Raw genomic sequence first — 61,138 nt, 5'->3', positions numbered from 1 at the left:
CTCAAGACTCAAACAAGAAACATGAAATATTTTTTATTTTTATGATTTTTTTTATTTTTTTGGATTTTTGTATATTTTTTTCGAAAAAACATATAGGAAAAAGAAAATAAGGATTTCAAAAATTTTTTAATATGAATTCCAAGAATCTTGTATTCTTAGTCTAAAGCTCCAATCCGAGGGTTAGGCATGGCTTAATAGCCAGCCAAGCTTTAGTATGTAACTCAGACATGCCACGGCTGACATTCCAATTAACTTGCCTCTATGCTGATGGTTGGAAGCCCCTATCCAACAGAATTAGACATGGCTTTACAGCCAGCCAGGCTTTAACATGCTTCATGAAACTCTAGAATTCATTATTAAAAATTCTGAAGAAAAATATATTTTTGAAAAGATTTATTTTTTTATTTTATTTTTTCGAAAACGGATGAGAAATTTTTGAAAGGTTTTTGAAAAATTTTTGAAAAAAAACAAAAATAAAATTACCTAATCTGAGCAACAAGATGAACCGTCAGTTGTTCAAACTCGAACAATCCTCGGCAACAGCGCCAAAAACTTGGTGCACGAAATTGTAATCTCAGGCAACGGCGCCAGAAACTCTGTACACACGTCTTAATAAATCGTTTTTCATTCACAACTTCGATACAACTAACCAGCAAGTGCACTGGGTCGTCCAAGTAATAAACCTTACGTGAGTAAGGGTCGATCCCACGGAAATTGTTGGTATGAAGCAAGCTATGGTCACCTTGTAAATCTCAGTCAGGCGGATATCAAATGGTTATAGTATTTTCGAACATTAATAATAAATAAATAGAAAATAAAGATAGAAATACTTATGTAATTCATTGGTGGGAATTTCAGATAAGCATATAGAGATGTTTTCGTTCCTCTTAACCTCTGCTTTCCTGCTGTCTTCATCCAATCAGTCTTACTCCTTTCCATGGCTGGCTTTATGTAAGGACATCACCGTTGTCAATGGCTACTTTTAATCCTCTCTGGAAAATGGTCCGATGCGCTGTCACTGCATGGCTAATTGTATGGAGGCATCACCCTTGCCAATGGCTGCATCCTATCCTCTTGTGAAAATGGTCCAAATGCTCTGTCACAGCACGGCTAATCATCTGAGGTTCTCGATCATACTGGAATAGGATTCACCCTCCTTTTGCGTCTGTCACTATGCCCAGCACTCGCGAGTTTGAAGTTCGTCATAGTCATTCAATCCCAGAGTCCTACTCGGATAAACCACAGACAAGGTTTAGACTTTCCGGACTCTCATGAATGCTGCCATCAATCTAGCTTATACCACGAAGACTCTGATTAAGATATCCAAGAGATACTCATTAAATCTAAGGTGGAACGGAAGTGGTTATCAGGCACGCGTTCATAGGGAATGATGATGATTGTCACGTTCATCACATTCAGGTTGAAGTGCGAATGAATATCTTAGAAGCGGAATAAGTTGAATTGAATGGAAAAACAGTAGTACTTTGCATTAATCTTTGAGGAACAGCAGAGCTCCACACCTTAATCTATGGAGTGCAGAAACTCTACCGTATGAAAATACATAAGTGATAATGGTTCAGGCATGGCCGAATGGCCAGCCCCCATGAAATTCTAAGATAGCATAAAACTGATCAAAGATGTCTAATACAATAGTAAAAAGTCCTATTTATAATAAACTAGTTACTAGGATTTACAGAAGTAAGTAATTGATGCATAAATCCATTTTCGGGGCCCACTTGGTGTGTGCTTGGGCTGAGCTTGAATGTTACACGTGTAGAGGTCAATCTTGGAGTTGAACGCCAGTTTGTAACGTATTTCTGGCGTTCAACTCTGGCTTGTGATGTGTTTCTGGCGTTTAACTCCAGACAGCAGTGTAGAACTGGTGTTCAACACCCTTTTACGTCGTCTAAACTCGGCCAAAGTATGGACTATTATATATTGCTGGAAATCCCTAGATGTCTGCTTTCCAACGCAATTGGAAGCGCGCCATTTTGAGTTCTGTAGCTCCAGAAAATCTACTTTAAGTGCAGGGAGGTCAGAATCCAATAGCATCAGCAGTCCTTCTTCAACCTCTGAATATGATTTTTGCTCAAGTCCCTCAATTTTAGCCAGAAAATACCTGAAATTACAGAAAAACACACAAACTCATAGTAAAGTCCAGAAATGTGAATTTAACATAAAAACTAATGAAAACATCCCTAAAAGTAACTAGATTCTACTAAAAACATACTAAAAACAATGCCAAAAAGCGTGTAAATTATCCGCTCATCAGTATCACCGCCACCACTAACACCACAAGCTGCCCCTCTCCCACGTTAATGGCTCACGTTAGTGGCACTAACGTGGCTCTTTCTTCTTTTGCTTCTCCTTTCGATCACGTTAATGGTGTCAACGCTACCACTAACTTCCTCCTCCTTGCCTTGCTCCACGTTAGTGCCCACGTTAGTGGCACTAACGTGGCCACTAACGTGGCTCTTCTCTGCTTCTTCTTACCTGAAATCAATCAAACAATTTGCATCAAATCCTTGCTCTAATTATAAGATAATGCACCATTCATTACATCATTAAATCTTTGCATTATTCTCCTGAAATAGTTTAGAATTCACAATATTTGATTGAATCAAGACATTAATGCATAACTCATCCAAATGCTTGCTTATTACCTAAGAAAATACATGAAACTAGCCTAAAATATACTCAAAATGACTTATGAAACTAGCCAAGATGCCCTGGCATTACAATACCAAACTTAAATCTTGCTTGTCCTCAAGCAAGTGATAGAAGATAAGAAAAATGAATGAGAATACAAAGAGATAGAAGTCCTTATTGAGAGAATTCAAAACCTTGGTTCATGGAGTTTCATGCGTGACAACTTAGGTTCATGTTCTTGCTGGTTTCTAGGACATAATATGCTCTTAAATACTCACTCTATTGCCTTCTATGAGACTCTTATTCTTGATCCTTAACTTAGCTTTGTTTTTGTTTTCTTTTTCTCTTTAGAAGCTTATTACTTTATTCAGCTAAGTGCTCTGTGTTGAGGCAACTCTTTATGAAAAGCTTTCAGCCAACACTCCCGAACCAGTTGGTTCAAGGTGCTAGGTGTTGAAACACCCCTGAGGACATACTTACTCAAGCCTCTCCTCAATACATACACACCACAAGCACATGGCTTGTTATTCATTCCTGAGACCTTGTGCCCAGCACCTCTTTGGGTTACTAAATGTTTTGTGATAAGGTTGCTCTTGATAGTGGACTTTCAGTTGATAACCCCGGGTTAGTTAACCCAAATTATCAAGTGATGAAGCACTTCTCAGAACCTAATCATCCAAGCATATCCTTGCACAAGAACACCACAGACACATATCTCAGGGTTCAAACTATTGGTGCCTAGCTTTATTGCTTGCTCCTTTCTTTCTTTTTCATTTTCTTTTTCTTTCCAGGATCTTTTTATTCATCTAAGTCTCATGAAATGCATAAGAAGCTCATATTTCAAGATATATTCTAGTCTCCAACCTTATTGATGAACCAACTTAGCTAGTAAATACTACCACAATACTAGGAATTTATTCTGCAACTTTGGACTTTACTCTTCTTTTTCACAACATTTTCTTACATTTTCTTTTATTGAAGCTCAAGGACAAAACATACACTTTAAGCAAGGTGAAATGATATGGTCACTTAAACTAGCAAGCCAAAGATAAACTAAAAGAAACTAAATAATGCAAATGACTTAAAGACTGAAGGGAAATTGATTATCAGTGGTGCAAGTGCACTTTCAATTGACAACTTTAATCTAGAATAGTCAAGGAATAGCAGACGCATTGAGCTGAGTTATCATCTCGGAAAGGCAAATGTGGTAGCAGACGCATTGAGTCGAAAATCTTTAACAATTGCTTGGATGAGAATCAAGGAAGAAGAGCTAGTGGATAAGTTTGTGGATGTCAAGCTGGATATTGGTGAAGTTGTCGGAAGAGCTTGTTTGAATCAGTTGCAAATTTCAAGTACGTTTAAGACAGAGATTCAAAGGGCTCAGAAAAATGAGCAGAAGCTTCAACATTATTTCAACCAGTGGGTGAGAAGAGGCGTGAAGAATTCACTAAGGATGGTGAAGGATTATGGAGATATAAGGGAAGAATTTGCATACCGGATTTTGGAAGTTTGAGATAAGATTTGTTGTCGGAAGCTTACAACAGTGGGTTTTCTGTTCATCCCAGAAGCACGAAGATGTATTATGACTTGAAAAAGATGTTCTGGTGGCCTGGGATGAAAGGTGATGTAACTACAGTGGTATCCAAGTGTTTAACTTGTCGGGAATACTACAGCCACTTGAGATTCCTCAGTAGAAGTGGGAAGGAATTGTGATGGATTTTGTGACCAGCTTACCGAGGACTAGGTCGGGATTTGATGCGATTTGGGTGATCGTGGATCGCTTAACCAAATCTGCTCATTTTCTACCTATCCGAATAAGTTGCTCAATGGAGGAACTAGCAAGGTTGTACATCAAGGAGATAGTAAGGTTGCACGGTGTGCCTTCAAGCATAGTGTCGGACCGTGATCCCCGATTTACATCAAGGTTTTGAGGAGCTTTTCAAAGAGCTTTCGGTACGAAGCTATGTCTCAGTATCGCATATCATCCGCAAATCGATGGATAGTCAGAAAGGACTATTTAAACGTTGGAGGATATGCTGAGAGCATGTGTTTTGGATCAACTTGGAAGTTGGGATCATTACATGCCATTGGTGGAGTTTGCGTACAATAACAGCTTTCATGCGAGTATTTGGATGGCTCCATATGAGGCTTTGTATGGACAGAAGTGCCAGTCTCCACTTTGTTGGTATGAATCTGGTGAAGCAAGTGTCTTGGGTCCTGATTTGATAGCAGAGACTACTGAGAACATTAAGAAGATTCGTGCAAGGATTCTAACTGCCCAAAGTCGACAGAAGAGTTATGCGGATCAGAGAAGGAAATTGTTAGAGTTTGAAGTGGGAGAGCACGTATTCCTTAGGGTTACACCGACAACTAGGATTGGAAGAGCAATCAAGACCAAGAAGTTGAACCCAATATATATAGCACCGTTTGAGATTTTGAAGAGATTCGGGCCGATTGCATATCAAGTCGCTTTGCCACCTCATCTGTCTAACTTGCATGACGTATTCCACGTGTCACAACTCCATAAGTACACGTCGGATGTGGCTCATGTGTTGGAGCCTGAATCGGTCGAGTTGAAAGAGAACTTGACTTTCCAAGTAACTCCAGTGAGGATCGATGACACTAGTGTGAAGAAGCTGCGAGGAAAGGATGTTCCTTTGGTTAAAGTTGCTTAGGAGCGAGCAGGAGTAGAAGAGAACCCTTGGGAATTGGACTCCGAGATGTGAAAGGATTACCCCGAGCTTTTCTCAGGTAATTCAAATTTTGAGGGCAAAATTTCTTATTTGGTGGGAAGAATGTAAGAGCCGCAATTAATCAACCGGTTAATTAAGTAATTATATTTCCTGAATTAGATTCCGAAAAGTTAGAGTGAGAATTTGAGGATTTAAAGGTGATTTTTGGACTCAGTGGGTGTTTTTGAGTCAGAAAATGTGCTTTCTGCGAAAAATCGTGAAAAATCACTAACCGACAGTTGAACCGGTTCAAGTCTGCTTGGTATCGGACGAGAAAAAGTGAAAACCATCAAAACCTAGAAAAACATTAGAAATGAAAAACTGGGCATTAATTTTAAAGGTTTGGCCCGAAGTTGGACCAAATGGGCTAAAAATGCTAACGGGTTGGACCGGGCCCCATTTGGGTCCAAGTCCAACATATAAATACACTTAAATGAACCCATTTCATCCACATTCACCCTCATTACATAAACACAACAGCAGCTGAAGTGAAGAGGGAGGTGAGAGCTTTCCACCATTGTTACTATTCACTTCAATCATCCCAAGCTCATATCTTGAGCTATAGAGCTCCGATCGCCACACCGTTTATGGCTACGCGTTCCTTGTGAAGAGCTCTACAAAACCCATACAAGAAACTGGAGAGATAACCCCGAAATCTTTTCTATTCTTCTCTCTGAAATTTTGGTTTTTAGGGTTTGTGATTAAGTGAGTTTTTGTGATTTTGGTTGTTTAGGTTTGCTCTAATCCTTGCTTCGCCTTGGATTTTTGCTATCAAATCTGTTGGAAAAGGTAAGAGCCATTAAACCCTTGGATTTTATGTTTAAATGGAACCCTAGGGTGATTTGTGATGGTTTATGCATATATAGTTTGATTATTGTGGCTTTGGGAGCTATTGGAACTTATTTGTGCTTATTGGAGCGGAATTGAAATCTTGGATTGTGGTTGGGAGCTTGTTTATGCTAAATTGGAGTTTTGGTGCATATTAGGAATCGGCCAAGGTATGGTTTCGGTTTCCTCTATGTAGTATATAATATTCATGGACACTTAGGCTAGTGACTTATAGGATAGGTATGAATGATAATGGTTGGTGAGTTGTAAATATTGATATATGATGATGTATTGTGAATTGGTGATGATATGGTGATGATGATTGATTGTGTGAATTTGATAAGTGCATTGTGATAATATGTGTGATGTTAGAATTGATGAATTTGTAGAGTGGTTGGAAAATGTGAAAGAAGATTGATTAGAATGTGTATTATGTGATATATTGATGTTGAGAAGGAGGAGGATGATATGTGAAGAAAAATGTGATAATATTGATGTATTAGGGCACAACATGTTTATTTTGATAAAAATAGAGTTTTTGAATGGTTTGGTATGAATTGGAATATGTATGGTAAGGAATTGTGGAAATTGTGAAGTTTGGAAAAATTGGGTTTTTGGTGAATTTTGTTCGATCATAACTTTTGCCTCGGTTTTCAAAATTTGATGAAAGTTGTCTAGAATTAAAGATCTTTGAAAATCCTTTTAATTGATATAAAGTTTGTGAAAATTGGAATTTTGTAGAGGAAGTTATGATCATTCAAAGTTGGTGTTAAAAATCTGAAATTCTGTAGAGTTGCAGAATTTTGTATTTTCTGGTATGTGCGCACGCACACCTCTACGAAAATGTTGATCTGTATGCATGCACAGAACTATGCGTCCGCACACACAAAGGCAGGCAATCTGCTTGCAGCGCTAGCACAGCTGGTGCGCGCACACCCCAATGATAAATTGCAATCTGTGCGGACGCACGCACCTGTGCGCACGCACACGTTGGGGAGGCCAATCTGTTGGGTGCGCTGGCATAGGTTGTGCGAGTTAATAGATTTTATAAATTTTAGTGCCTGTGCATACGCACACCCTTGTGCATACACACACTTTCAAAATCTTCCAGAGCGTGCGCACGCACACCCTTGTGCGGCCGCACACACCCTGTTTCTCAAATTTAACTTTGTTTTCAACTATTTCACCTTTCCAACAAGATTGCAAGCTTCTCTAACACTATTTTAGGATTGTTGGGCCTATTTTTAGACCTTTACAACATTGGGAAAAGAATGTAGGGATTTGAGATGATATTATTTGGAAAACTTAGAAAACGGAGGCCTAGGTTTCTGTCGTGCTGAGGATGGTGTGATGGTATGTGATGAACGTTGATGTATGAGATGGGCCTTGAGGGATCATTGAGTTCGTAATTGGAAATGTGAATCGGTGGTGGTTGAGATGAGTCAAGGACTTGAATGTGTGATGAAGAATCACTGAAGTATTGAAACTATTTTCTGAAAAACCACTGTACCATTATTTTATATTGAGATTATGAGACGCTATGTGCCCGACAGGGACGGCGGTTGGATCCCGCCTGTCGAGGTAGCGGCGGCGGCGTAAGGGCAGTGGTTCGTCCCGCTTGCATTGAGATGTGAGGTCTGTGGCAAGAGTATCCCGCTCACATCCCTTCAGATCTATAGAGCGTGCAGGCGCCGATACCTGGACAGTGATCCGAGCACTATATCTCGGGGGTTCCCATATAAGAATTCCGAAGGGGGACGTCTCCATGGAGATGTGTCGGATTGGCAGTTGAACCGACAATGTGATATCACAGCCAGTAGGGCAGGCATTCAACATATGCATTTTCTATCTGTTTGTATGCTTTGTTTACTTGTAATGGCTTGTCTATTTGTATAACATGCCTAATTGCTATTTGAATTAATTATATTATATGTCAATACTTGTGTTTTACTTGTATTGTATATTATCTGTGTTTTCTACTGGGATTGATGAGGTTCAGAAGGTGGTGGCGATGGGATCGCATGGAAGATCGGTTGGTGAAGGCTGTGGGACAGCGGTGTTGGTTAGTGTAAAAATTCCCTAAGTTAGATTACCCATTGTATATGCTAAGGTTTTAAGCTATGTTAAGGTTTATAATTATGCTTATTTGTTTTAGAATGCTTTAAGTTTGAAATCTTGTGATGGATATGGAGCTTAGGATTGCCTTTGGCATCCCGGGGTCTTATATCCTACATCACTGGGCCTGTTACCATACTGAGAACCTCCAGTTCTCATACCATATTTCTGTTGTGTTTTTCAGATACAAGTTACAACCCACCTTAGTGAGTTGTTGGTTGGTGACAGGAGCGGAGGATCCGGACTTCTTTTTGAGTCTTTGTGGTTTATTTTGTAAATGTCTCTCACTTTTATATTTTGTTTTGCTTAGAGGCTTGTATTTGAGAGAACAAAACTTGTATAAGTTATTTTTACTGTCTGGTTCTGTATATCTGTATATGGCTAGCCGGCTTAAACTCCGCAACTCGTGGCTAGTTTCTTATGATATTATATACTTATCTTTTACTATATCACCTTTGTTTCTTGCGCTTCAAGTTAGTAGCTACGCTAGTACGTTTTGCGCTTTTCAAATCTTGTTTTTGAGCTATATCCTTCATCGGACTTCTAGATTATACTATTCTTTCTCTCTCTCTCTCTCTCTCTATATATATATATATATATATATTATTATATGTGTGAGCTTAGAACTGTCGTAATCTCTGATTAACCTTTGCTTTATAACGTGAGGTAAAGCTTAGGCTAATTAGGGTGTTACATTTAGTGGTATCAGAGCGGTTCGTCCTCGTGAGCCTGAGGGATGGACTGATTATGCTTCATTGCATACTCTATGTGTGTTTTTTTCTTTGATGCTATTAGGTTATCTGCTTGATATTGCATAGCATGCTTGTTTGGGAGTGCTTGTTTGGGATAATTAAAGTACTAGGCTTTTGATATTGAGACTGATCACCTTGATATCGATTGTTTGGTGTAGACAGAAATCCTAATGGCCACTCACGGACGACGTCGAGCACGTTCACGCGAGAGTAGGAATGAGCAACCAGCTGATAACCATGCCGAGTTCATGGCGGCTATGGCAAACCTTACGAACACTATGGAACCTAATGCTGCTGCGACTCTGCAAGCTGTGCAGAGATTAGGCCAACCGGCCGGGAACGGAAATGGCAATGGGAACAGAGAAGGGAATGCCAATGATAATACTGAGGGAAACGGCGATAACACGGGTGGTGTTCCGATGACCTTGGCGACATTTCTCAAGGTTCATCCGCCAACTTTCCGAGGATCAACTAATCCTACTGAAGCAGACCACTAGTTCCAGGCTATTGAGCATGCTTTACAAGCGCAGCATGTTCCCATCAATCAATATGTCGAGTTCGCCGATTATCAGCTAGCGGGAGAGGCCCAGCCCTGGTGGCAAGCAGAGTGTCGCTTGCTACAGCTTCAGAACACCGATATTCCATGGGAGGTGTTCCAAACGGCCTTTTACAAGAAATATTTCCCTGAGTCTGCAAGGGAAGCAAAGGAGATGGAACTAATGCAGCTGAAGTAAGGTTCCCTATTTGTGGCTGGCTACACCAACAAGTTTGAGGAGCTCTATAGGTTTTCTAGGGTATGTCAAGGTGCCCCGGAGACTTACGAGAGTTGGAAGTGCATTAAGTACCAGAAGGATTTACAGGATAGCATTATGACTGTTGTGGCGCCTATGGAGATCTGTGTCTTCTCTGACTTGGTGAACAAGGCCAGAGTGGTGGAAGAGTATGCCAAGACGGTAGCTTCGTCCAAGGACACTCATGGAGGGAGCTCTAGTCAGGGGCGTGGCAAGTATTTCCATCCTAGAGGTCAAAGCTTCGAAAGAGGAGGATATGCGCCTCAAGGTCAAGGAGGCTTTAGAAAGAACACCCATGATCAGATTCAGTGTGGCAAAGGGAGAGGAAATCAGAGTAAGAGTTCTTCGGATTTAGCTTGTGATCATTGTGAACGTTTTCATCCATATGACTCTTGCAAGATTCGTATAGGTGGGTGCTTCAACTGTGGCTTGCCTGGTCATTTTACGAGGGATAGCACACGTAGAGGAACCCAAGTGCGGGTCAGAGTCAGCACCAGGGGCGAGTTTTTGCTGTGAATGCCAAGGATGCTTCCAAGGCGGATCCGTTGATGAGAGGTATATGTCTAGTTGGTGATAAATCCTTAGTTGTATTATATGATACTGGAGCTTCGCATTCGTTTATTTCGTTTGCTAAAGTTGAGGAGTTAGGCTTTAAAGTGTCAGAGTTACCTTTTGATCTGCATGTACATACTCTGCATCAGACGGTTATGACTAGGTCAGGTTGTAGGCAAGTAGGATTCAAACTTGAGGGTAGAGACTTTGTGCATGATTTGGTCTGTTTACCAATGGTTGGGTTGAAGATGATTTTGGGGTTTGATTGGTTGTCGAAGAATCGGGTTTTGTTGGATTGTTTTGAATGGACAATTCAGTTTATGCCGGAAGGAGAAAGTGGGGTAGTGATGGCTGAAGGTTACTACCTGAACTCTGTGATGGTGCACTGTAGTGGGGAAGATTGTCAGGGTTACATCTTGTTAACTGTGAATGCTTCGGGCGATGCCCTGAACTTAGATCAGATTCCGGTGGTTAGAGACTTTCCAGAGGTGTTCCCGGAGGATATTCCTGAATTTTCGTCTCAAAGGGAAATTGAATTTGCGATTGAATTGGTGCTGGGAGCTGGACCAGTATCGATTGTGCCATATAGAATGGCTCCGATAGAGATGGAAGAGTTAAAGACTCAGTTGAAAGAGCTTCTGAACAAGAGGTTCATTCAACCGAGTGTATCACCGTGGGGAGCGCCAGTTTTATTGGTGAAGAAGAAAGATGGAGGAATACGACTGTGTGTGGACTACCGACAGTTGAATAAAGTGACTGTAAAGAACAAGTACCCGCTGCCAAGGATAGATGACTTGATGGATCAACTGCAAGGAGCAGGAGTGTTTTCTAAGATTGATTTGAGATCCGGTTACCATCAGATAAGGCTGAAGGAGGATGATATCCCTAAGACCGCGTTTAGGACACACTATGGACACTACGAGTTTGCAGTAATGTCCTTTGGGTTAATGAATGCACCTGCTATTTTCATGGATTACATGAACAGAGTGTTTCGTCCCTTTTTGGACAAATTCGTTGTGGTTTTCATAGATGACATCTTAGTTTACTCTAAGACGGCAAAGGAGCATGAGGAACACTTGAGGATTACGTTGCAAATCTTAAAGGAGCGGAAGTTGTACGCTAAGTTGTCAAAGTGCGAGTTCTGGAAGGAGGAAGTAAAGTTCTTAGGCCACGTGGTGAGCAAAGGAGGAATAGCTATAGATCCTTCTAAGGTAGAAGCGGTGATGGAATGGGAAACACCAACAACAGTAACAGAAGTCAGAAGCTTCTTGGGTTTAGTCGGATATTACCGGAGGTTTATCGAAGGATTTTCCCGGATTGCACTACCGATGACGAAGTTAACAAGGAAAGAAGTGCCATTCGTGTGGACGTCGGAGTGCGAAGAGAGTTTTCAGACTTTGAATCAGAGATTAACTTCAGCACCTGTTTTAATCTTACCGGAACCGTATGAGTCATTTGAAGTATATTGTGATGCATCACTCAAGGGTTTGGGTTGTGTGTTAATGCAACATCGAAATGTGGTGGCTTATGCATCGCGTTAGCTGAGACCACATGAGGTGAATTACCCCACTCATGACTTGGAATTAGCGGCGATTGTGTTTGCATTGATGATTTGGAGACACCACTTGTATGGAGTAAGGTTTAACGTCTTTTCTGATCATAAGAGTCTCAAGTACATCTTTGATCAGAAAGAGCTAAATATGCGCCAGAGAAGGTGGATGGAGTTGCTTAAAGATTATGATTTTGAGCTGAGTTATCATCCCGAAAAGGCGAATGTGGTAGTAGACGCATTGAGTCGGAAATCTTTAACAATTGCTTGGATGAGAATCAAGGAAGAAGAGCTAGTGGATAAGTTTGTGGATCTCAAGCTGGATATTGGTGAAGTTGTCGGAAGAGCTTGTTTGAATCAGTTGTAGATTTCAAGTACGTTTAAGACAGAGATTCATAGGGCTCAGAAAAATGAGCAGAAGCTTCAACAATTGTTTCAACCAGTGGGTGAGAAGAGGCGTGAAGAATTCACTAAGGATGGTGAAGGATTATGGAGATATAAGGGAAGAATTTGCATAACGAATGTTAGAAGTTTGAGACGAGATTTGTTGTCGGAAGCTCACAACAGTGGGTTTTCTGTTCATCCCAGAAGCATAAAGATGTATTATGACTTGAAAAAGATGATGTAACTACAGTGGTATCCAAGTGTTTAACTTGTCAGAAAGTGAAGATAGAACATCAGAAACCGTCGGGAATGCTACAGCCACTTGAGATTCCTCAGTGGAAGTGGGAAGGAATTGCGATGGATTTTGTGACCGACTTACCGAGGACTAGGTCGGGATTTGATGCAATTTGGGTGATCGTGGATCGCTTAACCAAATCTGCTCATTTTCTGCCTATCCGAATAAGTTGCTCAATGGAGGAGCTAGCAAGGTTGTACATCAAGGAGATAGTAAGGTTGCACGGTGTTCCTACAAGCATAGTGTCGGACCGTGATCCCCGATTCACATCAAGGTTTTGGGGAGCTTTTCAAAAAGCTTTCGGTACGAAGCTATGTCTCAATATCGCATATCATCTGCAAAATGATAGACAGTCAGAAAGGACTATTTAAATGTTGGAGGATATGCTGAGAGTATGTGTTTTTGATCAATTCGGAAGTTGGGATCGTTACATGCCATTGGTGGAGTTTGCGTACAACAACAGCTTTCATGCGAGCATTGGGATGGCTCCGTATGAGGCTTTGTATGGATGGAAGTGCTAATCTCCACTTTGTTGGTATGAATTTGGTGAAGCAAGTGTCTTGGGTCCTGATTTGATAGCAGAGACTACTGAGAACATTAAGAAGATTCGTGCAAGGATTCTAACTGCCCAAAGTCGACAGAAGAGTTATGCGGATCAGAGAAGGAAACCGTTAGAGTTTGAAGTGGGAGAGCACATATTCCTTAGGGTTACACCGACAACTAGATTGAAAGAGCAATCAAGACCAAGAAGTTGAACCCAAGATATATAGGACCGTTTGAGATTCAGGCCGGTGGCATATCAAGTCGCTTTGCCACCTCATCTGTCTAACTTGCATGATGTATTCCACGTGTTACAACTCTATAAGTACACGTCGGATGCGGCTCATGTGTTGGAGCCTAAATCGGTCGAGTTGAAAGAGAACTTGACTTTCTAAGTAACGCCAGTGAGGATAGATGACACTAGTGTGAAGAAGCTGCGAGGAAAGGATGTTCCATTGGTTAAAGTTGCTTGGGAGCGAGCAGGAGTAGAAGAGCACACTTGGGAATTGGAGTTCGAGATTCGGAAGGATTACCCCGAGCTTTTCTCAGGTAATTCAAATTTTGAGGGCAAAATTTCTTATTTGGTGGGGAGAATGTAAGAGCCACAATTAATCAACCAGTTAATTAAGTGATTATATTGCCCGAATTAGATTCCAAAAAGTTAGAGTGAGAATTTGAGGATTTAAATGTGATTTTTGGACTTAGTGGGTGTTTCTGAGTCAGAAAATGTGCTTTCTGCAAAAAATCATGAAAAATCATGAACCGACAGTTGAACCGGTTCAAGTCTGCTCAGTATCGCATGAAAAAAAGTGAAAACCGTCAAAAACCTTAGAAAAACATTAGAAATGGAAAACCGGGCGTTAATTTTAAAGGTTTGGCCCGAAGTTGGGTCAAACGGGCTAAAAATGCTAATAGGTTGGACTGGGCCCAAGTTGGGCCCAAGCCCAACATATAAATACACTTAAATGAACCCATTTCAGCCACATTCACCCTCATAACATAAACACAACAGCAGCTGAAGTGAAGAGAGAGGTGAGAGCTTTCCACCATTGTTACTATTCACTTCAATCTTCCCAAGCTCATATCTTGAGCTATAGAGCTCCGATCGCCGCACCGTTTGTGGCTACGCATTCCTTGTGAAGAACTCTACAAAATTCATACAAGAAACTGGAGAGGTAATCCGTAAATATTTTCTATTCTTCTCTCCAAAATTTTGGTTCTTAGGGTTTGTGATTAAGTGAGTTTTTGTGATTTTGGATGTTTAGGTTTGCTCTAATCCTTGCTTCGCCTTGGATTTTTGCTATCAAATCTATTGAAAAAGGTAAGAGCTATTAAACCCTTGTGATTTTATGTTTAAATAGAACCCTAGGGTGATTTGTGATGGTTTATGCATATATAGTTTGATTATTGTGACTTTGGGAGCTATTGGAACTTATTTGTGCTTATTGGAGCGGAATTGAAAGCTTGGATTGTGGTTGGGAGCTTGTTTGTGCTAAATTAGAGTTTTGGTGCATATTGGAAATCGACCAAAGTATGGTTTCGGTTTCCTCTATGTAGTATATAATATTCATGGACACTTAAGCTAGTGACTTATAGGATAGGTATGAATGATAATGGTTGATGAGTTGTGAATATTGATGCATGATGATGTATTGTGAATTGGTGATGATATGGTGATGATGATTAATTGTGTGAATTTGATAAGTGAATTGTGATAATATGTGTGATGTTGGAATTGATGAATTGGTAGAGTGGTTGGAAAATGTGAAAGAAGATTGATTAGAATGTGTATTATGTGATATATTGATGTTGAGAAGAAGGAGGATGATATATAAAGAAAAATGTGGTAATATTGGTGTATTAGAGCACAACAGGTTTATTTTGATAAAAATAGAGTTTTTGAATAGTTTGATATGAATTAGAATATGTATGTTAAGGAATTGTGGAAATTGTGAAATTTGGAAAAATTGGGTTTTTGGTGAACTTTGTTCGATCATAACTTTTGTCTCGATTTTCAAAATTTGATGAAACTTATCTAGAATTAAAGATCTTTGAAAATTCTTTTAATTGATGTAAAGTTTGTGAAAATTGGAATTTTGTAGAGGAAGTTATGATCATTCAAAGTTGGTGTTGAAAATCTGAAATTTTGTAGAGTTGCAGAATTTTGTATTTTCTGGTATGTGTGCACGCACAGTCGTGTGCGCACGCACACCTCTGCGAAAATGTTGATCTGTGCGCACGCACAGACCTGTGCGTCTGCACATGCAAAGATAGGCAATCTGCTTGTAGCGCTAGCACAGCTGGTGCGAGCACACACCAATGATAAATTGCAACCTGTGCGGACGCACGCACCTGTGCACACGCACACATTAGGGAGGCCAATCTGTTGGGGGCACTGGCACAGGTTGTGCGAGTGAACAGATTTTATAAATTTTAGTACCTGTGCGTACGCACACCCCTGGGCGTACGCACACTTTCAAAATCTTCCAGAGCGTGCCCACGCACACCCTTGGGCGGCCGCGCACGCCCTATTTCTCAAATTTAACTTTGTTTTCAACTATTTCACCTTCCCAATAAGATTGCAAGCTTTTATAACACCATTTTAGGATTCTTGGACCTAGTTTTAGACCTTTACAACATTGGGAAAAGAATGTAGGGATTTTAGATGATATTATTTGGAAAACTTAGAAAACGGAAACCTAGGTTTCTGTCGTGCTGAGGATGGTGTGATGGTATGTGATGAACGTTGATGTATGAGATGGGCCCTGAGGGATCATTGAGTTCGTAATTGGAAATGTGAATCGGTGGTGGTTGAGATGAGTCGAGGACTCGAATGTGTGATGAAGAGTCACTGAAGTATTGAAACTATTTTCTGAAAAAAAAAACTGTACCATTGTTTTATATTGAGATTATGAGATGCTATGCACCCGGCAGGGACAGCAGTTGGATCCCGCCTGTCGAGGTAGCAGCGGCGGCGTAAGGGTGGTGGTTCATCCTGCTTGCGTTGAGATGTGAGGTCTGTGGCAAGAGTATCCTGCTCGCATCCCTTTGGATCTATAGAGCGTGCAGGAGCCGGTACCTGGACAGTGATCCGAGCACTATATATCGGGAGTTCCCATATGAGAATTTCGAAGGGCGATGTCTCCATGGAGATATGTCGGGTTGGCAGTTGAACTGACAATGTGATATCACAGCCAGTAGGGCAGGCATTCAACATATGCATTTTCTATCTATTTGTATGCTTTGTTTACTTGTAATGGCTTGTCTATTTGTATAACATGCCTAATTGCTATTTGAATTAATTACCTTATATGTCAATACTTGTGTTTTACTTGTATTGTATATTATCTGTGTTTTCTACTGGGATTGAGGAGGTTTGGAAGGTGGTGGCAATGGGATCACATGGAGGATCGGTTGGTGAAGGCTGTGGGACAGCGGTGTTGGTTAGAGTAGAAATTCCCTAAGTTAGATTACCCATTGTATATGCTAAGGTTTTAAGTTATGTTAAGGTTTACGATTATGCTTATTTGTTTTAGAATGCTTTAAGTTTGAAATCTTGTGATGGATATGGAGCTTAGGATTGCCTTTGGCGTTCCAGGGTCTTATATTCTACATCACTGGGCACTGTTACCATACTGAAAACCTCTGATTTTCATACTATATTTCTGTTGTATTTTTCAGATGCAGGTCGCAACCCACCTCGGTGAGTTCTTGGTTGGTGACAAGAGCGGAGGATCTGGACTTCTTTTTTAGTCTTTGTGGTTTATTTTGTAAATGTCTCTCACTTTTGTATTTTGTTTTGCCTAGAGGCTTGTATTTGAGAGAACAAAACTTGTATAAGTTGTTTTTACTGTCTGGTTCTGTATATCTGTATATGGCTAGCCGGCTTAAACTCCGCTAGTTGTGGCTAGTTTCTTATGATATTATATACTTATCTTTTACTATATCACCTTTGTTTCTTGCGCTTCAAGTTAGTAGCTACGCTAGTACATTTTCCACTTTTCAAATCCTATTTTTAAGCTATATCCTTCATCGGGCTTCTAGATTATACTATTCTTTCTATATATATTATATGTATGAGCTTAGAACTGTTGTAATCTCTGATTAACATTTGCTTTATGACGCGAGGTAAAGCTTAGGCTAATTAGGGTGTTACACATAGTGCCTCAGATCCTCCCCTCTCATAGTGAATCTATCTCCATTTTCTTCTTTGAGAATTTCTACATGCTCCAAGGAGAGGATTCTATTGATTGTGTACACTTGAGATAGCTGAGATGGGATTATAGGAAAATGAGGTGGGATTAGTGGGTGGTGAATTGATATCACTCTATCCCCTGGAGAGAAGTCCTCTGTAGGGATTTTCTTATTTTTCCACCCTCTTGGCACCTTCTTCTCAAATATCTTTTCTTCTTCAAGTGGTGCTTCAGTGATTTTTGTATCAGGAGGGTCCTTGTTGATTGTCCCTTTTGAATCTTGTGGTTCCAGCTCCTCCTTGGATCTTTTAGATTGTTGTGCCACTTGGATTTCTTGTTTTTCCTCCAAAGATGCCTTCAGAGGCTCTGCTTGTAATTTACTGCTTACTTCCTCTTGATCATCCTTCAGGCCTCTGTTTTCTTGTTCAGAATCATGTGATGGTTTGAAGACATGAAATATCAGTTGTTCATCATGTATTCTCAACATTAGCTCCCCTTTCTCAACATTTATGAGTGCTTTGGCTGTAGCTAAGAATGGTCTCCCCAGAATGATTGGATGAAGATAGCTTTCTTCCATCTCAAGAATAACAAAGTCTGTAGGGAGAAAGTACCTCCCTACCTTCACCAGCACATTTTCTACCACTCCTAGTGCTTGTTTCTGGGTTTTGTTAGCCAATTGAAGGATTATGTTTGTGGATTTCAACTAATTGATTTGCAGCTTCCTCATCAGAGACAGGGGCATTAAGTTTATACTCGCTCCAAGATCACAAAACCCTCTGTCAATCATTGTATCCCCTATAGCACAAGGGATATGGAAATTCTCTAGGTCCTTCTTCTTTGTAGGTAAATCCTTCTGGATAAGGGCACTGCACTCTTTAGTCATCACTACTATCTGCTCACCCTTCAATGGATTTTTCTTGGTTAGCAATTCTTTTATGACTTTGATATATGAAGGCATTTGTTGGCAGGCTTCAATGAAGGGAATGCTGACATGGATAGATTTAAATATATCTAGAAAGCTAGAATACTTCTTCTCTTTAGCACTACCCTTGAGCCTTTGAGGGAATGGTGCTTGTGGCACATAAGGTTTCAAGACTTTCTTCTCCATTAGATCCCCCTTCTGTGCAAGGTTATTCCCTTGTTCTGGCTCTTCTAAATTCTCCCTTGGGGGCCTTTGGTTGTGCTCTGTTGGCCGGATAACTTCTTCCTCCAAGATCTTTTCACTCCTTAGAGTGATTGCCTTACATTCCTCCCATCTCACATTCTTTGTTTCTCCTCTTGGATTCTTCTCAGTGTCACTTAGGAAGCTGTCTGTGGGTTTAGGAATTTTCTGAGAAAGATATCCTACTTGGGATTCAAGTTTCTTGATGGCAGCTCTTTGGTTTTGCATATTGGATCTTACTTCCTCCTTGAATGCCTTGCTGTCCTTAAACTCCTTGCAAAGTTCTTCAAGCAAAGCCTCAATTCGAGAGATTCTATCCTCAGATGATGATTGTGATGGTAGGTTAGAAAGTGGAGGTTGAGGATGGATGTTTTGTGTTTGGTATGGAGAATGGAAGGAAGTGTTATGTGGGGTTTGATATGGTCTTTAGTTGGGGTGTTGGTAAGTGGAATTGTTGTAATGGTTGGAGTTTTGAGGCCTATGGTCTTAGGTTTGGGTTTGCTGGCTTCTCCACCCAAAGTTTGGGTGATTCTTCCAACCAGAATTGTAGGTTTTAGAGTGTGGATCATAGGGTTGTCTTGATGAGTTTCCAACATAATTGGCTTGTTCCCAATCACCTCTTTCCTCTGTGTTCACCCCTTCTTGAGCTAGTGGTTGAGTATTGACTACTGCAACCTGATTTCTCTCCATCTGCTTAGTGAGATCTGCCAATTGCTTGGTAATCAACTTGTTCTAAGCAAGCAATGCATCCATATGGCTCAACTCCATTACTCCTCTGTTGGTGCTCCGTTCTGAGACATAGAAGTACTCATTATTAGCCACTGTTTCAATGATATCTATGGCCTCTTCTATGGTCTTTTTGGTATTGAGAGAGCCTCCTGAAGAGTGGTCCAGGGCCTTCTTTGCTTCTCTAGAGAGACCTTCATAGAAAATGTGCAGCTGCACCCATTCATTGAACATATCAGGGGGACATCTTCTTATTAGCTCCTTATATCTTTCCCATGATTTATACAAAGTTTCTCTATCTAGCTTTCTGAAGGTTTACACCTCCGTTCTTAACTTGATTATCCTCTGTGGAGGGTAAAACTTTGTTAGAAACTTGTTGACAACATCCTCCCAGGTGGTAAGACTCTCCTTAGGAAAGGATTCAAGCCACTTAGATGCCTTGTCCCTAAGAGAAAAGGGAAACAAAAGTAGTCTATAGGTGTCTGGATGAATACCATTGGCTTTCACAGTGTCACAGATTCTCAGGAATGTGGTTAGATGTTGGTTGGGATCTTCTTAGGTACTTCCTCCAAATGAACAATTGTTTTGAACCAGGGTGATGAGCTGAGGTTTTAGCTCAAAGTTGTTGGCATGGATGGTTGGTTTTAGGATACTACTTCCACAATTTTCTGGGTTTGGGTTGATGAAAGAGCCTAAAACTCTTCTCTCCTGCCCAACATGATTACCAGCACGCTCTCCAACATGATTGTATACTTCTTCCTCCATGGTGATGTCTAGATCTTCTTCTACCTCTTCCTCACTAGCTATTCCTTTACCTCTTGCTTTCTTCCTTAGTCTAAGGAAGATCTTCTCAAGTTCACTATCAAAACAGGTTGAAACTCCTCCTCTTCTACCTGTCATACACTCAGCAAAATAAATAAAAAAGAACAAGTAAAGGAATCACTCTTGTTAAGAATTGTGGTTAGAGTGATTGGTGCAATTGGTCAAATAGTTAGTGGATTAGTGTGCAAGTATGTAAATAGACAATGAAAGACAATTGAAATTGCTGAAAATGAAAGTAAACAAACTGAAATTAAACTAAACAACAAAAGAAAAGAAAAGTATTCAATCTAGTTATCCTCTTATTTAATAATTGTCAATGCAAAATCAATCCCCGGCAACGGCACCATAAACTTGATCACGGGAAATCTGTCTCTCAACAAATTCCCTTCGGCAAGTACACTGAATTTATCGTCAAGTAAAAACTCACAGTAGAGTGAGGTCGAATCCCACATGGATTGATTGGTTGAGCAACTTTAATAAGAGGAATGGTCTAGTTGAACTAAACAGAATTGAATTGAGAATTGTAGAATTTAAATGGCGGAAAACATAAATAGCAAGAAATGTAAATGACGGAAAAGTAAATAGCTGAATGTAAATTGCAGAAAGTAAATCACAGAAAGTAAATTGCAGAAAGGTAAATGGGGATGGGGATGATGAATATCAAAGTAAACAACAAAATATAGAGAATGGGAAGATAAGAATGGGAAAGCTCATTGGGTTCCAGAGATGTTGCATTCTCCGGATCAAGTTCATTCTTATCTCTTCCTCAATCCATGCAACTCATTGATCTCTTAGCAATCTTAGGTGATTGAATCCCAATTCCTTGGCAATTCAATCTCTCTAAGCTTGAACAATTGCCCAATTTCTTGATCTAATTTCTCATGGGAAGAGATGAAGTATGATCACTGATTATACCACATGTCTTTCTAGATCAAAGTATTGGGAGAATTATATGTCACTATATCCATCCAACCCCCAATCTAGTCCAACATGAGAAAGCGTTTCTAGCATGATTTTCTCATTCCTCTTCCAAGGTTTCGAGGAAATCCAAGTATGAACAATTTCTCTTCCAAGACAATTGCTCAATTGGATGAAGATCGAAAGCTTTCAAGCAAATCAAAGAGAATGAATAGAAGAATAATAAGAACTATGATTGATCCATTGAATTACAACAGAGCTCCCTCCCCCAATGAAGTGGGGTTTAGTTGATCAAGGCTCTGGGAAATGGAATTGAAAATGTAAAGTGTATCAGAAAGTAAATTGAGTACAGAGAAAAGTAAATTGTGAGTGCTTACGCTCCTGGATCCCTTCCAGGTTCCAATCCCCTTTCTAGTTCAAAACTACTCCTATATATACTAATTCTTTGATCCTCAGTTGAGTCTGCAAGTATCTGGATGTGGGCACTTGGCCTTATTTGAAGCAGCTAACAAACATATTGGGCTTTGCTCAGCTTGCTGGAGGAGTTTAAGTTAGGCAGTAGTCACGTTAGTTAGGCCATTAGTGTGAATAACGTGATGTGTAAATTCCTGGCTCGAAGACGTTAGTGATACTGTGGGCACTAACGTCCCAAAATCCCTTGAATTCACGTTACTCCTGGCGTTAGTGGCACTAACGTGGCGACTAACGCCACTCATTCTTTACCTCGATGGCGTTAGTGGCATTAACACCACCACTAACGCCAGGCTTTGCCCCTTCTTCCACGTTAGTTTGTTGAGTTGAGTTTGTTGCTGATTATCATCACTGAAAGTTGAATTTGTTGCTGTCATGCTGAAATAATCGGTTAGCCAAATTTTTTTATTACTGTAAATTATCTTTGGAGTTGAAGTTTTTGTTTCTGAAAATTATCTTAGTCGAGTTTGATGTTGAAAATCATCAATGAGCTGAATTTGTTGCTGGAAGAATAGATTTGAGCCTTATTATTGATGGATTTGATTCTTACATATGCAGTATTAATTTGGTATAATTAGTTGAATTTAGTTTTTAATTAGTTTGTTTATCATTAACTTATTGATTTATTTTTCTGTGTTTTTCCCTAGAATTTTGATACTTGATTGTTATTAATGTGTTTGTAAAGACATGCTTTTGAATTTTTAATTTTAAGCTATTTTTTGTAATTTTATATTTACATTTAATTGTAATTGGGTCAACCGGTTGAATCAATGACCCAGTTGTATTACCGGGTCAATTACCAGTTCAGTTATAATTACTATGCCTCAACCCCCTCATTGGTCAGATCGAGTGGCGACATGATGACAAGCGTGTGAGGTAAAGCATCTCCGCCGCACACAACCATCCTTACTTCACGTTAACCACATCCTGCCGACCACGAGTCCAAGTTGGAGTGGTACTAGAGGATTTCATGAACTCCGAGGACTACCTCAATGGCGAGGACAAATTAAACGGCACCAATAGGCTCCGCTTTCTTCCCTTTTTGAGGTGGAAGTGGCTCGATTCCGTGATTTCAGCATGCTTGGATGGCAATTCCACTATTCTCTGCCTCAACCAATGAGGAAGCGTGAACGGAGACGAATAACTTTTCCTAAAGCTTAGAAACATCTGATTCCACGAATAACTTGGATGTGATGGATACCAAAGTAACAAGTCACATACTTTTCCGCTAACCTTCCCTTGTGCTTGATATGAAGATTTCGAGTTACAACTGATGTTCATAATGTGTTTGAAGAATTGCTCAAATCAAATTCGGCATGAATGTCTTGCTCAACTCTGCTTGCAAATGCCCTTTGGGTCAAATTATGAGAGTTTCAATCTCACTTTATTCCACACTGCCCCCAATATCAACACCGTTACTTCTCTAGTTGCAAAAGTTGCGCATTGTTGTTACAAGCACTGTTGGTGGGTTAGATGAATTGGAGTTTAGTCTGAATAAGTATAGAGATTCTTTGACTTCATCTCTTGTAACTCAGGCTATTGATTCTTGTAAGCATGAGGCACATACTAGGAGATTGCTCAGGTTTTTCTTATGGTCTAGTAAGAATTTGAGTTGTAAGTTAGAAGATAAAGATTATAACTAAGCTCTTTGAGTTTAAACAGAAAAAAAGACTACACAGCGATGGATATCTTGATTGGAGACTTGAAGAAGGAGGGTCGAGTTATGGATGCCGAGACTTTTGGTTTTGTAGCCGAGACTTTTGGTCTTGTAGCCGAGACTTTGGTCAAATTGGGAAAAGAATATGAGGCATTGGGTATTTTTAAGAATTTGGACAAGTACAAGTGCTCTATAGATAAATTCACAATTACTACAATCATTAATGCTCTCTGTTCTAGAGGGCATCCTAAGAGGGCTGAAGGGGTAGTTTGGCATCACAAAGACAAGATTGCAGGCACAATGCTTTGCATATAGAGAAGTATCCTTTATGGGTGGTCTGTGCAGAGGAATATGAAAGAAGCCAGGAGGATTATATATATATATATATATATATATATATATATATATATATATATATATATATATATATATATATATATATATATATATATCCAATGAACCAGCAGTATTAATGGATGGAGCTGTGGTAATGTAGGTGGTTGTGGATGTGATGGAGGTGGTGGGGGTGAGGTGAACTGTGGAGTAAAGAAGGAGAAGGGAAGGATGATGATGAAGGGTATTTTAGTCCAAGAGTTAGGAAATGATGATTTTATAACGTTTTATAATATTGAGGATGAAATTAATAAAAAGGTTGAAAACGATTTTAATTTTGACCTAAGATGTTAAGGACGAAAAAAGTATTTAATCTTTATTAGAGTTTTCATTAAGATATAACTAGGATTAACTTTTGAGGAGTGTTAGGGGGCCAACAAGTTTTGTGATTTGAGCCATCAATTAGCCATCATTAGATTTTTTAATGGTCTGAGATTTCATCCAATGGTGTGGAATTACTCACTTTTCTTTTGCTGGTTAAGTGTTGGCCAGATTTTAATAAAAATACAGGTCCCCTAGACTTTCCTTTAACTTTTTTTATTTTGTGATGACGTTGTCTAGTTGTGTATATAGTATCAAAAAATAAATATAATCAATTCTCATTTGTTGCATGTGGATAACTTTAAATATTTGTTTATTTGTTTATGAAGTTGACCCTAAATTTTGATTATTGGCTCGTGACTTTTGTTCTGTTTCCGAGTTACTCCATCCCATTTGGACTCGGTGGCCTTCGATCCAAAGTTCAAAAAACTAGACCGACTCAAATAGTCGGATCAAAAGGCCGACAATCCAACCTTTAGGCTGGTCCGAACAGTGCAATGACTGGACAAAAAAAAAACTGTTGGAACCAGTTTGACCCGGCTGGGTTTTAAGAAAACCAAACCGGAGGGTTTGAGAAACCCAGTCTGGTTAAGAAATTTTTTTTCCTCTAAAATCTGTGCCCCCAAACGAGGTCGTTTGATGTCTTTAATATTAATAAAAATAAACCCTACTTCTGAAGCTGCCCACCTCTCTCCCTCTCTCTCTCTCTCTTTCTCTCTCTCTCTCTCTCTCTCCCACTCTCAACTCACCTCGGTTCACTGTCACCACTGAACGTTCGCCGCGCTCTCGCCAAATCCTCCGCGACATCTGCTCGCGTCTCACCTCTCCACCGTTTGTGCTCAGCTGCTCGCGTCTCGCGGCGCCTCCCTTCGCCAGTGAGTGCTCGAGCTGTGTTTTTTGCTGCTCGTCATTCGTGGTTGTTCTTGCTTTTACTGCAGCGCCTCTTGTTGTCTCTGCTCGGTTCTGGCTCTCAGTCTTATTCATGTCTCATCTCAGCCACACTGCTGGCATCTCGTCGTTCGTTAGTCTCGTCGCCATCGTCTCAACATCTTGCGGCCTTCCATGGTATCCTCGTTGTCGGTAGTAGAAGCAACTAGTGGGGTTGTCACTTTTTTCGTCGCCTTCTGTGGGGTTGTCGTCGCTCGTCGTTTTCTGGTTTCGGATCCTTGCCCTCTCCGAGTCACCGTGGACTGTGGACCGTTGGTGAGTTCCTACATCATCGCTTGCCATGTTCTCTCTTTTCCAGATTTCCCTTCTCCATGTATTTTTCCATGTTGCTGAAATGCTAATCAATTAATTTTCCTTGTTGCTGATCTAAATGTTACCGTAAATCGTGACTAAACTAAGATTTGTTGAATTTGTTGCTGCAAGTTGAATTTGTTGCTGAAAATATCACTGAGTTAATTTTTTGTTGATGAAAATCATCACTGAGTTGAGTTTGTTGCTGATTATCAGCACTAAAGTTGAATTTGTTGCTGTCACGTTGAAATAATCGATTAGCCAAATTTTTTTGTTATTGTAAATCATCTTTGGAGTTGAAGCTTTTGTTGTTGAAAATTATCTTAGTCGAATTTGATGTTGAAAATCATTGGTGAGCTGAATTTGTTGCTGGAAGAATAGATTTGATTCTTAGTATTGATGGATTTGATTCTTACATAAGCAGTATTGATTTGGTATAATTAATTGAATTTAGTTTTTAATTAGTTTGTTTATCATTAACTTATTGATTTATTTTTTTGTGTTTTTTCCCTAGAATTTTGATACTTGATTGTTATTAATGTATTTGTAAAGACATGCTTTTGAATTTTTAATTTTAAGCTTATTTTTTGAAAATTTATATTTATATTTAATTGTAATCGGGTCAACCGGTTAAATCAATGACCCAATTGTATTACCTGGTCGATTACCGGTTCGATTCTAATAACTATGCCTCAACCCTCTCATTGGCCAGATCGAGTGGCGACACGAGGACAAGCGTGTGAGGTAAAGCATCTCCGCTCCACCCAACCATCCTTACTTCACGTTAACCACAACCTGCCGACCACGAGTCCCAGCTGGAGTGGTATCATAGGATTTCATGAACTCCAAGGACAAAATTCCCGCTAACCTGCTCTTGTGCTTGATATGAAGATTTCGAGTTACAACTGATGCTCATAATGCGTTTGAAGAATTGCTTAAATCAAATTCGGCATGAATGTCTTGCTCAACTCTGCTTGCAAACGCCCTTTGGGTCAAATTATGAGAGTTTTGATCTCACTTTATTCCACATTGCCCCCAATATCAACACCGTTACCTCTCCAGTTGCAAGAGCTGTGCAGTGTTGTTATAAGCACTGTTGGTGGGTTAGATGAATTGGACTTTAGTCTGAATAAGTATAGAAATTCTTTGACTTCATCTCTTGTAACTCAGGCTATTGATTCTTGTAAGCATGAGGCACATACTAGGAGATTGCTCAGGTTCTTCTTATGGTCTAGTAAGAATTTGAGTTGTAAGTTAGAAGATAAAGATTATAACTACGCTTTTCGAGTTTTCACAGAAAAGAAAGACTACACAGCTATGGATATCTTGATCGGAGACCTGAAGAAGGAGGGTCGAGTTATGGATGTTGAGACTTTTGGTCTTGTAGCCGAGACTTTGGTCAAATTGGGGAAAGAAGATGAGGCGTCGGGTATTTTTAAGAATTTGGACAAGTACAAGTGCTATATAGATGAATTCACAGTTACTGCAATCATTAATGCTCTCTGTTCTAGAGGGCATCCTAAGAAGGCTAAAGGGGTAGTTTAGAATCACAAAGACAAGATTGCAGGCACAATGCTTTGCATTTAGAGAAGTATCCTTTATGGGTGGTCTGTACAGAGGAATGTGAAAGAAGCTAGGAGGATTATTCAAGAGATGAAATCAAATGGGGTTGCCCCAGATTTAATTTGTTACAACACATTCCTCAGGTGCCTTTGTGAGCTGAATCTTAGACGTAATCTTTCAGGGCTTGTGACTGAAGCCTTCAATGTGATGATGGAGATGAAGTCTTACAAGGTTTTCCCAACCTCGATCAGTTACAACATCTTGCTCTCATGTTTAGGAAAGACCAGAAGGGTTAAAGAATCTTGTCAAATACTAAAAAAAATGAAACATTCTGGTTGTGCTCCAGATTGGGTAAGCTATTATCTTGTAGCAAAGGTGTTGTTTCTGACTGACAGATTCGGCAAAGGAAAAGATATAGTGGATCAAATGATCGAAAATGGTTTGATACCAAACCATAAGTTCTACTACAGTTTGATTGGTATTCTTTGTCGGGTTGAAAGGGTGAATTGTGCTCTTGAACTTTTTGAGAAAATAAAGAGAAGTTCACTGGGTGGTTACATACCAGTGTATGATGTGCTCATTCCAAAGCTTTATAGAGGAGGGGATTTTGAGAAGGGAAGAGAGCTATGGGATGAAGCCACAAGCATGGGGATCTCTCTTCAGTGCTCAAGAGATGTTTTGGATCCTTCAATAACACAAGTTTTCAAACCTAAAAGGCCAGAAAAAATCAGCCTTGAGGACAGCATAATAACTAAGCCTCCAAATAAAGTGAAAAATCTTTCAAGTAAAATGAAGGTGATGAGAACAAAATCTGCTTCAATGAAGAAGAAAAATAGAAGAAATAAATAAATACATCTACAGCACCCTTAATGGCTTGATTATCTATGTAGTTGTTCTTTGTTCCCTCTCTTCCATAGTATAAAGGCTTGCTTATCTTGGATTAGCATTCTACTCCTGCATGTTGTTCTAATTAAATTGTTAATTGTATGCTATCTCTAGCCTTGGGCATATTCTGCATTTTTTATACCAGATTCTATGAAATTATGTAATTTTATTTCCTGACATGAATTACCTTGGTGATAAATATCATTTTTGTGGTTTATCTTAGGCTAATTTAAGGTGGTTTTTTCAACTATTCACACACTTATTGCTTAAAATTGTCATGTTTTTGTGATCCCTTTGTAGTTGAGCTTAAATGATAAAAGCATGCTTTTTAAAGCTTAAATAGGTTAGTTTTATTTTACTATTTCATTCCATTGGTGCCTTGATATGTGCGTTCAAGTATTTCAGGTCATATAGGTAAAAAAATGGTATGGAAAGTGAAGAGGAAGCATGCTAGAATAAGGAATCATAAAGAAAATTGGAAGCTTGGAGCTCGTGCATATATGCGTATGCATAGACATTGCATGCATACGCATATTGAAGTTCAACCATACATGCGTACGCATAGGATTTACATGCGTACGCTTCCTGAAGTTTAGTTGTGTATGCGTACGCATACACCTTGCATGCGTACGCATATTGAGCAAAACGTGACTCATTAATGAGAACACATGCCCAGCAATTTCTGAGGGTTTTTTGGACCTCTTTTCAAGCCCAAATTGATGCCAACTAAAGGAAAATGGATGGGGGGTCAACCAAGATATAACACACAACACTCATTAGGGAATTAAGGAGTTTTTTAAGCTAGTTTTTGTTCTTGTTTTTTTCTAGAGAGAGAAACCCTCACTTCTCTCTAGGTTTTCACATGTTTTGTTCATCAATTGTTGAGATTTCTGGATTGAAGCTTCTGAAATTTGCTTATTAATCTCAATTTTAGTTTTCTTTCTTCTAGCTTTACTTAATTTCATAGTTACTTTCATGTTCTCCTTCTAGTTTTTCTTTTACTTCCCAACTTTGGACTTTGTTATTTTTGAATTGTTGTTAATGAATTGATGTTTTCTATGCTTTTGGTGTTGATTTAGTTTTTTGCTATCGATAATTGTTAGTGGGTAGTGGTAGTTTGAGTTTAATTTGCAAATTAGTTATGGTTTTAAGCTTTGCACACCAAGTGTTTGATGAAATTTCTCATACTCTTGGCTTAAGTGAAGAAAATTGAGTGACCTTGAGTCATTGGGTCTAATTGAATTGATAATTTTGGGTCCCTTGTTAATCAATTTGATTTCCATTGACACCAATCTACTACTAAGACAATTGGTAGCTAGATTGGGACTTATGGGTGATGTTGATTAAACCTATTTGACTTACTTCAAGTATAGAAGTAGACTTGATGAGGTTGGTCCCTCACAATTGTCAATATAAGGTTATTAGACAAGGATAAAGACCTCAATTCTCAAGCCTTAGCCAAGAGTCCTTTATCATTCATATTAGAAAAACCCAAATCTCAAGTGTTAACTACTTATCTTAATTAGCTTAGTTGTTTAGTTAGTTATAGAATAGAAGTAGATTCTTACATTGCCCTATTGATTAGTATTCATTTGGATATTGCTATTTTGTTTAGCTTAAGCTTATTGTTAGTTAGTTTCTTGCATGTTAAGTTTCTTAGTTTAAATTCTTATCAATGATTCTCAACCCTGGAATTCTAACCAATTTTGGCTCACACATTTGCCCATTCTCTTGAGGACGATCCGGGAGCAATACTCTCAGTTATTTTTATTGGGTTGAACTTGTGACAACCAAATCTAAACTTTGATTGAGAGAGTTATTCGTCGGTTGGGACTATACTAGCAACGAAACTATTTCGAGAGATTTCTAGCCGACGATTCTCCTTCTATCAAGTTTTTGGCGCCATTGCCAGGGAATGGTTGCAATGTGTGCCTCAACATTGGTTATGTGAATATGTGAATATTGTGAATAGTTTACTTGCTTTCATTAGGTTGTTTTTAGTTTAGATTTACTTTAATGCATGAGCTATGGTTGCTAAGTTAAATGACTTGGTCTCAACCGGATCCTAACATAGCCGAAATTGATCCCGAAATTGAAAGAACCTTATTTCATATTTGGTAAGCTAGGCGGCAGTTGGATTACACGGCTAGTGCATCGGCCTCTCTTGAAGAACCTTCTGAGACACTAGATCGATCCGAGATTGATCTAGAATCCACTTTCAACGAGGGAACTTCTTACTCCTCTGTTGGTACTACTGACGTATCCTTGCATACTATAGGTGAAAATCACATGGCGGAGCCTCGTAGAATTACTTTGCATGAGCAAGGGGAGCCGGACCTCATTCTTCAACCGTTGCAAACTCGGTATCCGAATCTTGACCCTAATTTTGAGTTGAAGAATAGCTTGATTAACTTGTTGTCCAAGTACCATGGTCTACTGGGTCAAGACCCTATTAGGCATTTGAGAGACTTTCAAGTAGCTTGCTCTACGACTCGTAGGCATGGTGCCGATGAGATTGCGATTATGGTTTTTGCTTTTCCCTTCTCTCTTGAGGGGCAAGCAAAGGAGTGGTTCTACTCCCAGCCTGATAAAGTGGTGACTGATTGGGACTGACGGGCGGAAAAATGTCGGTTAAGAAATATTAATAAAAGTTGCATTGTAAGTACAGTCTTAACCGACGAATTCCCACTGTCAATTTAGAAGATGTCACAATTTAAGAATAAAACTGGGAGTAGAATTTTCAGGTCGTTTCCCAAAGAGTTGACACAGTAGTGTAAATTGTTGATCAGTAATTTTCTGAGAAATTTTAGAATTGGAAAATAGAAAAATAAACGACTATCAATTAAAGCAATAAAAATTAACAAGAGGTTTTATATATTCGAAATAAAAAGCCTTGATTAGGAGAAAATTAATTGAAATTTCTATCCTTGTTGATTTTTCCAAGTATAATAGCAAAAGGTTGTTGCTTCTACTCAGTTATCCTCTAACTAATAAAGAAAAGTCAAGTAACTAATACCAACTCTGACTCACAAGTCCTAATCCCTTTCTAGGGAAGGATTAGAGTTAGTGAAAAGTGAGTTAGCCAGCAACTTCCAATTACAGATTAATACTTGAGTATTCCAACTCAAGGGTCTCCTATTAATCAACTCCAAAGTCAAGTTGGGAGTCTACTCCATTGATATGAATGCTATTTTCGCAAACATGTAAAGGGAGTAGAGAGGAGACATGGTAATTAAAATTAATTTAATAAAAGCAAATTTGGAGCTAATAAATTAATTGGAGATTATCAAACAAATAATGAAATTAAATGTAAAAATAGCTCTTTGCATTAATAAATCCCAAAATCAATGATATCCATATATGACACGAGCAAACTAAATGGAAAATAAAAGAGAAAGGTAATAGGAAAGCAAACTATAGTGATGGAGACTTCAATCGAAGGTAGTGACTCTCTCAAAATCCAATCCGAAAGCATAAAAACTAAAAATCTAAGAATGCGAAGAACCCTAGAAGAAGTATTGTTTTCCTCTCTAGAATTCAAAACTAAAAATTAAACTAAAGTGAATGTGAATGTCCCTTGAGTCTGCTTGCCCCCTGCTCTAGTCTATGTTTCTGGGCCAAAAATTGGGTCCAAAACCAGCCCAAAATCTCCCCATGCGAGTTCTGATTAATGCAGCACGTCACTCTGTCACGCGTACACGTCGGTCACGCGTACGCGTCGCTGGTCTTCTGTGCTTGTCACGCGTACGCGTCAGTCACGCGTACGCATCACTGTGAAATGCTCCAAGTCACGCGCATACGTAAGCCATGCGTGCACGTTGATCCTCGCTGGTCAGCTCCTTTGTTTCTCGTATTCCTTCCACTTTTGCATGCTTCCTTTCCATCCTCTAAGCCATTCCTGCCCTATAAAGCCTGAAAACACTTAACACACAGATCACGGCATCGAATGGTATAAAGGAGAATTAAAAATTGACAATTTAAATGCTTAGGAAGCAAGTTTCCAATCATGGAACAAAATTAGGAAGGATTTGTAAAACCATGCAATTTGTATGGATAAGTGTGCGAAGAACTGTTAAAAACTACTCAATTTAGCACAAGATAAACCATAAAATAGTGGTTTATCAGGGACTTACTAAGAAGGGAGTTCTTGGATAAGTTCTTCCCTCCGGAGAAGACTGATTATATCCGGAAGGAGATCTCGGGTATTATGCAAAGAGACTAAGAAACATTGTATGAGTACTAGACTAGATTCAAAAGGTTGTTAGAGTCTTGTCTACATCATGGATTGGATACTCATTTGCTCATTAGTTATTTCACTGGAGGTCTCTGTGCACTGGATAAGAGATTGCTTAATGCGTCAAGTGGTGGTTCTCTTTCTAAGAACAAGACGGCAGAGGAGGCATGGAATTTGATCAATGATGTTGCCGAAGCTACCCAACATGTGAGAGTGAGGAATAATCCTCCTAAAAGTGTGGTGGAAGCATCTCCTTCTGACTTGGCTTTGACTAAAGTGCCTGGGGAGATGACTACTATCCTCAAGGAGATTCATCAAGGGCAAAAGGCCTCCCAATCTATTCAAGCCATTCAAGCCCCTCCTCAAATTCTCCAACTTGAAGGACCTCTAAGGGTGTGAGGTGTGTGCTCTTGCACCTCACACTAACCGATCAATATCCTCAAGTCCAAGGGGACTACACCTTTGCGGTAGCCAACCACTACAACAACCGTCCACTTTATCAATCTCAAGGTCAAGGCGATTACTCCCATGTTAATAGCCAAAACCAAAAGTGGAACCAAAACAACTCCTCTTCTCAACACCATAACAATTACCAACCTTCTTCCCAATACCACAACAACTCTTATCAAGGCAACCAAAATCACCACAACCAAAACCACAATCAATCATACCAACACTCCCAATAAAGCCAACCAAACAACCAAAGATACCAACCACCTCATCAAAGGCAACAAAACCAAACCAATCAACCTTCTTCTTCTTCCACAACCCAAAACGATGATGCTTTTTATTCAATCTACCAAGAGCAAGAGAGGCTTCGGGCTATGATAGAGAAGAATGAAGAGAACACTAGGAACCAATTGACCTCTATAGCTGAAATGCTCTCTAGACTATCTTTACCCCCTCCTACCAACAAAACCACCCAAGCCTGTAGCTCTTCTAGCCTTCCTTCTCAACCCATTCCAAACTTAAGGGGTAGCGTCAATGCAATTACTTTGAGAAGCGGTACAACACTTGAGGAGGTTGAGCTTGAGCCTATTATTTTGGTAGAGGATGTTCCCAATGTGAAAGTTGAGGAAACGGTGGAATTAAATGAGGATGAAAAGAAGGGAATAGCAAGGGAAGAGGATGAACAACTGAAGGCCAAGGAACCAAAGCGGAAGAACATTTTAGAGGAACAAACTCCCATACCCTTCCCGACGATAGCCAAGAAGGCCAAGAAGCATGAGGAGCTTGACCCTAACATGGTGCAACTGTTCAAGAATGTTGAGGTAACCATCCCACTCTTTGACGCCATACGTCAAGTTCCAAAATATGCTAAATTTCTTAAGGAGGTGTGCATCCACAAGGAGAAGATCGGTGGTTTAGGGGTGAATTCATTAGATAATTCTGTTTCTCCAGTGATAGGGGATCTTCCTGAGAAATATAGTGACCCTAGACCTTGCTTGGTATCGTGTATGATTGGTGAGATACAACTTGCGGATTGTATGTGTGATCTAGGGTCTTGTGTGAATATCATGCCATTCTCGGTTTATGAGAAATTGAACCTTGCATCTTTGAAGCGATCGGGAGCTAGATTCGTGCTAGCCGACACAAGTATAACTTCAGTTAAGGGTATTGCTGGGAATATGTTGGTGAGAATTTAGGACCTAGTCTTTCTAGTGGATTTCCATATTCTAGAGACACCTTCCATTGATTCGGACATACCATCCTCCATCTTGCTTGGGAGACCATTCTTGAAGACGTCCTGCTTTAAGCTGGATGCTTATTCTGGTGAATATTCATTTGAAGTCAAAGGAAAGGTGGTGATGTTCAAATTGGACAAAACCATGGGGAAACCGCCAGATGTGCACTCCATTTTCAGTTGTGACATCATTGAAGATGAAATAATTGAAGTCCACTTTAGAAGTGATGATGAGATGAATGTCAGTAAAGGTAAGAGTGGCCAGGGAGTTGGCAAGGAAGATGAAGATGCTCCCCAACCTCTAAGTCATCAAGAAAACAATGCTAGATATAATGATCCGATTGACAAGTGGAAGCATTACTCCTTGAAGGGTGCTCTTGCCAAGGGTAACAAGAAGAGTAAGGTGGATGTCCTTGAGGATGTCCTAAGAAGGTAAAGAAGTTTGAGCTCATGAACGTCTAACTTAAGGACGTTAAACCAAAGTGTTAGATGGAAGACACCCCACCATGGTATGATCCTCCAATTCTCCCTTGCTTTTCATGTAATAATTGCTTGAATTTGTTGATTCTAGTAGTTTTAGGTATTTGCTTGGTTTTTGTTGGTTTTAGATCTTTTCATTCCTTTTGGTTATGTAAATGATTGCTTTGGGAACCTTGTTCTGTGTGTTTAGAGCCTTAAAATGTGGAATTTGAGGTTGTTATGTATAGGGAGGCATCTTGGAGAGAGGAGCAAAAATTTCTGCTTCCAGCCTTGCATGTGTACGCATACACCCTACATGCATATGCATTGTCCCAAAAAATGCCCAATGCGTGTGCATAGCCTCTAGACAGAGAGTACCCCATACGTACGAGACCTATGCGTACGCAAATTCCCCTGAATCCGAACCTTGTATGCGTACGCAACCCCACTTGATGCGTATGCATATTCACCTAAATTGTCCAAGACACGTACGCATTGCGAATAGGCAGTGAGAGACGCACACCCATGGTATAGGTATGCGAAGGTAAGTCCCCAACCATCAACATTGCGTACGCAAGCCTCATCTATGCGTAGGCAAGCCTTTCAAAAAAAAAAAAAAAATTCGAAGAAGGGGGTGTCTTCGAAACCCTAACCCCCTTCAACGTTCTTCAACCTCCATTACCTCCGTTCCTTTTCTCCAACCTCCAACCCCCTTCCGCGACCCAACTGCCGCGACAGCCTCCCCAACCGCCGGTCCCACTACCACCGGCGCCGCCGTCAACCCCTCTCTCTCTATCCTCTTCATCTTGTTCACCCCACTCTCCTTCTCTCTCTCACTTTCAGAGACCGCCGCCACTGCCCACCGCCACAGCACCACCACCAGCCGCCTCTCTTCCTCCATCTTCCTCTCCTTTCCTTCCCCTGTTCCGTTCCTTCTCCCCAGGTTTCATTCTCGTTCCAATTTATGTTATTTCTGTTCGATTAAGGTTGATTAGTGGATTAATCTTGTTTAGTCAATTCTGTTGGCTTATTTTAATTAGGTTAGATTAGTTAGTTACATTAGGCCTTTTTGCTTAATGCTGCTATCTTATGCAATTTCTGTTTATAGTTCATTTTGATTAGTTTAGCTAGTTAGCTTTAAGTTGTCAAGACTAGAGTTAGTTGATTGGTATTGGCTGAGAATGCTGTTTTGAACTGTTGTTGTTAGAGGACATGTTAGGGTTGTTTGTGCTGTTTGAGGGTTTCCTAAGTTACAATTTGTGATTCTGTTTGGGGTTAGTTGTTTGAGTTGAAGGCTGAACTGCTGATTGAGTTCATTGTGCCTACTTGTTTGCCTGATCTTATGCTGAACTTCTGAGATATTGTTACTGGAATTCTTAAATTTAAACTGCACTTTGATCAATACCTGCTGTTTTTCACTATTGGCGATGCGAGTATGCTGAAATTTTGTTGCATTGCTGTCTCACTCTGATTTCAGTTACTTGGTTCAAGGCAATTAATTAGTTGAATTCATATTGATTTCTTGTATTAGGTTCTCCTATACCTAGGGCTGAATGTTGGACAGAATAGGATTGAGAATTTTTGGTTTCTTGAATTTGAATTCATTCAGTTTGGAGTGATTGATAGAATTGTTTGCTGAGTCTCATTTAGTGGAATTTTAACTTGAATTCTGAATGTTTGGTCCAGAATTGTTTGCTGAATTTTTGCTCTCTGAATTATTGCGGATTTCTGTGCATATTAATGTTGACTTTGTGCATAAAGGTTGCTGGAATATTCTGATTAAGGCATTTATCATTAACTTATTTATTTATTTTTCTGTGTTTTTTCCCTAGAATTTTGATACTTGATTGTTATTAATGTGTTTGTAAAGACATGCTTTTGAATTTTTAATTTTAAGCTTATTTTTTGTAATTTTATATTTATATTTAATTGTAATCGGGTCAACCGGTTGAATCAATGACCCAGTTGTATTACCAGGTCGATTACCGGTTCGGTTCTAATAACTATGCTTCAACCCCTCATTGGCCAGATCGAGTGGTGACACGATGACAAGCGTGTGAGGTAAAGCATCTCCGCCCCACCCAACCATCCTTACTTCACGTTAACCACAACCTGCCGACCACGAGTCCCAGCTGGAGTGGTACCAGAGGATTTCATGAACTCTGAGGACTACCTCAATGGCGAGGACAAATTAAACGGCACCAATAGGCTCCACTTTCTTCCCTCTTTGAGGTGGAAGTGGCTCGATTCTGTGATTTCAGCGTGCTTGGATGGCAATTCCACTATTCTCTGCCTCAACCAATGAGGAAGCGTGAACGGAGACGAATAACTTTTCCTGAAGCATAGAAACATCTGATTCCACGAATAACTTGGATGTGATGGATACCAAAGTAACAAGTCACATACTTTCCCGCTAACCTGCCCTTGTGCTTGGTATGAAGATTTCGAGTTACAACTGATGTTCATAATGTGTTTGAAGAATTGCTCAAATCAAATTCGGCATGAATGTCTTGCTCAACTCTGCTTGCAAACGCCCTTTGGGTCAAATTAGGAGAGTTTCGATCTCACTTTATTCCACATTGCCCCCAATATCAACACCATTACTTCTCCAGTTGCAAGAGCTGTGCAGTGTTGTTACAAGCACTGTTGGTGGGTTAGATGAATTGGAGTTTAGTCTGAATAAGTATAGAGATTCTTTGACTTCATCTCTTGTAACTCAGGCTATTGATTCTTGTAAGTATGAGGCACATACTAGGAGATTGCTCAGGTTCTTCTTATGGTCTAGTAAGAATTTGAGTTGTAAGTTAGAAGATAAAGATTATAACTACGCTCTTCGAGTTTTCACAGAAAAGAAAGACTACACAGCTATGGATATCTTGATTGGAGACCTGAAGAAGGAGGGTCGAGTTATGGATGCCGAGACTTTTGGTCTTGTAGCCGAGACTTTGGTCAAATTGGGGAAAGAAGATGAGGCATTGGGTATTTTTAAGAATTTGGACAAGTACAAGTGCTCTATAGATGAATTCACAGTTACTGCAATCATTAATGCTCTCTGTTCTAGAGGGCATCCTAAGAGGGCTGAAGGGGTAGTTTGGCATCACAAAGACAAGATTGCAGGCACAATGCTTTGCATATACAGAAGTATCCTTTATGGGTGGTCTGTGCAGAGGAATGTGAAAGAAGCTAGGAGGATTATTCAAGAGATGAAATCAAATGGGGTTGCCCCAGATTTAATTTGTTACAACACATTCCTCAGGTGCCTTTGTGAGCGGAATCTTAGACGTAATCCTTCAGGGCTTGTGCCTGAAGCCTTAAATGTGATGATGGAGATGAAGTCTTACAAGGTTTTCCCAACCTTGATCAGTTACAACATCTTGCTCTCATGTTTAGGAAAGACCAGAAGGGTTAAAGAATCTTGTCAAATACTAAAAAAAATGAAACATTCTGGTTGTGCTCCAGATTGGCTCAGCTATTATCTTGTAGCAAAGGTGTTGTTTCTGACTGGCAGATTCGGCAAAGGAAAAGATATAGTGGATCAAATGATTGGAAATGGTTTGGTACCAAACCATAAGTTCTACTACAGTTTGATTGGTATTCTCTGTGGGGTTGAAAGGGTGAATCGCGCTCTTGAACTTTTTGAGAAAATGAAGAGAAGTTCACTGGGTGGTTACGGACCAGTGTATGATGTGCTCATTCCAAAGCTTTGTAGAGGAGGGAATTTTGAGAAGGGAAGAGAGCTATGGGATGAAGCCACAGGCATGGGGATCTCTCTTCAGTGCTCAAGGGATGTTTTGGATCCTTCAATAACACAAGTTTTCAAACCTAAAAGGCCAGAAAAAATCAGCCTTGAGGACAGCACAATAACTAAGCCTCCAAATAAAGTAAAAAAACTTTCAAGTAAAATGAAGGTAATGAGAACAAAATCTGCTTCAATGAAGAAGAAAAAGAGAAGAAATAAATAAATAAATCTACAGCACCTTAAATGGCTTGATTATCTATGTAGTTGTTCTCTGTTCCCTCTCTCAATAGTATAAAGGCTTGCTTATCTTGGATTAGCATTCTATTCCTGCATGTTGTTCTAGTTAATTGACATAGTTTACTTTGTATTATCTTCAAATTTTTCTTCAAATCACCATAGAATATGTGCTTGGATCTTTGGGGGTGTCTGGTTGGGAGAATTATAGAGTTTCCCGATGGATCTTAAAATGGGAATATCATATTTCCAGTGCAAGGTTTAAAAAACTTTCCAGATAAATTTTATTCCTAGAAATCAAAATACATCATTTTAACCATTTCCCCCTTAAATTTTCATGGAAATGAAATCTGAATAACAAAAGAAAAAGACTAAACTACGCTGCTAATCTAACCCCATCCCTCGCATTCACTTCTCTCCCTTTCTCATTTCACGTTCAAACAAAACCCTAGTAGAGACCTATACTCGCCTCGCCGTTGAATTGAGTTTCCGCTTTCCACCACCATTGTGCACTTCATTCTAGAAGGAAGATTCAACTCGATTTCTTTTTGGTTCGTGTTCGTGTTCCATCATCTCGGTTCTCATCACCACAGCTCCTCAGCATACATCGCAGCTTCTCAGCTTTGCAAATCGCAGTCTCCATTGCAGCTTTGCATCTCCACCTTAGATTAGTCGCCGGTCACCGCCATCCCGTTGCAGTTCTGTCTCACGGCCACAACTCAGTGGCCCCACAACTCGTGCTTTGCTTCTCAGTTCTCACTTGCTCTCTCTCTCTCTCTCTCTCTCTCTCTCTCCCCCCCAGATTGGTTCCGAGAAATATTGATTTTAATTGAAAAATTTATTATTATCTCTTAAAATATTTTAATGGTTGATTATAAAATTTCTTAATATTTTTATATATTCACTTCTCAATTTTTTATCAAGATCTCCAAACTAGCATGAATTTGTAAATATGCAAGTATCACTTTGCTTTTTTTTTTGTGTGTTCTTTGTAGTTATGTTGGATGCAAATGAAGTGTTTGATGATTTTTCTCAATAAAGACTAAAGAGATTAAGCTTAAGCTTCAGATTATTTATTTGTTTAATGTTACTTGATTAATGTTTCTCCGATGTATATTAGTTTTATTTTAAGCTTATGTATATAAGTTTTGCTGAAATTATGGCTTGTATATTAACGCCTCTAATGGACCTGGAGCTGGTAACTTACTGTGCTACGTATATGCAGCCTGTTTTAGAACTATCTAAACAATAAATAAAAGCAAGAATTATATATTTATATATGATCCCTGTCTACGAAAATTAAAAAAAGGGGATGTATATTATATTTTATCATCATTGTAGTATCTTGTGTTCTCTTTTAAAATGGTCTATTTACAACTCGTATTTGTGCATGGTCTTTTATTTTCCCTAGCATGGTCTAATGCATACATCTTATTCTTGTTTTTCCATTTTTATTTCATTTGAAAAGTGATTCCCTGAGGCACTCTGCCATGAACTAACAATGATATTTTTTATATTTCATTTTTTCAATACAATTAATAGTTCTGTTCCTTTGGTTCTTTTGGCTATGAATTTCCGGTTTTTAAAGGATAGAAAAAATTTTATATAGAATAAATAAACAGGAAAGTCTTCTAGTTAAATATTTTAATGTTTTCTTCTTTTTTTGACAGAATGGATCCCAAATAGAGAAAATGAGAGTTATTACCTGCTCGATTTTACATTTAGAATTAGTGAATGACCTTATGGTTATGTTTTTTTTTTTTTTTTGATGATTTGCTTTGTTTTGATTATATTGCAATTGAGAAAAAAGAAAAGAAAACGGAATGATAATTATAGTAGGCAAGAAGTAAGGGATGTTAGTGTCGATAGGATTATGTATTTTAATGATCTAGCATGTATAGAAAACACAAGAATGGATAGGCGTGCCTTTCATGCATTGTGTAACATGATTAGAGGGGTTAGAAGGATAGAACCAAGTAGGAATATGGGTATAGAAGAACTGGTTGCCATGTTTTTACATATTATAGCACAAGGCGTCAAAATTAGAGTAATAAAGAGACAATTTCTGAGATCTAAAGAAACAATTAGTAGGATGTTTAATGATGTATTGCTTGCTATTTTGAGATGTCATAATCTCTCACTGAAAAAACCTCAACCATTTAGCCAGGATAGAATGGATGAACGATGAAAATGGTTCAAGGTAATTTATCTTGCTAATGTTATTAAATCTAATATGTTTGGTGTGCTTTGGGATTGAGTCAATTGAGTTTTTCTTTGGATTTTAGAATTGCCTAGGAGCCTTAGATGACACCCATATCAAAGTCAATGTCCTTGAGGCTGAAAAGCCTAGATATCAACAAAAAAGGTGACAATAACCAATGTGCTTGGAGTGGTTGCTCTCGATATGCAATTTATCTATGCACTGGCAGGTTGGGAGGGTTTAGCTGTGGATTCTAAGGTATTGTGAGATGCATTATCTCGCAATGGGTTTAGTGCTCTCCAAGGTATTTCATTGAGACTTTAGTATGTTATCAAAGTAACCATTTGATATTTCATTAATTTTGTTCAACTTTTTATGTTACACTAGGTCATTACTACTTATGTGATGCCAACATGAATTATGAAGGGTTTTTGGCACCTTATAGAGGACAAAATATCATTGAGTGAGTTTAATCCACATAATCAATCCAATACACCCTAAGAGCTTTTTAATATGAAACACTCACAAGTTAGGAATGTCATTGAAAGGGCATTTGGAGTATTGAAAGCAAGATGGGGAATTTTAAGGGGAAGGCCATTTATCCTATTCAAGAGTCAAGAGTTATAACTACTTGTTGCCTTTTGCATAATCATAGTAGAAGAGTGATGGTTGTGGATCTTATTGATGAGATAGAAAATCAAAATATGCTTGGATTAGATGGTGGGACGATCTACCATATTGAGGCGAGCGATGCTTGGGGTAGATGGAGGGATCAATTTGCACAAGAAATGTGGAAGCAATGGAGGAGAAGACATCATGCCCAATAATTGTGGTCATTTTTCTGTGTCAGGCCCAAGCAAGCACTTTTTGGAGTGTCTCTCTATATTTCCGTAGTACATTAGTCTGATCGAGTAGAACTGAGTTCTCCTCTAGTAGAACTGCCAGAAAGTTTGTAAACAGCGGCTGTCCATTGTAACATTGATTTCATTTTGTTGATGCGTTTCTGTTCTTGTACAAGAGTTGTGCATGTTTGCGTCTTTGTAGCTTTGATTTGGATAATAGTGAAGCTTTACCTTCTGGTGGTTTTTTAATCTCTCTTATATTGAGAGGTTTTTTCCCACGTTAAAGTTTGGTGTTTTGTTTTTCTGTCTTCTCTTTAACATTCTGCTGCTATTAACTATTTCTATAGTGTGCCCATATTAAGCCTTCACAGGTCTATTCCTACTATTCACTGCCTGCATACACTGTTTTATATGTGAGTTTAATTAATTCCTACTATTCACTGCCTGCATACACTGTACTTGGGTTGAATTTTCTTAAGACAACCATTGCCACATGCTTCTGTTAAGGTTTGGTTTCCTTGCTTTCTTGTTTTGTGATTTTCTTGGGTTGGTTAATTTGTTTCGTGTTAAACTGATTCATGAAATTTATGATGTGTTGCTAAGATGATGGTGTCCAATACTCAAATTGTTGACCAATTGCATGGTTCTGGCCAAGCTTGTAGATTTCAATAGCTTGATGAAGAATCTTGATTAATGAGTCAACACTATATAATGAACTATAATATAATAAGAAGAGTTGTGGTATTTTAGGTGTAAGTACGGTCTTTGTTATTTAGAATTGCTATGATAATTGACTATGTAATATAGAGAAAGGGGATTTTGTTGGTATTTGGTACTGTTGAAGCATGCCATTACGTTTTGAACCTATGTGGACTTTTGTATATTTATTACTTGTTCCTTTTATGTTGAGCTAACAATAATCAAATGAATTGATACTGTTCTGTTAATAGAAATTCAATTTGGGTTAATAGTCAAATTAGTCTTTAAAAGATAAGACATTTTTCAAATTCATCCCTGAAAGATTTTTTCAATCAAATTGGTCCTTCAAAGATGACAAATTAATCATATTTGTCCTCTAGTCACTCCATTAACAATTTTCTTCAAAGATTGATGTTGTAAAACGTTAATTGATAACATATATAATACCTGATATGTCTAATTGGATATTGACCGAATATGTTTATGAAAATTTATTAATTTACTCATTTTCCCCAATTACAAAAATCTTATTCTTAATATAACCTAGTGACTAAATTAATAGATTTTCATAAACATATTTAGTCAATGTCTAATTGAAAATGTTATGTGTCATGTATTTTATCAGTTAATATTTCACATCAACAATCGTTGACGAAAATTATGAGTGAAGTAACTAAAGGACATATATGATTAATTCGTAATCTTTGAAGGACCAATTTAATTGAAAAAATCTTTTAGGGACGAATTTAAGAAATTCCTTATCTTTAAGGGACTAATTTGACTATTATCCCAATTCAATTTGCTAGTAAATACTTCTGATCAAATGAATATTCAACTCTTGTCTCCTACATCTGTGCTCACTATAGAATTTTTTTATATCTGATTTTATTTTATTTTTTTGTTTCTATTATGTTCTTAGCAGGTTGATGATTCTTCTGTATAGTCACTGATTTTTTATCTTTAAGCTTTTAGGTAAATACATTGCTACTCTTTTGTATAGAATTTAAGCTTTCAGGTAAGTTTATTAAATTTAGTTTTGGTAGAAATAACTACCGGTATGAGTTTGAATAAGTAGTAGCGATAAATAAGACTTTTAATTGTGTGATTTTATACTCAGAGATCATTAGATTTTTTTAGTATTGAACTCTGAATTATCCACACATTGAATCATGGGTAAATTTTACTAAAGAGACAATATTTTGTAATAGTTGAGGTGGTGAGCACGGCTCGGAGTAGATTTGGTTGGAATGACAAAGATAAAATTATTGTAGTGGAGCAACAAATTTTCAATAAATAGAAAGTGTAAATTCTAAGCAACTTTCTTAATACAAGTTTATCTATCTTAGCTTTTTAATATTTATTGCTTAATTATATTTCTTTTAATTTCATTTCCATCCTAATGCTAATGGCCTCTACAATAAACCATTTTCACATTTTGAAGAGTTGGGAATAACATTTGGTAGAGATAGGGCTCAAGGAGGCAATGTAGAAAATATAGCTCAAACAGTTGCTATTATGGAGGCTGAGCACGAAGCAAACTTGAGTGATTGGCAAATGAGTGAAAACACCCAAGTAAATTTGGAAGAGACAGAGGTTGAATATGAAGCTGATTTTCAAGTACGTAAGCAATTGACTTAACGTGTTTGATTATTTATACTTTTAATTTTATTTTCTGGTTTTAGTTGTTTATTTTCTGCAAGAACATAGTTACATAAAAAGGTTTTGGTGCGTCAGCAGTTTCTGCAATGTGAAACAATCACCAATGCATTCACAGCACTTCTTAAAACAGGGAACCCCACCCTCTAGAAAATTTTATCGAATTGAGTATAACATGTCATCCACCAATATCTGTCTTTTCTCACCTACTTACATATATACACAGGCTTGACCTTGGTAAAGGGTAACAATTACCTCAAACCAAGTTAATGAAGGGATCTCAAAATTCTCATACCTCCTAAGTTCTAACCCTCCATCAATCTGAACATGGATGTTATTAACAGAGTTCCCAGCTAGGAAAATTTTGAATTTTGTAAAAATTTGAACTCTATCGAGGTGTAAAATAAAAGAAATCTTACTGATTTTTTTTTATCATAGCCATCTTGACAGGGTTGTTCTTGATTATTTATGCTAATATTAATTTTGTTTTCTGGTTAGTTGTTTATTTTCTGCAAGAACATAGTTACATAAGGAAGAACCATAGCCTAAAATAGTAGCTGATTTGGGTGTGAAAGTTTTCATTGCTGATGTATTTTAGATTGATCATTTTAAGGCTTACATTAAAAAAAAATTATGTAGTAGAAAAAAGAGTAACTGCTGATCATATTGTGTGAAGTTGATTCTAGGTGGAAAAGACCGACTGTTTACACTAATTGTTTGGTTTATTATATGTTAGGAGCCTCTAACTCCTAGTGCTTCTGGTGCTTCCTAGTGCTGTAGCTGCAAGTTCTTCATCTACCAAAAAAAAAGAATAAAAGAAAAAGAGGGAGCAAAAGTGAGGAAGTGCTTGACATAATAGCAGAATTAATTAGAGATATGAAAGGTGCCTATCAAGAACGCACAACCGTTCTAGTTGATATGGTTTCTTGTTTTAAGCATGCGAAAGAGAGAGTTGAGCGTAAAATAAAGCTAATGGCATTATTGAGGGATGTTCCTGGTTTGGGTGTTGAAGATAGAATGAAGGCTGCCCTTAGCATTGCAAGGAATAATAATCTAATTGACATTGTGTTCCAACTTCAACTTGAAGAACTATTATCACTTTTAAAAATATTGATTTAAATCTTGTTATTTTTGGATTTTTATGGATTATTAGGTTTTCAGTTTTTAATACATGTGTTTAGAATCGTTGGGATTTGTTTTATATAAGTTCAATTATGAATTATGAGACAAATTATGGGATTTTTGGAAATTTAGATAAGTATTTTGTGTTCATTTTAAATTTTTAATTGTAATGATGTTAATTTTAATTAAAAATATTTGATATTAGGAGTATTTTAGTAAATTAAAAAAAATCAAATAATTTTAATTAAAGATACCTATTATTAGAAATATTTTAATAAATTTAAAAAATAGAATAAAAATAATATTTTATTATAGTTATATTTATTTAAAAAGTTAGTAAAAATTTAGTAAAAATATTTGATATTAGAAATATTTTAAATAATAATATATAAAATAACAATATATTATTTATATTATTTTATATTTATATACGGTTTATATATAAAATTTTGTTATTAATATTTTAATTACAAATTTTAAGGATATTTTGGATAAAATATATGAAATTTTTAAAGACAATAAACTTAAACTAAACAAAAATCACCACATTTTTAGACATATTAATATTTCATAAATCTTGTTTTTACAAATTAAATATGATAATAATATATATTTGGTAATTCCATTCTAAGAAATCATATTGTTAGCAACGATATTCCTATCCTAGGTGTATTATTCTAGTGTTTGCAGAAGAGGACAAGTTGGCAAATACAAAGTACAAGGTGCCCGAAGATGAGGATATTGTGGGACCCTTTCCCTTTGATGGGCACCTTCCAGTATAAACACACTCACAAGTCACAAGATGATGTATATGTGCATGGATCTTGTGATTTTGAACTGACCGAGGAACGCGTTACTATTTGGTGTACTTGGATCTTAACAGTTCAGACACACACCACCCTTTCCCTTTTATAGTTTGTTTATCATTAACTTATTAATTTATTTTTCTGTGTTTTTTCTCTAAAATGTTGATACTTGATGTTGGTAAAGACATGCTTTTGAATTTTTAATTTTAAGCTTATTTTTTGTAATTTTATATTTATATTTAATTGTAATCGAGTCAACTGGTTGAATCAATGACCCAGTTGTATTCCCGGGTCAATTACCGATTCGGTTCTAATAACTATATCTTAACCCCTTCATTGGCCAAATCGAGTGGCGACACGATGACAAGCGTGTGAGGTAATGCATCTCCGTCCCATCCAAACATCCTTACTTCAAGTTAACCACAACCTGCCGACCACGAGTCCCAACTGGAGTGGTACGAGAGGATTTCATGAACTCCAAGGACTATCTCAATAGCGAAGACAAATTAAACGGCACCAATAGGCTCCACTTTCTTCCCTTTTTGAGGTGGAAGTGGCTCGATTCCGTGATTTCAGCGTGCTTGGATGGCAATTCCACTATTCTCTGCCTCAACCAATGAAAAAGCGTGAACGGAGACAAATAACTTTTTGTGAAGCTTAGAAACATTTGATTCCACGAATAACTTGGATGTGATGGATACCAAAGTAACAAGTCACATACTTTCCCGCTAACCTGCCCTTGTGCTTGATATGAAGATTTCGAGTTACAACTGATTCTCATGTGTTTGAAGAATTACTCAAATCAAATTTGGCATGAATGTCTTGCTCAACTCTGCTTGCAAACGCCCATTGGGTCAAATTATGAGAGTTTCGATCTCACTTTATTCCACATTGCCCCCAATATCAACACTGTTACTTCTCCAGTTGCAAGAGCTGTGCAGTGTTGTTACAAGCACTGCTGGCGGGTTAGATGAATTGGAGTTTAGTCTGAATAAGTATAGAGATTCTTTGACTTCATCTCTTGTAACTCAGGCTATTGATTCTTGTAAGCATGAGGCACATACTAGGAGATTGCTCAGGTTCTTCTTATGGACTAGTAAGAAATTGAGTTGTAAGTTAGAAGATAAAGATTATAACTACGCTCTTCAAGTTTTCATAGAAAACAAAGACTACAGAACTATGGATATCTTGATTGGAGACCTGAAGAAGAAGGGTCGAGTTATGGATGCTGAGACTTTTGGTCTTGTAGCCGAGACTTTGGTCAAATTGCGGAAAGAAGATGAGGCATTGGGTATTTTTAAGAATTTGGACAAGTACAAGTGCTCTATAGATGAATTCACAGTTACGGAAATCATTAATGCTCTCTGTTCTAGAGGGCATCCTAAGAGGGCTGAAGGGGTAGTTTGGCATCACAAAGACAAGATTGCAGGCACAATGCTTTGCATATACAGAAGTATCCTTTATGGGTGGTCTGTGCAGAAGAATGTGAAAGAAGCTAGGAGGATTATTCTCTCTCTCTCTCTATATATATATATATATATACCAATGAACCAACAACAGTAATGGATGGAGCTGTGGTAATGTAGGTGGTTGTGGATGTGATTAGGGATGGCAAAACTCCCCGAGACGCGGGGATCCCTACAGGGATTGCCTCGAATGGGATTCGACTGTGGGGAATTTTTTCCGCGGAGATGGGGATGGGGGACAAAATTCTCCCGAGGCAGGCGCGGGGACCCGAGCGGGGATCCTCGTCCCGTCCCCGCTATTCCCCAAAATTTATAAATTTACTAAATTATCCTTAATAGTTTATTTCTCATATATATTTTTTAGTTTATTTCTCATATATATTTTTTAGTCATTTCTCTCTCACACACACACACAAACACACACACAAACACACACACACACACACACACACACACAACTCAAAACTCAAAACTCAAAACTCCTAATCTTCATTTACATAACCCTTCTTCAATTCAAAGATCCCTAACGTTGTTCATACTCCATCCAACCTCTCTGCAGCCACTCCTTCGCCATTCTCCCTTCTCACCGCATCGTCACACCTCACCGTGCCATCACCCTCACCGCGTCGTGCTTTCTATTTGTGGCGTTCCTTTTCGTAATTATGCCGTCATGTCCATTCTCCTATCTATTGCCGCGTCTCCCATCTCGTCAACTGCTTTGTCCTTTGGCTCGTCGTTGCGTCCCCCTACTACGTCATTTCGAAAGAAGTCACCATCGCATCATTTAGAATTTTTGTATAAAATATTGCTATTTTGTATTTGATGGATACTTGCTGCTCTAATATATGAAAATTAATAATTAGTTAGAACTATCAGAAAGATGGGAAATGGAGTCCCCACGGGAAATGGGGCCCCGTGGGTAATGGAAATGCGGAGCAATATTCTCCCACGGTGGGGAATGGGAACGGAGATGGGGAGCAAATCTAAGGGCGGAAATGGGGAGCAGGGAGACATCCCCCGCCCCCGCCCTGCCCCGTTGACATCCCTAGATGTGATGGAGGTGGTGGGGGTGAGGTGAACTGTGGAGTAAAGAAGGAGAAGGGGAGGATGATGATGAAGGGTATTTTAGTCCAAGAATTAGGAAAATGATGATTTTATAACATTTTATAACATTGAAGATGATATTAATAAAAAGGTCGGAAACGATTTTAATTTTGACCTAAGATATTAGGGACGAAAAAAGTATTTAATCCTTATTAGAATTTTCATTAAGATTTAACTAGGATTAACTTTTGAGGAGTGTTAGGGAGCCAACAAGTTTTTGTGATTTGAGCCATCAGTTAGCCATCATTAGTGTTTTTAATGGTATGAGATTTCATCCAATGGTGTGGAATTACTCACTTTTTTTTGCTGGTTAAGTGCTGGCCAAATTTTAATAAAAATACCGGTCCCCTAGACTTTCTTTTAACTTTTTATTTTGTGATGACGTCGACTAATTGTGCATATAGTATCAAAAAATAAATATAACCAATTCTCATTTGTTGCATGTGGATAACTTTAAATATTTGTTTATTTGTTTATGCAGTTGACCCTAAATTTTGATTATTGGCTCGTAACTTTTGTTCCGTTTCTGACTTACTCCATCCCATCAGGACTCGGTGGCCTTCAACCCATAGTTGAAAAAACTAGACCGACTCAAATTGTAACACCCTACCACACCGAGTCTTATGGTTAAGCCATAAAAATGAAGTGGCAAGGTATTATGACCTCTAAAAGTAAAAATATATAATAATAATTGAAAGGAGTTTATACCGAGAAGCCTTTGAAGGAAAGATTAAACAAAAGCGTTAATTAGAAAAGCGCATCACTCACGTAAGCGACAAGCGTAAACCGGGTAGGATAAGAGTAAAACAACACAGAAATGCATAAAAGAAGAGTTCCAAGATACAGATAATATGGCTTCTGACTCGGCTTGCGAAGTTAAAAACCGGCGAGAACATATATACATATATATAAAATAAACCCAAAATGCCCAACATACGATTTATAGATCCTGTTTCTCCAAATGTACTTCTAAGAGGGATAAAACATGATATACAATGGAGATATAAAGTATCTACATACATATCAGAAACCAAAATAAAATCCCAAATAGCTAGAGTCTTTCGCCTAAAAAACTTCCAGAATGGCTCAGCGACGTGCCTTACGTCCTGCATCTGAAAAACACAAATATCGTATAGGATGAGAACCGGAGGTTCTCAGTATGGTAATAGTGCCTACATAACTAACATATAAGGTCTCGGAAAAGCCGAAGGCGATCCTAGAACTTTAGACAAAAGATTCAAACCTAAAATTGAAATCTAAAACCATAAATTAAGGAGAGGTATCTAAGTTTAAGGATTCTTGGTTTTTATCACAGTTCTAACCTAAGTCCCTAAGTTCACCGCCTTTCCTCCAACCCTCCAAAACACCAATACACAGAGAAACAATGCATACAGAGAAAACACAAGTAGTTTACAATTACAACAAATAGGACATATAGCAGTTAAGTATGAATATATATCAATTACGCATCCCAAGAAGGCAAAACCAAACAAGCCACTCAAATATATATGATGCATGCCTTTCCTACTAGCCGTGAGCTCATGTGTTGGTTACTTTGTCAGAACCCGACACATCCGGTAGCTAACCCGGATATCGTCCTCTTGAAAATCGGTGGGCGGTACTGGTGCGGAATTTACAACCACAAACTAACCGGCAAGTGCACCGGGTCATACCAAGTAATACCTCAGGTGAGTGAGGGTCGATCCCACGAGGATTTATGGATTAAGCAACAATGGTTGATTAATTTACTTAGTTAGGCAAGAAGAAAATAGTTTTTAGAGTTCAAAAAGCATTAAATAATAAATTTAGAGTTTGAAGACTGGCAAGTGAATATGTTGGGAATAAAATATGGACAAAGCAGTTAAGGTTTCAGAGATATCTATTTTCTGGATTGACTTTTCTTACTAACTATTTTAATCATGCAAGATTCAATTCATGGCAAACTATATGTGACTAGACCCTAATTCTTTAGACCTTTCTAGTCTACTCTAACTTTCATCAACCGCCAATTCCTTGGTCACTTAATTCTAATTCTAATTAGAGGATGAAGTTCAATTCTAGTTTATATGCCACAGAAATCCTAATTACCCAAATATAAGAGGATTATATGTCACGTATCCCGTTAAGTCCAGATAAATAGAAATTTAGGAGAATATATTTTCAAGTTGTTGTTCAAGTAAAGAGCTTTTCCAAGTTATACAAGAACTCAATTAGAAAGAGGGTCATACTTTCGTTCCACGCAAATTCATAAGATAAAGAACGAAAACAATTCTTGAAATATAAATCAGTACATGAATTAAAATAGAAAAATAATAGTATCAATCCATACAAATAGACAGAGCTCCTAACCTTAACAATGGAGGATTAGTTGCTCATGGTTCAGAGAGAAAAACTAGGATTCTGATAAAAATATATTTTTGTTGAGGTGGAATGAAAAGTTAACTAATTGGAATAATGTTTTTTTTTAATTCCCCCTGAAGGGAAGTTTCTTTTTCCTTTTATATCTAATCCTAATAAATTTAAAATCTATTCTCTAAAACTAAAATAATATCTTTTTCTATTTTAAAATAAAGTTTAAATCAGAATTAAAATATAGAAATTAGCAAGTCTTCAATCGATGGATGGAGACCACTTGCTTCGTAGGGTCCACGCTTAACTTGGGAAATAACGGAGAGTGTTCCCCTGAGTCCTCGATTTTGCAGCCTCTAATCTGTGTTTTCTGGGCCAAAAACTGGGTCAAAAACAGCCCAAAAATTGCCCCCAGCGGTTTCTGCGAATTCTGCACGTGGCGCATGTCATGCGTATGCATGTCACGCGTACGCGTCAGTCACGCGTACGCGTCAATGGTCTTCTTCACGTGTCATGCGTACGCTCGATGAGCAAATCTCCAATTCATGCGCACGCGTCAGGTACGCGCACGCGTTGCTCATCGCTGTCATCTCCTTTGATTCTTGTGCTGCAGAAACTCCATCAAATCCAGCCGAATGCTACCTAAAATAAATAGAATTGCACAAGACTCAAAGTAGCATCAATAGTGGCTAAAAGATAATTAAATTCTTGATTAAACTCAACAAATTGAATGCAAATTCATTAAGAAAAGATAGGAAAGATGCTCACGCATCACAACACCAAACTTGAATTGTTACTTGTCCTCAAGCAACCAAAACTAATATAAGCTTAAGATGTGAATTTGCATGAGAATGAGAGTTCGATTAAGCTCATGTCTCTTCTTATAGTGGAGTTTGCACTGCAATCTTGAATAGTTTTGGCATCTCACTCTCCTTTGAATCAGAAGGATGTCACTGTCATTCGGAATTAGAATCTAGATAATATTATGAATTCTCTGATCTTTTTGTAACTCAATTTAACCCTTGATCACAGCAATTTTCCTCAATTCTCTTTTCTTTGGTGCTTTGCACCTTGAGCCTAGCCATGACTTTAAATGTTTTGTCTCAAGCTTTACTGACACAAAAACACCACAAGCACTTAACTGGGGAACTCTCTTTGAGTTCTGATTTTTCTTTCAGTTACTCCCAGACAGTGGTGCTCAAAGCCTTTGGCATACTCTGTTATATGCAATTGATCTCGACTCTTAGTGTGCTATCTCAAGGATTACTTGATACAATCACACCACAAACATATGACTAGGGAAACAACTCTTTGAACTTTTAATCATGTCTGACCTCCCTAGTCATTGATGCTTAGAGCCTTGGATCTTGCTTTTATTATTATATAAAATTTTTTTTCTTTTGCTGTTTCTTTTGCTTCAAGGATTAAACTTTCACTTATTGCAGAGAATTCATAATAGTTCTCTAAACTCCTGTTCCTTGTATATCAACATTATTTTATTCAAATTTAAATATGCACTGTTCATATCATGCATTCAGAATTACAATTAATACCACCACATTTAAGTAAATAAGACTACTCTTAAAATTAAACTCAATTTCTCATTCACTACATAATTTCTCCTTTCTTTTTGATTTCAAGCTTAGTGGGCAATACATGAGACATCTTTCAGAATTAAAGTAATTAACAGAAAACTAAACTAGAACCTAGGAATCTAACTAATAAAGGATCAAGCAATAAACAAAGCAAAATAGCAGAAAACTGGAACATAACATAGTAAGAGTGGGGAGGAATATAGAATGAAAGGAACTCAACCACCTCAGTTATCCTAGTGGCTATTTTATTCTTCAGGCTGTGCTCCTCCGTGAAGATGATTCGCCTCTCTTTAGTACCCTAAAAGTAAACAGAAAAGCTATAAGCGAAGCGTCAACAACAAACTTAAAGGTTTGCTTGTCCTCAAGCAAAGGGAATCTGAAAACAGGGTGTCAAAATTCTTCTTAATTGCTTCATGGTCCTGTTCTAATCACTCTGCGTAACCAAAACACATGTAAAACAAGAAAAATTAGGATAAAAGAAGAATAAAAGATAAATAGTATGATAAAAGAAGAATAAAAGGATAAAAGAACAAGAGAGAATTAGGATTTGGGAGGAGAGAGAATAAAAATCAAACCTTGGCGGCACATTAGTGGAGAAGTGCGGCGCATGCGACGCGTACGCGTGGGTCGCACGATTTTGAAAGTGACGCGCAAGCGTCTAGCATGCGTACGCGTGCCCTTGGTTTGTGCGAATTGTGCGAAGGCGGCCGCGCGCACGCACAACTCTCTGTTCGCGTGGTTTGGAAACCAAAATTTTCATATGATGCGTGCGCGTCATGCATGTGCACGCGTGGATGGCCATTTGTGCAAAGGACGCACACACGTCAGGGACGCATACGCGTGAAGGAGATTGTGCTCCCAGCACAGTTCCAGCCCTACTCCAACATAACTCTCTGGCCAAACACCCATTTACGCCGATTTCCTCATCCACCCGTGTGCGTGCTTGACACGTACGCGTGATCACGTTTGTGCGCAATGCACAGTTCCTGTGCCAGTCCCGCGCAACTCTCTGTTCACTTATATTTTTCACGCACACACATATGACGCGTACGCGTCAGCGACGCTTGCGTGTCGTGTGCTCTTTTTTTTTGAAGTTTCCGGTTCCTGTTCTAAAATAGCTGCATGATCTGAAAAATAGTAAAAACTCAATAAAAATCAAATACGTAAGAAAACTACTACTACAAAAAATAACTAAGGATACGAAATTATCGGGTTGCCTCCCGACAAGCGCTTCTTTAACGTCACTAGCTTGACGGTCAGTTCTGCTAATTTAGCAGATGAACGGACCTCTGGCGATCGATCTCGCCTCCAAGATAGTGCTTCAACCTCTGGCCATTCACTGTAAATTTTCTATCAGAATTCTCTTCCTGTATTTCCACATGACCATATGGTGAAGCTCTGGTAACCACAAACGGTCCTGACCACTGGGATTTTAGCTTCCCAGAAAAGAGTTTGAGCCTTGAATTATACAGAAGCACTCTCTGTGGCATTTCATGGTTGGCAGGGAGATTCGTGGCCTTTTCACATCTGTCACAGTGCTTCACAAATTCTCTGGAGTCCCTAAAGAGAGTCAGCCAGTAAAACCCGCTCTGAAGGACCTTTGTAGCTGTCCTTTCACCACCAAAGTGGCCTCCATAATCAGAACCATGACAGTGCCAAAGAATCTGCTGTGTTTCTTCATCTGGGACACATCTCTTGATTATACCATCTGAACACCTTTTAAAAAGGTATGGTTCCTCCTAGATGTAGTACTTTGCATCAGTCAATAGCTTTTTCACTTGTTGCCTACTGTATTCCTTTGGGATAAAATTCATGGCCTTATAATTTGCAATGTCTGTAAACCATAGAGCCTGCTGAATGAGGAACAATTGCTCATCCGAAAACGTCTCAGTCACAGCTGTGGGTGGTTGTACTCCGGCTTCAGGTTCAATCCTGGAGAGATGGTCAGCTACTTGATTTTCTGACCCTTTCCTGTCTTTTTATCTCAATATCAAACTCCTAAAGGAGCAACACCCATATGATTAATCTTGGTTTAGAATCCTGTTTGGTTAGAAGGTACTTCAAAGCAGCATGGTCAGTATAAATAATAACCTTAGAACCAAGTAAATAGGACCTAAACTTATCAACAGCATACACAACAGCTAGTAATTCCTTTTTTGTAGTTGTGTAATTCTTTTGGGCATCATTTAACACACGACTGGCATAGTAAATGACATGTACAAGCTTACCATGCCTCTGTCCTAAAACAGCTCCTATAGCAAAGTCACTGGCATCACACATCAATTCAAATGGTACATCCCAGTCAGGGGGAGCTATAATGGGAGCAGAGGTAAGGTTTGCTTTCAGAGTTTCAAAAGCATGCAGACAATCAGAATCAAAGACAAAAGGAACATCAGTAACCAACAAGTTGCTTAATGGTTTAGCAATTTTAGAAAAGTCCTTTATAAATCTCCTATAAAATCCTACATGTCCCAAGAAACTCCTGACTGCCTTAACATTAGCTGGTGGTGGTAATTTTTCAATTACTTCCACCTTTGCTCTATCAACCTCAATCCCCTTACTTGAAATCCAGTGTCCAAGAATAATACTTTCTATAACCATAAAATGGCATTTTTCCCAATTTAAAACAAGATTTGACTCTTGACACTGTTTCAAGACAAGAGATAAATGCTTAAGACAGGATTCAAAAGAATTACCAAAGACAGAAAAGTCATCCATAAATACCTCAATGAACTTTTCAACCATATCAGAAAAAATTGAAAGCATACACCTCTGAAAAGTTGCTGGAGCATTGCAAAGTCCAAATGGCATTCTCCTGTAGGCAAATACTCCAAAGAGGCATGTGAATGCTGTCTTCTCTTGATCTTGAGAGTCCACTGTAATTTGATTATATCCAGAATATCCATCTAGAAAACAATAAAAATTATGACCAACTAACCTCTCAAGCATCTGATCAATGAAAGGCAGGGGGAAGTGATCCTTCCTTGTAGCAGTGTTAAACCTCTTGTAGTCTATACACATCCTCCATCTTGTGACTGTCTTTGTAGGAATAAGCTCATTGTTTTCATTCTTGATCACTATCATCCCTTCTTTCTTGGGAACTACCTGCACAGGACTTACCCAAGGACTGTCAGAAATAGGGTAAATAATACATGCTTCCCATAATTTCATTACCTCTTTTTGGACCACCTCTTTCATGGTTGGATTGAGTCTTCTTTGTGGTTGCACAACTGGTTTAGCATCATCTTCAAGGAGGATCTTGTGCATACACTTGGTTGGACTAATCCCTTTCAAGTCACTAATGGTCCACCCAAGAGTTGTTTTATGGCTCCTGAGCACTGAAATAAGCACCTCTTCCTCTTCAGGCTTCAGGGAAAAGCTAATAATCACTGGGTATGAATTATTTTCACCTAAGAACACATATTTCAGAGAAGGAGGTAAAGGTTTGAGCTCAAGCTTGGGGGCTTCATTATCTTCTGGGGTAGTGAATCATCAACTTCAACTAATTCATACTCAGAAATAGGATCCAGAATGTCATCAAGTACTTCAGCTTCCAGTACCTCTTGAACAAGTGGTTCAACAACATCAATTCTCATACACCCTTCAAAATCATTAGGGTGCTTGAGAGCTTCAAAAACATTAAGGACCACCTGTTCTTCTTTGACCCTCAGGGTTAATTTACCCTTTTGCACATCAATCAGAGCTCTACCTATAGCTAAAAAGGGTCTACCAAGAATAATAGAGGATTTTGCATCCTCTTCCATGTCTAAAATAACAAAATCAGCAGGAAAAATAAATGGTCCTACTTTCACAAGTAAATCCTCAACAACACCCACAGGTAATTTAATAGAAAGATCAGCAAGTTAAAGAGAAATACGAGTGGGTTTTACCTCCTCAATTTGAAGCTTTTTCATCACTGAAAGTGGCATGAGATTGATGCTAGCTCCAAGATCACATAAAGCTCTCTAAATGGTGACATCTCCAATGGTACAAGGAATCACAAAGCTCCCCAGATCTTGCATTTTCTCAGGAAGTTTGTGTTGAATAATAGCACTACATTCCTTGGTTAACACCACGGTTTCTTGCTCTTTCTAATTCCTCATGTTAGTCAACAATTCTTTCATAAATTTAGCATAGAGAGGCATTTGTTCAAGAGCCTCTGCAAAAGGGATGTTGATCTGCAGCTTCTTGAAGACTTCTAAAAATTTAGAGAATTGCTTTTCTTTGGACGCCTTCTGGAGCCTTTGAGGATATGGCATTTTTGGCTTGTATTTTAGAGCCTTTGGCAAGGTGGGATAAGTGTCAAGAGAATCAGGGAATGGGTTGTCTGCATGCTTAGGAGGGGCGTGTTCTACTTCTTCCTTCTTCTCTTCTGGAGCTTCTTTTTCAACTAGCTCTTCATTGGCCTTTGTCTCAGAGCCAGTTGTTTTACCACTCCTCAATTGAATAACCTTGCAGTCTTCTCTTGGGTTCACCATTGTATCTCCTGGAAATGTACTTGCAGACCTCTCAGGTATTTGCTTGCTCAGTTGGCCCATTTGCACCTCTAAATTTCTAATGGAGGCTCTGGTTTCTTGTATAAAACTCCTCATCATCTCCTAATAAGAATCTTCTTGGGATTTAGAGTTTGTCTGCTGAGGTGGTTGTTATTGCTGAGAGTGAAATTGGCGGTTATTGTGATTGTTCTGTTGAAAGCCGCCCTGAGAATTATTATTGAAATTCTGAGGTCTTTGAGGTTGGTCCCTTCACCCAAAATTTGGGTGATTTCTCCATCCCTGATTGTAGGTCTTCGAATATGGATCATTGTTGGAATTTCTAGGACCACTCCTCATGTAATTGTCCTGTTCAGAAGAGGATTGAGCATAATCATAATTATCATTTTGCACAAAGCTACCTGCCATGTCATAAGAGACCTCCTGAGGTGGATTCTGGGTGTTGATAGCTGAGACTTGCATTTCACCCATCTGTTGAGTAAGTATATTTATTTGCTGAGACATGAGCTTGTTCTGAGCAAGAATAGTATTAAGAGCTTCTACTTCCATAACACCTTTCTTCTGAAGAGCCTCAGAGTTCACAAGATTCATGTTAGATGAGTATACCAATTCAATCATCTCAATAGTCTCCTCCGGTGTCTTCTTCTTGTGCAGTGAACCACCTGCAGAATTATCTAAGCACATCTTGAACATTTCTCCCAAGCCTTCATAAAAGATATCTAGTTGGGTCCATTTGGAGAACATGTCCGGAGGGCATTGCCTAGTCAGTAGCTTGTATCTCTCCCAAGCTTCATAAAGAGTTTCACCATCCTTCTGCCTGAAGGTCTGAACCTCCACCCTAAGCTTAGTCAGCTTCTTTGGTGGGAAAAATTTTGTAAGAAACTCAATAACGACCTTGTTCCAAGTATTCAAACTCTCCTTTGGTTGGGAATCTAGCCATAGCTTTGCTCCATCCCTCAGAGCAAACGGGAAGAGCATGAGTTTGTACACCTCTAGGTTCACTCCATTTGTCTTCACAGTATCACAAATCTGCAGAAAATTGGAAATAAATTGATTTGGGTCTTCGTGGGGAAGACCATGATACTGGCAGTTTTGTTGTACTAAGGTGACCAATTGTGGCTTCAATTCAAAGTTGTTTGCAGCTATAGGAGGCACCATAATACTTTTTCCATAAAGATCCGCAGTAGGTGCAGAGTAAGATTCAAGTACTCTCCTTTGTTGCTGATCTCTGGTAATGGCTTATTAGGTCAGATACTCTGATCTAGTTTTACAATCTGTCACAACTTCGATACAACTAACCAGCAAGTGCACTGGGTCGTCCAAGTAATACCTTACGTGAGTAAGGGTCGAATCCCACGGAGATTGTTGGTTTGAAGCAATCTATGGTTATCTTGTAAATCTTAGTCAGGAAGTCAATTATGTTTATCAATTGAATTGTGAGTAACCAGTAGAGCATAAATTAAAAGTTACTTGTTGTGCAGTAATGGAGAATATGTTGGAGTTTTGGTGATGCTTTGTCTTCTGAATCTCTGCTTTCCTCTGTCTTCTTGTTCACGCACGCACGTCCCCCTATGGCAAGCTGTGTGTTGGTGGATCACCGTTGTCAATGGCTACCTTCCATCCTTCCAGTGAAAACTACGCTCACGTGCTCTGTCACAGCACGGCTAATCACCGGTTGGTTCTCGATCCGGTTGGAATAGGATTTACTATCCTTTTTCGTCTGTCACTAACGCCCAGCCTTCAGGAGTTTGAAGCTCATCACAGTCATTCAATCCTTGAATCCTACTCGGAATACCACAGACAAGGTTTAGACTTTCCGGATTCTCATGAATGCTGCCATCAGTTCTAGCTTATACCACGAAGATTCTGATTAAGGAATCTAAGAGATACTCATTCAATCGTATATAGAACGGAGGTGGTTGTCAGGCACGCGTTCATGGTTTGAGGAAGGTGATGAATGTCACGGATCATCACCTCCATCACAGTTAAGCGCGAATGAACATCTTAGATAGGAACAAGCGTGTTTGAATGGAAAACAGAAATACTTGCATTAATTCATCGAGACACAGCAGAGCTCCTCACCCCCAACAATGGGGTTTAGAGACTCATGCTGTCAGAGAATACAAAGTTTAGATCTGAAATGTCATGAGATACAAAATAAGTCTCTAAAAGTTGTTTAAATACTAAACCAGTAGCCTAGGGTTACAAAATATGAGTGGACTATGATGGATGATGCAGAGATCCACTTCTGGGGCCCACTTGGTGTGCTGGGGCCCACTTGGTGTGTGCTGGGGCTGAGACTTTAAGCAATTCACGTGCAGAGGCCATTTGTGGAGTTGAACGCCAGTTTTTGTGCCAGTTTGGGCGTTCAACTCCAGTTTTTGATCCTTTTCTGGCGCTGGACGCCAGATTTGGGCAGAAGGCTGGCGTTGAACGCCAGTTTACGTCGTCAATTCTTGTGAAAAGTATGGACTATTATATATTGCTGGAAATCCCTGGATGTCTACTCTCCAACGCAATTGGAAGCACGCCATTTAGAGTTCTGTAGCTCCAGAAAATCCACTTTGAGTGCAGGGAGGTCAGAATCCAACAGCATCAGCAGTCCTTTTTCAGCCTGAATCAGATTTTTGCTCAGCTCCTTCAATTTCAGCCAGAAAAATACCTGAAATTACAGAAAAACACACAACTCATAGTAAAGTCCAGAAACATAAATTTTTCCTAAAAACTACTGGAAATAAACTAAAAACTAACTAAAACATACTCAAAACTATATGAAATTATCCCCAAAAAGCGTATAAAATGTCCGCTCATCACAACACCAAACTTAAACTGTTGCTTGTCCTCAAGCAACTAGACAAATAAAATAGAAGACTAATAGGTTGAGAAGCAATAATATCTCAGAGTTTTTGATTGAAGCTCAGATCCTAATTAGATGAGCGGGACTAGTAGCTTTTTGCTTCTGAACAGTTTTGGCATCTCACTTTATCCATTGAAGCTCAGAGTGATTGGCATCTATAGGAACTCAGAATTCAGATAGTGTTATTGATTCTCTTAGTTCAGTGTGATGATTCTTGAACACAGCTTCTTTATGAGTCTTGGCCGTGGCCCTAAGCACTTTGTTTTCCAGTATTACTACCGGATACATAAATGCCACAGACACATAACTGGGTGAACCTTTTCAGATTGTGACTCAGCTTTGCTAAAGTCTCCAATTAGAGGTGTCCAGAGTTCTTAAGCACACTCTTCTTTTTGCTTTGGACCTTGACTTTAACGGCTCAGTCTCAAGTTTTCACTTGACACCTTCACGCCACAAGCACATGGTTAGGGACAGCTTGATTTAGCCGCTTAGGCCAGGATTTTATTCCTTTTTGGCCCTCCTATCCACTGATGCTCAAAGCCTTGGGATCCTTTTTATTACCCTTGCCTTTTGGTTTTAAGGGCTTTGGCTTTTTCTGCTTGCTTTCTCTTTTTTCTTTCTCTCTTTTTTTTTTTTCTGCAAGCTTTGTTCTTTGCTGCTTTTTCTTGCTTCAAGAATCATTTTTATGATTTTTCAGATTCTCAATAACATGTCTCATGTTCATCATTCTTTCAAGAGCCAACATATTTAACAGTCTTAAACAACAAATTCAAAAGATATATGCACTGTTCAAGCATTCATTCAGAAGACAGAAAGCATTGCCACCACATTTAACTAATTAGAATTTCTCTTATTAAAACTCGAAATTTTATTGCTTCTTATTTAAAAGATCTACTATTTTATTCATGTTTGCTGATGATGAGAAAAATAAACTATAGCTTAATTGGAGATAAAATCAAAATAGACTAATTACTACTATATGACTCCTAAGGTAAAATTAAAATAAGAACAGTTATCACAGAGTTAAGGCTAAGATTAGAACTCAACAACCTTGAGGTTTGGGAAGTGGATGTTCCTCTAGTCTGTGAGGTGCTTGGTCCTTCAAGAGAGAATTTCTGGCGCTTCAGTTCCTTTAAATCACGCCCTTGCTCCTCTTGGAGTGGGTTGTTTTCCTTTAGGGGCCATGATCTTAGTGATCACGGATAAGCACACCAAACTTAGAGCTTTGCTTGTCCTCAAGCAAAAGAAAAAGAAGGAGATGGGTAGAAGGAGAGCTCCTCCCCCCCATCCTGGCGTTTGAACGCCCAAACACTGCCTGTTTTGGGCGTTCAATGCCCAAATGCTGCTATCCTGGGCGTTCAACGCCCAGTTGTTGCCCTTTTCTGGCGTTGAACGCCAGATAGCTATCCTTACTGGCGTTCAGCGCCCACTGGATGCCCATTTTGGGCGCTGAACGCCCAAAATGGCCTTCACTGGCGTTTTCTTGCCAGTAAGCTCCCTATCTCTGTTTTGTGTGTAGATTCCTTCTGTAACCCTGTAAACTTATGCAAATGATTCTTTACCTTAGTGTCAGTGAACTTTATATAAACAAATAAAAATAAAAATAGGGCAAAATGCTTAGAGGATTGTTGCCTCATGGCTGGGTTGCCTCCCAGCAAGCGCTTCTTTATTGTCTTTAGCTGGACCTTGCTGAGCTTTTAATCTAGCTTCAGCCTTGAGCATTCTTGCTCAATGTTGCCCTCGAGATAATGCTTGATTCTCTGTCCATTGACAATGAACTTCTTATCAGAATCAATATCTTGAAGCTCCACATAACCATATGGTGATACACTTGTAATCACGTATGGTCCCCTCCACCGGGATTTCAGTTTCCCGGGGAATAGCCTGAGTCTAGAGTTAAACAACAGAACCTTCTGTCCTGGTTCAAAGATTCTAGATGACAGCTTTCTGTCATGCCACTTTTTTAATTTTTCTTTATAAAGCTTGGCATTTTCGAAAGCTGTGAATCTGAATTCCTCTAGCTCATTTAGCTGGAGCAATCGTTTTTCTCCTGCTAATTTGG

General features: G+C 38.7%; 3 protein-coding genes and 1 pseudogene across 5 annotated transcripts; 3 read left to right on the top strand and 1 right to left on the bottom strand.

The window, feature by feature from the left end:
• Nucleotides 1–4,781: 4,781 nt before the first annotated feature.
• Nucleotides 4,782–5,324, top strand: LOC148569020 (uncharacterized). Its single transcript, XM_088484858.1, has one exon. It carries the CDS (start codon nucleotides 4,782–4,784, stop codon nucleotides 5,322–5,324), a length of 543 nt encoding a protein of 180 aa, XP_088340984.1.
• Nucleotides 5,325–18,083: 12,759 nt separating this feature from the next.
• Nucleotides 18,084–18,770, bottom strand: LOC107636843 (uncharacterized). Its single transcript, XM_016340317.1, has one exon. It carries the CDS (start codon nucleotides 18,768–18,770, stop codon nucleotides 18,084–18,086), a length of 687 nt encoding a protein of 228 aa, XP_016195803.1.
• Nucleotides 18,771–26,017: 7,247 nt separating this feature from the next.
• Nucleotides 26,018–27,501, top strand: LOC107636844 (pentatricopeptide repeat-containing protein At5g61370, mitochondrial pseudogene; annotated as a pseudogene).
• Nucleotides 27,502–34,404: 6,903 nt separating this feature from the next.
• On the top strand, nucleotides 34,405–38,063 carry LOC107639624 (pentatricopeptide repeat-containing protein At5g61370, mitochondrial). Of its 3 annotated transcripts, none has more exons than XM_016343173.3 (2): nucleotides 34,405–34,857; nucleotides 35,892–38,063. In XM_016343173.3, exon 2 carries the CDS (start codon nucleotides 36,416–36,418, stop codon nucleotides 37,874–37,876), a length of 1,461 nt encoding a protein of 486 aa, XP_016198659.1. In that variant the 5' UTR covers nucleotides 34,405–34,857; nucleotides 35,892–36,415; the 3' UTR covers nucleotides 37,877–38,063. The 3 variants fall into 3 exon arrangements, with proteins under 3 accessions (XP_016198659.1, XP_016198661.1, XP_016198660.1); XM_016343175.3 differs by having other exon boundaries at nucleotides 34,479–34,857; nucleotides 35,944–37,959; XM_016343174.3 differs by having other exon boundaries at nucleotides 34,486–34,857; nucleotides 35,880–37,959.
• Nucleotides 38,064–61,138: the final 23,075 nt, after the last annotated feature.

The sequence above is a fragment of the Arachis ipaensis genome, chromosome B4 (assembly GCF_059453495.1).
Source record: "Arachis ipaensis isolate K30076 ecotype BB chromosome B4, ASM5945349v1, whole genome shotgun sequence".
NCBI classification, from domain to species: domain Eukaryota; kingdom Viridiplantae; phylum Streptophyta; class Magnoliopsida; order Fabales; family Fabaceae; genus Arachis; species Arachis ipaensis.
This window is presented reverse-complemented; position numbering and strand designations above follow the sequence as displayed.

What these genes read in the sequence shown, in the direction of transcription:
- LOC148569020 (XM_088484858.1), top strand. Translation starts at nt 4,782, where the DNA reads ATGGCTCCATATGAGGCTTTGTATGGACAGAAGTGCCAGTCTCCACTT.
- LOC107636843 (XM_016340317.1), bottom strand. Translation starts at nt 18,770, where the DNA reads ATGCAAAACCAAAGAGCTGCCATCAAGAAACTTGAATCCCAAGTAGGA.
- LOC107639624 (XM_016343173.3), top strand. Translation starts at nt 36,416, where the DNA reads ATGAATGTCTTGCTCAACTCTGCTTGCAAACGCCCTTTGGGTCAAATT.